Raw genomic sequence first — 68,790 nt, forward strand, 5'->3', positions numbered from 1 at the left:
TAGTCATATAATCTACTGTAATAGGATCGGATAAATGTCATTAATTGATGGGCTTAATTTGGAATGTCATTAATTAATGGGCTTAATTTGGGTCTCTCTTCTCTTCAGTCGACTTTGCTTCAACTACAGTCGTATACACACAGGGGCTCTCTCCACTCCACCGGTACATGCATTGCATAGGGGCACACTGTGACATTATATGGCACGCGTACGTGTACTCCCAGTTCAAATGACTTCTCACTTGTCGTCGAGCAACAATATGCAAATCTTGACGGTCCATCAAACGAAATTTTAATTTTGATACAGAAAATATCATTTGCACCCTAGCTAGCTAAAACGTTGAAAAATATCACGAGCAAGGAAATCAGTAAGGCGTGCTCTCTCGTGTTGCATCTACACATGCTGCTTCATTTGCACCCTAAAGTATGCATGTATGTACATTGGCTATTGTATACAAATGCCACATTATCGACTGGTCTAACAAATTAAAAGAAAAAAGAACCAACTGGAGCTGATTACTGTACTCTGCACATACATCTGGCTGGGGTCAATGCAAAGACGCAGGGCATTCGTCTTGCCTGGCAATCGGAACACATGTTGGATCCCCTACCATGACCCAGCTTCTACTTGGCTACTCGGCGTCTTCATCTTATCATCATCACCAGCACCATCTCGCAATTTGCAGTCACTTGACAGTGCTCTTACCCATGAATCAACCTGGAAAATGACCAAATCCAATGCAAATCAGTCCCTGCCATACACGTATTAACTTCTGCATTTCATAGTAGCGCTCTGTTTTTGACGCAAAAGACTGTGGGGGAGATCCCCACAGGCCACAGTACAGTAGCTCTCTGCTGTTACCTGTATTTCGGAGGTACTGGAGCATTCAAACTTCAATCCTTGACGGGTCAACAGATAAAACGCATATCTTGTCTTTTCGTCCTCTGGCACAAAGTTTGGAAGCTGCCCTACTTCAACAACATCACATAACAGTGTAGATTCTTGTGGGCTCAGATCTGAAACAAAGAAATGTCACCGAGTTCATTAACAGCTAACATCCAAGTGCATAGTATTCGAATGCCACCATTCACCAATATCATCTTTGACAGGACGGTTGGACCATAGCCAAAAGGGGAAAAGAATTTACCTGTAGATTTCAGATAATAGTACAAACACTGCCCTTGTAGAACAACAAAGCGAGGTAGCCAGTCATCCACATCAGCATCGTCTAATATAGGTGGTTCTCCAGGGAGTTGGGACCATCGCTGTGTATAAACCAAAAGTCCATACTTATTAGCTTTGAACGCTTCTGACAAGAGTGAAGCAAAATGAACAAATATTGACACAGGTTTCATACACTTCGAATGTAGAGATAGCCAGAAAGACGTGCAAATCTCAGAACTTCATCGATATTTTCCAACCTGAAACGCCAAAGCATTAACAAAGTGCAATAATATTATCAGCATATCTCCACTTTCCGAAATGGACTTTTCAACAAAGTGTGCATATCATACCGAGCTTTTAAGTGAGATTCCCTTTCCTCAGCCTCTGCAATTTCGGTTCGTAAAGTCTCTACTTCAGCTCTAGATAATTCAATCTGCTATCAATGAAAATTGTTAGTGTTGCAAGAGAGCAATCATGATTATTGTGATATGGAAGCAGAGAAACTTGTTTATAGATTATTCAGTAACCTTGTCATCATCCTCATTGCTCATAGACCATCTTATGCGGGGAATGGACAATAAATTCAAAATGGATGCAGCTCCCTTAACTCGTCTTGGAGTCCAGGAACGCCGACGTGAACTGTTTACATGTAAAGAACAGCGTGTTATTGTACCCACAAAAGGCGGAATGAGTTCAGCTACAGAATTCCTTTCCCACAAGTATCACCTTGGTGGACTATCCAGGTTATTCTTACTTGTTGATAGACCATCAGGAGTCTCCATAGCTTCTTTTGATGGCACAAAGTATTGGGGGAAGACCTCTATCCGTCCATGTACATCATCCATCCAAATATGGAAATGCTAGAAGTGCATACTCTGTTTATGACGAGGTAAATAATGTTACTGAGCTAGTATCACATAAGGTGGTGCTGAAGTATTACTTCTCCAGTAGGTGATTTATTTATTTTTTAAAAAATACACCAAATCTGAGCTATCAAATAAGCTGGTGATGAAGTATTACTTCTCCATTAGGTGACTTATTCATCAAATTCAACTTCATAAAATTATTCGCAACTCCAAATCTTAACTTGCTAACGAATGAATAGCTAATTCATTGCAAAACACATTTCTATGTCTAGCCGTCTAGGGACCACTCCTTTTTTTTTTCAGATCTACACAAGTACAAAGCGAGCTAACTAATTAGGACAAACTGATCTACACATGGTACCGAACATTATTGACATCTAAATTTCCATCCTTTTTCCTAGTTGAGAAAATTAGGATCCTTCCTGTAATCCTTAATCATGCCTATGAGGTGTTGATGGTACTAGTAATAATGCTCAGGAAGGATGCGTTGTAAATTCTAGCAGGAAGGAAAAGGTACACGAGTCTGTACATTATAGTTTGATGTGATGCCATTAAAACTAAATTGGCAGAAAATACATGCTACTAAATGTGGAGAAGTATCATCAGATGCACGGACGCTTGATCCCGTTAAAAGTTAAGAAGCACGCAGGGCAGGGGCCAATGAATTGGGCGAAGTTGACATACATGGCAACTGGCAACTGAAGAAAAGAATTGGGCCTTGTTTAGTTCCTGAAAAATTTTGCAAAATTTTTCAGATTCCCCGTCACATCGAATCTTTAGACGTATGCATGGAGTATTAAATATAGATGAAAATTAAAACTAATTGCACAGTTTGGTCGGAATTGACGAGACGAATCTTTTGAGCCTTGTTAGTCCATAATTGGACAATATTTGTCAAATACAAACGAAAGTGCTACTATTTCTATTTTGCAAAATTTTTTGGAATGGTGGGAATTACTGATGGGAGACAGAGCAAGAAAGTCAAAATTGGAGCTTGCTAGTTGCTAGTGCTAATAGGCAACCCTCTCCAGTCCAGTGTGTGCCAGTATGGCCGCGGCATATCCGAGGGCCGCCGAGGTTCCAGCCAAACGGACAGGAGAGATCGGCGAGGGGCTGAGGTCATGGATCGAGACAGAGCAAGAAGAAGAACAGGGAGAAATCGAGGAAGTATGGGATCAAACCTGGGGCGCAGGGCAGCGCAGGACCCTTTTACTCTCTTCCTTTTGTTTTCCTTTTTCTTATTCGGAAGAAAGCAGATGGGCGGACGACGGCGGCGAGTCGGAAGGGTCCGGCGAGGCGGCGGTTGGGGAAAGGTTGGTGCGGTGAACAACAAGACAAGGGCGGGCCAGCCGCCAGCGCAGGTGGAGGTGGAGGTGGCAGGCGACCAGGTCGGACGCGATGACCGTTTTGACCCTCCTCCGAGCTGCGCTGCCATAGGCCCATAGTAGTACCTTTACCTCGGTCTCGGAATTGCCAATTGTTTACGAGTCGGTTCATGATTTTTTTTTTTGGAAACTTTGGAAAAGCTTTAGAGCTAAATAGCTTAGCAAAGTATTTAAAATAGTCTTTAGGGAAGAATTTTAATTTCAATTCCACAAAACCTATGACCCTAAATTCAATCAAAACCAAATAGTCTTTTGGGAAGAATCTACCATGAAGGAAAACCACTTGAATTACAAAGACCAAGTACATCATATTTGCTAAAACAACTAAAGTTTATGTATAGATTATGAAGATCAATATCTATTTATCAAGAATAGAATATCCAGAAAAAAAATACATGACAAAGAAGGTTAAATATTGTACTCTTTTTCTCAAATGTGAGTTTTTACTTAAAGGTTTCTCACACAAGGTTTTTAATTAGACAACATGTGCAACATCTCTTGTATCTATGTGTTCTACTTTCACCTACTATACTATATAGGTTGATCATAAGAGAGAGAGAAAAAGATCCTAACAGTTGGCAATATGTTTTACAACACATATGTTTAGCATGGGATGAAGGCATGAGGCCTTGTTCAGTTCGCGAAAATTTTTGGCTTTGACTACTGTAGCACTTTCGATTGTGTGTGACAATTATTGTCCAATTATGGACTAACTAGGCTCAAAAGATTTGTCTCATGAATTACAGACAAACTGTATAATTAGTTTTTATTTTTGTCTATATTTAATGCTTCATGTATACGTATGACGATTCGATGTGATGAGAAATATTGAAATTTTTTGAAACTAAACAAGGCCTGAAGCAAAGAATAACAATAACAGCTTCTAGTCTCAGCTTGTCCTGATGGGACCGTGCGTTCATTCGTGGGTGAACCCACGGCGTAGTTGGAGTCTTGGGCGTCCAACCAGAAAAGTTCTCGGGCCGTGAAGCCCAACACAAGCCTGATAGGTAAATATTGGTCCAGCTAGTGTTTGCGTGCACATTTGTATTCCCTGCACGGCTGCACATTGCGGCTTGAGAGTGATGTTGACTGTTTGAAAAACATTGATCATTACGTACTACTGTGGTCCCTGTAATTCTTTCTTGTCTTGCACGTCTCTATCATGTTTTTCTTCCTCTCCTCTGATGTTTATACTAGATATATATGTTTTAAGGAGTTTCACATGTAGATCGAGTTAGTTGTTTTGCTAAGCAGTTCATTAAAATATATAGTTTTAACTTGATGGAGGATAAAGTTGTGTGTGGAGCTGAACTCTAAAAGGCTGTTTTATTTTAATCTCTACTAAAGAAGTGGAGAGGTGCCAAATGGAATGGGTCTAAATTAAAAGAGCAAATAGGAAATTAAGAAGGCGAGGAAAAGCTATTCCTGTCCGTTTGATCTTTGATCTTATGGGGCGTGCTTTGAGCATCCGATCCGGAACACTAATTATTGCAGCATATGCGCATGGCAGTGGCAGGGAATACAGCCGACTTCCCGAATTCCGACCCTGCAACTGCGTGAATGTCCGTCCTCGCTCGCTCGTTCAGGCCGTTCGTCGTCAGGTGAGGCGCAGTGCAGGGCAGGGCTGGGCTGCTACGACTACTATACCGTACGTACGATCGTGCATGCCGGCAGCAGGGGGCAGCCGGCCGGGCAGAGGCATGCATGCAGCTACAATACATCCTGCCTGCCTTTGCTAGGGGTGCGTACGTGCAGTGTGTAAGTATACATTTTCTTCGTTCGCTAGTAGGAGTACTTACAACAGTACCCCCGGAAAACCAGGATGCATGGAAACTACGATCGATTACGTACATACTCAACTGCATGCCTGATGAGGTGTGTGTATAAATTACTGGCTCCTCATCTAGTCGATCATGATATATATATATATATATATATATATATATATATATATATATATATATATATATATATATATATATATATATATATATATATATATATATATGTATATATATATATATATATGGTTGTTACTAGTACATGATGCATGCATCATGCATGCGGACAGGCCACGCGCGCGATCGAGCTCCTCTCTTGATATAGTACAGTACAGGTACAGTACTACTATGCATGAGGACGGATGGAAGTGGATTTCATCGGCCTGCATGCAGAGCGCAGAGTGCAGACGCACAACCTTAATTTGTAGGACTAGCTAGCTAGCTAGCTAGGAGGATCGGATCGGATCGGATGATGCGCCTATCACATGCCGTGGCAGTGCACCACCAAGTGCATGTCAATGTCAGGTCGTTGTGCATGGCGCTGGGCCGGCCGGGCGGGCAGTGGCACGGTGGCGGCAGCAAGTGATGGTCCCGGTCCCGGTCCCTCATGCTTATGCTTTGCCTGCTGCAGCATCTGGACGACCTCGCGCATGGTGGGTCGCTCCACGCTGTGCTCCTGCACGCACAGCATCGCCACGAACAGCACATGCGCCGCCTCCGCCACCGGCACGTCGCCGCCGAGGCGAGGGTCCAGCAGCCCCAGCACGCCTCCTCCCGACGAGCTCCGCCCGCGCGCCCACTGCACCAGGTCCACCGCCCCGTCGCCGTCGCCGAGGTGCTCGCCCACCGGCTTCAGCCCCGTCACCAGCTCCAGCAGCACCACGCCGAAGCTGTACACGTCGCTCTTCTCGTCAACCTTCAGCGTGTACGCGTACTCTGCAGCCAGCCAGCCACCTCATTAGTTATACATACGTTGCATGTGACTTAGGAGTAGCTTGCTTTTCCATCTCATATTCTCATGCATGCCCGTGTGAATAATGTGCTGTTCTCGATCAGCTAGTGTAAAAGCCCTTTTTTGTTTTACGGTGACAAGATGCATGCATGGATCAAATTCAATTAAACAAAGCAAAACCAACAAAAAGTTACTGCGCGCGCGCGGCATGTCTAGTTAAGGCTGACTAAAGGCCACACTTTGTGAATGAACAAATAAAAAGGGTCTATTAGTAGTAAAGGTATCCTAATGTGTAGTGCATGCCATTGCCAAGCATCATCATCGATCGAAAAGCCATGCATCTGTCTCAAAGGTGTAGGTTTTCTCTTTTTTTTTTTCAACTTCGGCGCGTGCATGTTTACGTACAAGTAATAACGGTCTAATAAAACTAAAAGGATGTGGCTGCTGCTGCTGCTGCTTGTATAACGGCGAGTATATATAGATATTGGAACCGTGCATGATTAGTCCAGTCAAAAAGCTAGCTAGGGTTCATTCTCCGAGCCAGGGAGTACTCGTATACAACAGTGTCTCGTCATCGTCATCGTCAGTGGAGAGGCAAAGCAAAAAGATGCTGCAGCTGCATGGTGGGACCTGGAGCTGGGCCACGCATGCATGCATGCAAAGGCAAAGCAACCGAGAAAGAGAAATGGAATAGTCGTACATGCGAGCTCTTCCTTTGAGGAGCTGGATGGAGCTCCTCCCTGCCCTGCGTCTAGTCATCATCACCTCATCGTCATCCCAGTTGCAGGGTTTTGGGATTTTGGCACATCGATTCGTGTGCATGCATGCAGACAACGGCTGCTGGAGCTGGACCATGCATGCATTGGCCTACCTACTAGGAGAGGAGGACACTCAAGTCTGGAGATGCACGGGCACAGCGCGCCATGACCATCACGTCACGGTCACTTGCGATCGATGGTCGATCTTCTCCACCTACCTGCGGCGGCATGATCGTCACAAACCACACCACCACACACATGCATGTCGTCTTGCTTGGCAACATATATCGATCCGCTAGAATACTGGACGTACGATGCATGGACGACGACGTACATACGTACATATATATTACAGTTACAGACAAAAACAAGGCAACAACGTAACGTTAACGTCGTACCTGGTGCAATGTAGCCGTAGGATCCGGCGACGGCGGACATGCACTCGGTGGCGTCGTTGCCGCCCACCAGAAACTTGGCCAGGCCGAAGTCCGCCACGTGGGCCTCCATTCGGGCGTCCAGCAAGATGTTGTTGGACTTGACGTCCCGATGCAGGATCGGCGGCGAGCAGTCGTGGTGCAGGTAGCACAGCCCCTTGGCCGCCTCCGTCGCCACGCGGAGACGCGACGCCCACGCCAGCACGCCGCTGCCATCGCCGTCGTTACGACGGTGCAGCGCCTCCCCGAGGCTGCCGTTCACCATGTACTCGTACACCAGCAGCTTCGCCTCGGGCCCCGAGCAGAAGGCCAGCAGCCGCACGATGTGCCGGTGCCGGATCCGACCCAGCGTCTCCACCTCCGCCTGGAACCCTCCGCCCTCCGCCGACACGATCCGCTTCACCGCCACGCACTCCCCGCCGGGCATCGTCCCGCGGTACACCACCCCGGCCCCGCCGCGACCCACCACGCAGTTCTCCTTGACGCACCGCACCACGTCGTCGCACCCGAACGACACCTTCTGGAACGCCGTCATGCGCCACCGCTGGCTCGACCAAAAAGACCGACGACGGAGCATGGCGGACCGCGTCGTCGCCACGGCCACCGCAGCGAACGCCACGGAGCAGCCGAGGAGGCCCAGGGCAGCAAGCAGCTTCAGACGCCCCATCACACCCGGCGGCTGCTGCTGCGTCCCGCCGCCGCCGCCGCCGCCGCCGCCGACCCCTCCCCACGTCGGCTGCTGCTGCTGCTGCTGCGGCGCCTTCGAAGAATTATTCACCAGCAGCTGCAGCCCCGGGTTGCCCACGAACGACGACGCGTTGAAGTAGGCGAACTGGCCGTTGTCCGGCACGCGCCCGGACAGGTCGTTGTGCGAGAAGTCGGCGGCGGTCAGGCTCTTCATGCCGCCCAGCTCCCGCGGGATGCTGCCGCTCAGCAGGTTCCACGACACGTTGAGGTAGTTGAGGATCTTGATGTGCGCCAGCCGCACGGGGATCGCGCCCGACAGACGGTTGCCGCTCAGGTCCAGGTACGTCAGCGACGTGCACTCGCCCACCTCGCCGGGCACCGCACCCGTCAGCTTGTTGCCGCTCAGGTCAAGCTTCAGCAGCCGCTTCAGCCGCCCCACCTGCCGCGGGATCTCGCCGCTCAGCTGGTTGCCGCCCAGGAGGAGCGTCTGAAGCGACGACAAGTTGCCGATGGACGCCGGAAGCGACCCGTTGAAGCGGTTGCTCGACAGGTTCAGCAGCGACAGCCTGCTGCCGCTGGTGATGGTGCTGCCGCTGCCGTCCTCCTCCAGCCGCCCCGTCAGGTAGTTGCCCTGCAGCTCCACGGTGGTGAGCGCCGGCAGGTACAGGAAGCCGCGCGGGAGCGGCCCCGTGAGGTAGTTGTGGCCCAGCCGCACCCGCGTGAGCGTCGGGCAGGCGGCGCCCAGCCCCTCCGGCACCGGCCCGAAGAGGAAGTTGTCCAGGAGGATGAGGATCTCCAGCTGCCCGCGCGCGCACAGCCACCGGGGCACCTCCCCCGTCAGGCGGTTCGTGGACAGGTCCACCTCCCGGAGCGGCGCGGCGCGCCCGAGCGCCGCGGGGATGGCGCCCGTGAAGTTGTTCTGCCACAGCTTGAGGACCTGCAGGGAGCGGAGGTCGGCCAGGAAGTCCGGCACGCCGCCGCGGAAGCGGTTGATGAACATGTTGAGCAGCCTGAGTTCCCCGAGCGCGGCGAGCTCGGGAGGGATCTCCCCCGTGAGCGCGTTGTTGGAGACGTCGAGGAACCTAAGGCCGGTGAGGTTGCCGAGCGACGGCGGGATGGTGCCGTTCAGCTGGTTCGTCTGCAGGTACAGCGTGTCCAGCGCGGTGAGGTCGCCGAGCGAGGCCGGGATGGGGCCCTGGAGGCCGCAGCTGGCGAGGTCGAGGTGGACGAGGCTGGTCAGCCTGCCGAGCTCCGGCGGGATGCCGCCGTCGAAGCGGTTGAAGTAGCCCAGGAAGAGGTGGCGCAGCGTGGAGGAGAGGTTGGCGAGGTCGGGAGGGATGGGCCCGGAGAGGCTGTTGCCAGCTAGCGAGAGGAACTCGATGGCGGGGAAGCGGCCCAAGCTGGGCGGGATGGTGCCGGAGAAGAAGTTGCCGCCGAGGTCGAGGTGGCGGAGGCCCGCGGGGAGGAGTGTGGGAAGCGCGCCGGCGAGATCGTTGTCGTAGAGGTCGAGCACCTCGAGGCTGGGCATCGCGGAGAAGTCGAGGGCGTCCAGGGTGCCGTTGAACTGGTTGTTGGAGAGGTTGAGGTGGCGCAGGTTGCGGAGGGCGGCGATGTCGGGCGGAATGTCACCGGCTAGGGAGTTGGCGGCGGCGGAGAGGAAACGGAGGCCAGCGAGGTCGCCGATGGCGGGGGACAGCGTGCCGGAGATGTTGTAGCCGGAGATGTCGAGCGAGACGACGGTGCGGTTGCTACCGGGGGCGCATGCGACGCCGGGCCATGAGGAGCAGAGCGAAGCGTAGTTGGCGAGCGTCCAGGTGCGCAGCTGCGGCGGCAGCGGCGGCGAGAAGGAGTCCTTGAGGGAGAGCAGGGTGGCGGCCTGGCTGGCTAGTGTTGGAATGGCGAGGACGAGGGAGGAGGAGGGAAAGCAGATGGGCAGCAGCAGCAGCAGCAGGAGGAGGAGGAGGAGAGCCGCCATGCTGGGTGGCCGGGATCGGGAGATCGAGCAGAGCTTCACAGCAGTGAAGGTGAAGCTGCCGGCCGGCCGGCGGCGAGCCAATAAGGTTTCTCACTACTGACACTACTAGTCCTAGACAATAGGGAGGTGATGGATCGATGGCGATGCAGCAGTGCAATGCGCGGGATCTTGATCAGGGGTGCAACGCTAGCTCCTGCTTTCTCTTCTTTTCAAAAGGATGATGAGATGAGGCCGGATCAGGGGATGGAGTAGAATATCTATACATATAGGTCCCTCCGACGTGCTAGCTCCTGGAATGCATGGCCGAGATGGAAGCAGCGTCCACGGGTACGGCCCAGCTCTCACTGCTGCCGCTGCTGGATTGGATGACCCGCGACAAATATAAAAGCAGCAAGCAAAAGCAAAAGCAAAAGCAAAAGATGATCCATCGAGTGCCTGCCTGCCCGTGCCTACGATTCTATGGAGAGTTAAATATCTAACTAAATTTATATAATAAAATAATAACATTTATAATATCTACTAAATATTATTAGATTTTCTATTAATTATATTTCTTATAGTATATATATTTGATTCTATAAATTTTTACTATTATTTTAATCAAATTTTATATAGTTTAATTTTTCAAAATTTTTGAAATGATTTATAATATGAGGTAGTACATAGCAAAGGAAAGCCAAGGCCACTGCCGGCAGCAGCAGCAGAGGAAGAATGTTGTAGCGTACTGGCGTGCAGCGGTGCACGGCATGCAGAAGCACAACGACGGTTCATCTGCAGTGCAGCACAGACAGACAACTGCCTTTGCCTGCTATCCATGCATGGAGCTGGACGAAACCAACACACGCACCATGCAATGCACATGCACTGCTCCTTTCTCCTCCTGGGCGACTTCGATCATAGCTGCTGTGCTGTCTGAGTGTTTTTGAGCCCGTAACCGGTTGTTCAACTCCAAAGAAACAGCCGAAAAGCAAATGGAAAAATTCATGTGTTTTAGGCCTTGTTTAGTTCCAAATTTATTTGCAAAATAGGAATAATAGCACTTTCGTTTGTATTTGATAAATATTGTCCAATCATAAACCAGCTAGGCTCAAAAGATTTGTCTCGTCAATTCCGAATAAACTGTGTAATTAGTTTTTATTTTCGTCTATATTTAATACTTCATGTATACGTCTAAAGATTTGATGTGACGGGGAATCTGAAAAATTTTGCAAAATCTTTTGGGAACTAAACAAGGCCTTAGCGAGCGGCGGAGAAAAGGGGGGAGGGGGGGGCGTGCAGTAAACATAGTAGCTATGTCATTAAGGCCTTGTTTAGTTCCGAAAAGTAAAAAGTTTTCGGTACTGTAGCACTTTCGTTTGTTTGTGACAAATATTATCCAATTATAGACTAACTAGGATCAAAAGATTCGTCTCGTGATTTATATCTAAACTGTGTAATTAGTTTTTATTTTCGTCTATATTTAATGTTTCATACATGTGCCACAAGATTCGATGTGACGGGAAATCTTAAATTTTTTTTTGTTTTCAGTGTGAACTAAACAAGGCCTAAGAAATTATCTATAGAAATGTTTCTCTCTCTCTCCTACATACATCGTCTTCCTCCTAGTCAGATTGCAGCTCGTGCTCACCGTAGAACGTTGCCAGGGCCAACACAGCACCGCTCGTAATGTTGTTCGTCTTCTATTCCATCCATGTGCAGCTATATATAGTTGGCTGTGCGTCACTCAGCAGAGTGGGCGACGGTGGTTCTTAGTTGGATAGAGACGAGACGACGACACGATCTCTCCGTGGTAGAAAAGCTTGGCGACGAATTGCGTGCGCGTGTGCATGCAGTCGCCGCCTTCGCTCGCTAGCTCCGCCATGCTGCTGCGGCCGGCCTGCGACTGCGAGTCCGGCGGTGCGGGCGAGCGCACGGGGCTGCCGGCGGGCGCACGCAGCCCACGGACGGCATGCGAGCCCGGTGGCGCGCGCGGGCGAGCGCAGCGGCTGCCGGCCGGCCAACGAGCGCACACGACTTTCGACGAGCGAGCGGTACGAGCGACCTCGGCGGCACGGGTCGTTCGGACCGGAGCCGCCGTCCGATGATTACCGAGCGCGCGTGAGTGTGTGACGGATTGCTAGCGTCGTAGCTAATATGGATATGCTGCTGTACTATCTTCTCGCACCAGCTGCGCATGGTAAAGCCACGAATCAAAATTAATTAGTATGGGTGAGAATAAATACGTACCAGCACTGGCTATAGAAAAAGTACATTAAAAGTCTAATTTAGAAAAAGTCTGAGAACGACGTGTGCTGCAGAGGTAAATGTAATTTTCGGCACTAAAACCGGTGGAAACCATCACACGGGAAACTGTCGGACTCTTAGAGCCCCTAATTTTCCGATGTCTCTTCGTTTAATATTTTTGTTAGAGGATTTGTACCATAGAATGTTAGGATTTTTGGATATCATGTAGTATCATGTAACGAATGATATTTTCTAGTGACATTTGGAGTAGCATATAATATTTCTCTTCATTTAATGTTCATACTAAATATGGATTGATGTTCGTTTAATATCATTATCAACTAATTCATTCAATAGCAGTCATTTAAAAAATGTATAGCTCGCTCAAAAGAAATAGTTCAAAAAAACAGTTAAAATAGTCCGGCCAACAAACAGTCAATAAGGTCCATTAAATATATAGTCCACGGTAAACGAATCGTCGTGCTCCATTAAACACGACGCGGGAATTCGGGCGGGAGTCTGCGGGACGACGCGTTCGGTCCGAACGGCCGGACCCGACGAGCCCCCTGAACTGCCCTCGGCGGCACGTGCGAGCGCACGCAGTGGCCGGCCTACAGGCACGCTCGGGGGAGCAGTCGCGGCAAAGCATCACCGGTGCGTGCGATCACTGACCCAACGTAGACAAACTACTAGTTTCGCCCCAACGATGAAATCACGGTTTCTATCTACCTCGCTTCAAGAGTAAACATGGTTTCCCGCATATAAAAAGTTGGTTTCTTTCTTTCTTCTTCTACTTCCTTGTTATTAATTAACCTGCCATATCAGTATTTTACTTATTAGGTGGTAAGTTATTTAATATAAGGATAGAAATTACATCGTTGGAACTTGCCCTAATGGTCCACCCCATCCATTAATAGGACTCCTTAATTATCTGTAATAGGAAACGAAAAGTCATAGTACTTGCTAATTACTCTATTTATTAGGTCATTCTCAGTGCAGTTTTTACCAGAGTGTCATGCACATTTAATATAGCGACACATTAGCATGGAAGGAGTTTTTGCATGAAATGGGGAGGGAGAAATGGGTGAATCGTTTCAACATGGTGAAACTCGCTGGCGTTGTTTCCCATGCCTTGGTAAACGGGTGAAACGCGCGAGCGGTTTCAACTCTTCTTCCCCGATCCCGTGCGCATCGGAGGTGAGCGCATCGCCATCCTCCCCCTCGCGCGCGTGCGCATTCTTCCCACGCCCAACGCCATTCTTTCCCGCGCGTCCCTCCGCTAGGCCTCCTCTTCCTTCCCTCGCGCTATCAAGTTAGCCGCCGCATCCCTCCGCCTCCCTGGCTGCCGCATCGAGGGAGCTCGCCGAGGCGGCCACCGAGTCATGGATGCACCGACGGCTGGGCGGAGCGCAACCGGTGGAGGAGGGAAGCCGCGCGGTGGAAGGAAGCTTGGATTGAGGAGCAAATCGAAGCCGGTAGATGCGACTCCATCGATTCCTCGGCCGCTGGCGCTCTCCGGCACCGCTGCGTCGACCGGCGCTCTCCGGCACTTGCAGCAGACTAGCAGACCGCGGAACCTCCGGAAAGCACAGAGTAACAATCGATCTACTACAGAAAATAACGAATGGAAAATATATTCTTTGGTAGTTGCGGTACATTTTTTACATTTCATTTGTAAGCATGGAGGTTGATGGCTGGCAGTTTCATATTTAGTTGACAACCACACTATTGTGAATCCTGTAAATTGATAAATATTTAGTTGGTTTCACTAGTACATGGCAGTTTCATGTTGATAGAGCTTGTTTGTGAAAGTTAAATTGTTGAGTGCCTGTCAACTTGCTCTAGTCATATGAACTTTACTATGTAAGAGCATCCTCAACCGTTTTGCAAATAAGCTTTGCATTCATGTATTTGCAAAAAAGTCTTAAAAACACTTATCCAACGGTTTGGCATTTAGACTTTGCAATTTTGTTAACTTGGCAAAAAGAGAGGAAGGATTGGCATATATGCCAAACCTGTTCACACTTGGCATTGGGAAATTGGCGCGAAGTGATTAATGCCAAACCATTGGAGATTGCCTCTTTTCACCTTTGCCATATTTTTTTGAGACTTGGCAAACTCCCTCATTTGCCAAACCAATTATGCAAAACGGTTGGGGATGCTCTAATGCACTTGTGAACAATCATTTGTGTGCAAATGGCTACAGAGCTTATGGCGCAAATGATCCTATTGTCTTGCCGCAATTAAATGCTATATTTAGCTTTGGTTTGGTGTGATGAAACTGCGCATGCATTGTGGAGATCAGTTTCATTTATCGTTTCATTTTGTTCGAGCTGACATGGCGTTTGGGAAATTGTATAGTGAAACTGTGCACTGACAATGGCCTTATCAATGCTAATGATAATCGACTCAACGACTCCTCCGTGGCTACGCGCGCGGCTGCTGGCCGCTGGCGCGCTGCACTCGGCTCTCACCTCCGTCTGCCATCTCGCCGTGCAAGCAGGAGAGCTGAGCAAAGCAGCAGAGGCCATCGCCGCAGTCGCGAGGCAAGCAAACTGCAAAAGCATATGCCTACAACTCTGTGGTTGATTTCCTTTTCAATTTTAATCTTCAATTTAGGCATTTAGCATTTGATCTAACAAAGGGACTAGTGAGATTACTTAAACATTATATTCATCGCATGGTCGATGGATTGCTAAAATTAGTCATAGCTCTTCTAGTATCAATAGCAATTACTGATAATCTTTTTCGGCTGTGAAACTTACGAAGACACGTATGCTACATTATTTTGTCATATGTGTTAGCCTTATATATATAGTTGAATTTATACAACAATATATATGTGGTGTTTAATTATACATGTGTATGTTTAATTTTGCTGACATACGACGCCCATAAGGCACGCCTTGACCGGTGGCCCCCCTCCCCCCCCCCCCCCCCCCCCCCCCCTATGTTTGGATTTCTAGTTCCGCCCCCTGATTTTAGCCACCTACCACACACAAATTTTCCTAGTACGTCAAATTAGAAGAAAGTACGACACGTGAGAGATGTCCTACCAACATGGTCTCGATTTGAGCAGATGAGTGATTTCGTTAAAATATCCATCCAAGCAAGCAAGCCTTTAATGACATATTGGTCAAAATTTGACGTCAAAATTAGAAGAAAGTACGACACCGCTATGGTCATGCTGCCCCCGACTATGTCACCTCTAGCCCCACGTTGTAGTCCTAAGCCATGAGCTCCTGGGAGAAGAGAAGGGAGGATATTGATATGGAGTTGAGGGAGATAGGGGAGGAAAGAGGAGGGAGATGGAGCTAACATGGGGTGACACTGATTAAATTTAGGAACATGAATAGACGTTCCATGAGTTTATGAACATGAATGACACAATTGATTAAGTTTGATGATCTAAAAAAACTATTTACAAGTTTAAGGATCAGGGCAGATCAAAATGATATCACACAACAAGTTTGAGGATATCACCAATATAATGCAATGCATGTCATACATATATGTCTACTTGTCATGAACTATACAATTACAGTAGGCAAGATATATACTATGTTGGTTTTCTTCTTATTATAGGGATAGAGAGAGAGAGACGCAGCAGGTGGTCCCTCGAAAAGTGCTGCTGGCCACAAACTAAGCAAGTAAGGTCCACACCACAGGAAGGAATGCGGAGGGCCAAACAATGGCGTCCTCACATAGCCATAGGCCTGTGTTGGATGACGCGAAGGCAGAGAATGAGGAGCTGCTAGCCTATCAACCATGCATGGAAGCAGCTAGCAATGGCGCGCCTGGATCACAGTTAATTACAACCAGCAATCCAAAATTTTAATCTTAGCGGCTAGCAGCGATCTCTAGCTAGTTAATATTACAATTAGCAGCGCAAGCGATCGGGCTGGCTGGCTGGTAGCTAGCTAGTAGCGAGATCGATCGATCGATCGATAGATCGATCATGCCGGGCCGCTCGGTGGTCTCCATCCTCCTCCTTGTCCTCCATGGCCTCCTCTGCCTGCAGCTGCTGGTTGCCTTGCCCGAGATGGAGATGGAGGACGGCCGCGTCATGGAGGAGGGCAGCTGCATGCATTTCAGTGTCTCCCCGCCGCCTGCTCCGCCCGAGGACGCGGAGGAGCGGCGCGAATATTTCCGCGCCATGGCGGCCAAGGATCTGTTCCGGCACGAGCAGCTCATCGCGATGATGGGCAGCGGCGACGACCGGCGGCGGAACGGCAGCAGCAGCAGCAGCCGGAGGCGGCAGGCGAAGGAGGAGTCGTCGTCGTCGTCGTCGTCCAAGGTGCCAAAGCTGATGTCCACCACGTCCACGTTCGAGCTGCCGATGCGGAGCGCGCTCAACACAGCGCACGTGGGCATGTACCTGGTGTCGGTGCGCTTCGGCACGCCGGCGCTGCCGTACAACCTGGTGCTGGACACCGCCAACGACCTGACGTGGATCAACTGCCGGCTGCGGCGACGCAAGGGCAAGCACTACGGGCGGCAGTCGTCCAAGACGATGTCGGTGGGCGGGGATGACGACGTGGTGGCGGCGCTGGCGAAGAAGGAGGCGAGAAAGAACTGGTACCGGCCGGCCAAGTCGTCGTCGTGGCGCCGGATCCGGTGCTCGGAGCAGCAGTGCGCGCACCTGCCGTACAACACGTGCCAGAGCCCCAGCAAGCTGGAGTCGTGCAGCTACTACCAAAAGACGCAGGACGGGACGGTGACGATCGGCATCTACGGCAACGAGAAGGCGACGGTGACGGTGTCCGACGGGCGGATGGCCAAGCTTCCGGGCCTCGTGCTGGGCTGCTCCGTCCTGGAGGCTGGCGCCAGCGTGGACGCCCACGACGGCGTGCTCTCGCTGGGCAACGGCCATATGTCGTTCGCCATCCACGCCGTGCTGCGCTTCGGGGGACGCTTCTCCTTCTGCCTCCTCAGCGCCAACAGCTCCCGCGACGCCTCCAGCTACCTCACCTTCGGTCCCAACCCGGCGGTGATGGGGCCGGGCACCATGGAGACGGAGATCCTTTACAACGTCGACGTGAAGGCGGCGTACGGGCCCCGGGTGACGGCCGTCTTGGTGGGCGGCGAGCGCCTGGACATCCCCGACGACGTCTGGAACATCGACAAGGGGCTCGGCTCCGGCGTCATCCTGGACACCAGCACGTCGGTGACGTCGCTGGTGCCGGAGGCGTACGAGCCGCTAGTGGCCGCACTCGACAGGCACCTGGCACACCTGCCCCGGGAGAGTTTTGCAGGCTTCGAGTACTGCTACAGGTGGACCTTCACCGGCGACGGCGTCGACCCGGCGCACAACGTCACCATACCCAAGGTGACGGTGGAGATGACCGGCGGCGCCAGGCTGGAGCCGGAAGCCAAGAGCGTGGTCATGCCGGAGGTGGGGCACGGGGTGGCGTGCCTCGCCTTCAGGAAGCTGCCCTGGGGAGGAGGACCCTGCATCATCGGCAACGTGCTCATGCAGGAGTACATCTGGGAGATCGACCACTCAAAGGCCACGTTCAGGTTCAGGAAGGACAAGTGCAACACACGTCATCTACACACCAGCACCGGAGGAGAAGTCACCAACAATGGCAGCAGCGGTGGAAATAATCAGCAGGCCAATGGCGGCACCAGCAGCGATGCCCCCTCCTCCTCCTCCACCGTCGTGCATAGCGTCAATTGATACGTACTCATCGATTTGATCCATCCCTTCCCTGCAGCACTACACTACACTACACCGACTCATTTTATTTGCTCCAATCGTTCGTTCGTTCCTTCATTCATTCCCTACTCTCTTCTCTCTAGCTATCTCTACGCAAGGATCAACTTTTATATATACTGTATTTCTTTTGTATACAAACCAAACCATGCATGTTTTGTACTATACATACATACATACATACTAACAAAAGCGGCTAGCTCAGCTGGCTGGCCTGTGTACTGTATTCATTTCATTTGCTGATCGACCCATGTAACCATGTCCCGCCAGGCCACATATATGCTTGTAATTAAATAGAAGGATTCCCCGCGTGTTGTCGTAGGTACCAATGTTGCCTTATAAGAGTTATATATTACTACTAGTAAGTTACTATATATTTACTACAGTATATAAGAATCTTGTTATGTATTCTATATGTTGATGTTGTGAGTGCTCCTCACTTTGGTTCTTCACTTCATATGGTATAGTATAGTTTTCTGCACTAGTGTTTGTTAAAAAACACAGAATACACATTTGGCGACAAATTGAATTCCGCACATACATACTACTCCAGTTCAATTCAACAGCACACAACTTGCAAACCTTATACTCCCTCTGTCCCCAAAAGCTGCAATTTCTAGAATTGTCTTAAGTCAAACTTTTAAAACTTTAACCAAATTTATAGAAAAAAACGCTAAGATTTATAGTACCAAATTAATACCATTAGATTTATCATAGAATATATTTTCATAAGATACTCATTTTATATCATAGATATCGATACTCTTTTCTATAAAGTTAGTCAAAGTTAAAAAAGTTTAACTGGTACGGATTCTAGGAGTTGAAGCTTTCAGGGACGGAGGGAGTATATCAATTCTATTCAAGAAGCATGCAAGTACATTTGCAGCGTGTAATTAGGACCCTAGTGTATATATATATATATATATATATATATATATATATATATATATATATATATATATATATATATATATATATATATATATATATATATATATATATATATATATATATATATATATATATATATATATATATATATATATATATATATATATATATATATCTGCCTTGAGCTCCGATCCGGGGACATACATTTATTTTACCTTCCTAAAGAATTGTCTTTTTGGCACAGTATCTATACTTGATACAAAAAGTTACAAGTAAATGTGTACCCACTTCACTGTGAAGGAAATACTGAAATGTCATCCCTTGGATCTCTTCATTTTCACAATGAAGTCATTGTCATCGTCGCTGTAATCAACTCTTCTCTTTGCCTTGGAATCCATAGTGCTTGGTTTCTTCGAACTTTCAGGTTTATCTTTCCTCACTGCAGAAGACTTGATTGGGGTACCCATTCTTACTTGCTGCTGTCGCTTTTGCTTCCTTTCGTATGCTTTCTTTGCTCTCTCTGGAGACAACAAACCATGCTCCATCAACCTGTTCATATGTAGTTTTTTTTTTTTAATGTGAGGCCATTAACAAAATGTAAAGTACTATATATGGATAGAGCGAAGAAGGAATGATAGGCCCATTATATGATTGTACATGCAGCCACCAAACACATGGAATTAAGGATGAATGCAAAGGGATGGAGCAAAGATAGGAGAAACAAGCAAAGTTAATGACATTTGTAAATGGTAATGGCACATTGTCAAGAGTCAATGTATAGTAATGCCAAGTAATTTTTCTCCTCCTCCTCCTCCTAGTAGTTTGCAGGTATTGGAACTCATCAGACACAGTGTATGGTACTGACGGAGCTCAAACACTGCCTACTTTGAATGTTAGCATGTCAGTTCAATTCAAGAAAGGTATTTCTTTGCAGGGTAATAAGAATTTACTAAATACTGCGTAGAACAACACTGCATAGGTGGCTGCAGGTGCAGGAGGACGCAGATCATCCATCGCGCCTGAGAGCTGAGATTGTGTGTGGGAGGGGACCAGGGGAGAAACGAGAAAGCGTATGAATACCAGAATTCAGCCATCTCACTGGAGGGGATCTGCTTGGACAATGACTCGTAGAAAATCCTGAGAGGCTCCCTCTCCTCCGGAGGATCGAACTTCTGGCCGGGCAAGGAGTAGACCTTCTTGTCGGCCTTCCCTCTGCCCTTCCCTCTGCCTCTGCTGCTGGTGGTGGTTCCACGCTTGGTAGCTGCTGCTGCCGCCGCTGGGGAAGAGGAGGAGAATTTCCCTTTGGCCTGCATCAGCATGGGACAGTCAGTACACGCTCCGATTTAGAGCTTGGTTGAGAATCGAGCAGTCTAATTAGCGACTAAATTGCCATATTATGAGGAGGAGACTACGGGATCTGATCTGGTTTGGTTTGATTCAGACACGGGCACAGGGAGGAAGGGAGGGAAGTCGTACCTCGAATTTGGCAGATCCGGATGCGGACTTGCCCTTGGCCAGCGTGGAAGACGAAGACGTCATCGCCGGCCGGGGAGGAGGAGGGGATGCCTGCCAGGCGTGGCCGCGTGGGTTTCCGACGGCAGCAGAGCAAACCAAACTAGCAGAGAAGAGAAGAGCAGAGCAGCCAACCAGCACAGCACTCACTCCCTCCACGTGACCTGAGGAGTGCTGCTGGTCCGATTGGAATGAGAAAAAACAACAAAAGAATTAATTAATACAAATTCATGCCCATGGATTTGCTTCGACTATTACCGGTTTGCAATTTGAAAATTTCAATGGGCAAATTTTGCACAGAGAAACCATCTTTTTTTTTTGTCTTTGCCACAAAACATCATAAAACTTGGGTATTTTTTTAACATGTAAGATGTTCACCTCAATAGTCCACTACCACTTGCAATTAAAGTTCACTAGCATAAGTAATTATGAGATCATATCAGCGAGACACATCATTCGCTAACATATATTTAGTTGTCCGCGTCATCGTGACATACATTAGTTCAAAATAGTTAATCTCTTCTTAAAAATGTATGAATAGTTAAATTTCAATCCAAATCAGCAACGCGCGGGGTGTTCTTCTGGTATGCCATGCATAAGACACTCAAATCCATTATTATATTTTAGTTTAATGGTTAAACAGTGACGAATATGCTCTTGCCCCATTTGCCTTATCTTTTCCCTTCCTGTACATAGCTTGTGCAGCCCGCCTCAATTGTTCGCTCACACGGAAAAAGGACCGGAGGCCACGGCGGCACGACACATTCTCTCCACCGTCGGCTGCGCTCGCAGTTGTCGGCAGCTACACCCTTTCACGACGGTGGCAGCCCGTGACAACAGTTGCTTTGGATCAACTCCAAGGAAACATATATATATATGCCTTGTCATGTTCTAGTGTGAATGTGTGATATTGGGATTTTATAGTTAGTTAAATAGCCAAATCTTGCTAGAATATGTTATTTTGTGAGACAGGACCTACTACTTTCTTTTGAACCTGTCATGTTCATAGATTTGCTGAAATATTGCTAAAATGTGTATGTTATGGTGATCAATGTTATGTCGTTGGAACCTTGAATCGAGGGACAATGGTATTTTTATTCAAATATTATGTTTACTTTTGTAGTGATATGTAGCAACGCCATTTCTTTTTAGTGTTTCATGGCAAAAAAAAGCCACGTTTTTCAATGCCCCCTCGCAAATTTTGTCATTTCTATAAGAGTGTTGATCTCCTATAGTAATTATGCATCCCTCCTTGATTGTCACATATTTTTTAAGATCTGGTTGCCCAACACTATATTAATAAGCGAGGAGCGCACCCAACTACAGCATACTACTACAGTTGGTTTAGAAATAAGGACTAATTACTCTCTAAATTATTCACAAGGAAGAGTGGTCTTAGGACCCTTCCTCCTGCATGCCCGCAAGGAGGCTTTGTCTTTGATCCTGGCAACCACCTACATCACCATATTAATGGTGTTATTGAATACCGTGGTGAATCTTTGCTTCCAAATGCACCAATAAGGTTAGGATTCCCAAACTCATGCCATTTTGCTTCCCCCATCTATCATCAATAGGAACCAATCTTCGACATCCACATCCTCAACCCATTGAAAATGGTGCAGATTACGACTATTTCTCCACATAGCAATATGCTCTAGATGGCACAGGAGATGGGGCATTTGACAAAGATGTACATGGCAGTCACCAGGTTTCTAATGCAAAGCTCATAAAAGCACTTTTTTCCTATTTGCATAATTGTAGGTGTGTTGTTGTTCACAATTGGTCTTGTAGTACCAACCAAAGAAAGAACTTGCATTTTTAGGAGCTCAACCCTTCCAAATTAGTTTAGGGGAAATTAAAGACAATATTGCCGTTGAACTAGATATTATACGCTGAACTAGCAGTACAATGGCTAGAGCTATCCAACGCCCAGTGAATTTGGTCTTCCTTTGATGTGTTCAGATTTAGTCCCATGGACTTCAAGAGATCCCATAACCTGAAAAATTCTGCAAGAAGGTCATTGTTCACGTTACATGCAATATCCTTGATCCAAGCGCCATGCTAAACCGCTTCATGGATGGTGCTATTTTTTCTTTTGCTATGTCCATACAACAGTGGAAACAAGACCGATAGAGGATGGCCATTGGCCTTTGTTGCGGATTATGACCATTGTGGCTGCTGCAAAGAGGGCGACATCAACATTGTCAACCGACAATGTCATTCTAGACTAATACTTGGTCTAGATGCTAAACACATCTGCACTTTGTTCTCTTCAATTCAATATTCAAATTCATAATCGAGACTTCACTACATCTCGTCAGATTAGAATGCTTACGCTTGCAACCGTCAAAACTCAAAACTGCTTTGCTCTATCTATTTTATGTTTCTATTCATGCAGCAGCCAACAAGGTACATAATGAAGATTGCAATATAGTATGTGGCATATGTTGACGGTTGATAACGTCAACTTTATTTAGAAATTTAAACCCAAAGGAAAACACAAATACACACTAGTATAGGGTTTAAACTGATAATTTCCACGAGTTTTGCATGTTCTGTGTTTTCAGGGATTATTTCAGAAAGAGCTGAAAAGAGAGATTTAAGTGCCAATTAACCACGAAACTTATCCACGACAGAAGGATGACACTAGAGGGATCAGGAAGACTCCAGAAGACTCCCGGAGCAACGGGACCGGCAGAGACCACCAGGTGGGGCCGGCGGGCCCCACCCTGGCGCCGCCTGGCCCCCTGTGGCTAGGGTTTGGCCTCCCCTTCTGGAAGCTTCCTCCAGCGCCTCTCTTGACGCATCTCGGCCCTTGGTTAAGTCGATTTAATCCTACGGCGCACGTGTACTCCACCAGGCTATAAATAGAGGGGCAGACCCCCCTCTCAGAGGACACACCACAGATTCAATTCATTCCTCCTGCTTCATTTGTCAAGAGTAGTCAGAAGTTAGGGTTTGCAGAGATTAGAAGTAGACCTCTAGTTCTTCAAGTTCTTAGTATAGGCATCTAGCGAGGTTCAAGTAGAGATCGGGCGCTCCGTTCGGGATTCTAGATCTGTCTTCTAGAAATTGGTAATATTATCTTGTATTTCATTATGACTTTACTCTACTTTAATATATTGCTATTTATTCATTTCTTAGTTTATTCTAGTTGCATATTCGATATAGATGTGGTTTATGATGATCATCGTTATATGATCGTAAAGTGCCTGATTCAGTACTCGAGTGAGTCAGGTGGTGCACATTATGTAGACGTGGTGTCTAGATATATTGTGTGCCTACGGAGGTACCCTGATGTGTCGGGTCGTGTGGTAGTCCACGTAGGTGACAGCTGCGTTGGTTCCTCTGTAGTCCACCCCCCGTACGTAGGACTAGCCGAGCGCGGTCATGAAGGAGGTGACAGTTGCGTCTTAAAATCCTCATTAGTTGATGCTTCTTATAATGTTTTCTGAGTTTATCACACTATAGATGAAAATATGTAGCATGACGTAGGACTGTAGACTTTATATTAGTAATTACATAGGTTTCTTTTATTTTATTTGAATATCAAGATTGTCTTGCTACATTAGTGAGTGTTTATTTTCTATCTCTGGAATACCATTTACTTCATTACTCAGTTATCATTTATCATATTTTGTTATTGATTAGTTATCGCTAAAGCATTAGTACTATTGGCTATGATAGATTTACATAATTATAATTTCTTCAGTTCATACAAGATTACCTAAGCCTAATGAATAGAATGATGCTTTATCCTTTTGGCATAAAATAAATCAACGATACTCGGAATACTTCCTGGGTGAAATGCTACAACGGGAGAATTATCTGTGCGCTAGCAAATATATTCTATTTAGAGTTATTGCTTGTAGATTATTTTTTTATCCCATATTAGGGATGACAAATTAATATGAAGTGAGGTTAAAAATACCAACAACATACTTTGCTTGTGGCTTTGTTTTAATTGAGGACTATTTTCGTTGCTTCAAGCAACTAGAAGATATTTCCTAACTACTAGCAGTATAGACTTTGGTGGAAAATTACTCTCCACCAACTTTTTTATTTAGTTATCTAAATATAGCCTTCTTCTAATACGAATTTCTCGCTAGCCAATGAGAGAAAACAAGAATAACGATCTAAAGTGCACACAACATATAGAACACTATTGAAGAGTGGAAAGATAAAAAATGATATTTATGCAAATATCTGTTCAAATGATGCTTTAGAAAGTAATCTTTGATTTTTTGTAAGTTCATCTATGACGACATGTCATCCTCTTGGTGATGTGTTAGCTAACTCATCAAAAGAAAGCATAGCTCAATGCCCTCAATAAATTAGCATCAGGTGCTGACAGTCAAAATGTGATTGAGAGAATAGAAGATGAAACTAAAACCACATGCAACAAAAAGGTCAAACTCAGACTGAATTGAGATAAGTTAGCAAAAGCCAGAGAAAATTGGTCTAGGCTAGTTTGTGGTCTTCCTAGCTGAAGACATGTAAAACTAGTTCAGGTTGGTTTCTCGCCTAGCTAAAACCGAGCCAGGCCAATTTCTTCTAGAAACATGTTGAGCACTGTTAAACTGGCCTAGGTTGGTTTTCGTGCCAACATGAACCGATTTGGGATGTCCAAAGACAATTCATGATTTTCTACTTGGAAACTACTCCGGTTTCATGGGAAACTTGAAGATTACATGTGGATATGTTTTCAACTAGGATAAGATCATCTCTCTCTATTTCTATGAGTGGATCACAGTCGATTAAAAGCCACAGGACAAGTTATTTTCTAATAAGCTCGATGTGGTCTATTTGGCGAATGAGTTCATGTATTGTGATGTCATTTCTAATATTCCTTGGTGTTGTAATAATGTTGCTCATGAGCTAGTTCAATCTAGATTGAGAAGGAACCCAAGTCATTCATGTGTCCGGTTTCACCCCTTTGGAACTTTGTAATCTCTCTTGTGGATCATGATATCATTGATCCCATGGTTAAATGAGTGAATGAACTTTTTTGCTTGAAAATCATCTACTATACTTGTTATCTTCTCTCCTCTACATTTCCAACTTGTTATTGTTGTTCGTTCTTTGTTGTCGTTGCCGATGATTATTGGTCCAATGATGCCAAAACTCAAAGCGGTTAGGCCAGGTAGGGTAGCCCATAGCCAATGTATGCCTTGACAACAACGTGTATTAAGTATCGCACTCATCGCTGGAGACGTAAGGTAAAGTGTTCATGTGCGAACATGTTATGCGGTGAGCCGACCTAAAAGTCAGCTAAGCTATTTTTTGGCCCATCTTAATTTGGGAGGCTGACCACTAAAATCATAACCCGCTAATACAATACTAACCTTGAACCGCTAAAATCTTAATAAAAAACTAACCCTAACCTAACCCTAGCATGCTATAAAAGTAATTCTAACCGAAACCTAAACTAAAAATAAACTAAGCATGGCATACACTAACGCAAAGTAGATCTGTCTATTTACACTAATCGATCCATCTACACAATATTCTAACTAACTGTAAATCCTAAATTACTAACAAACTAGATATATCTAACTACAAATCCTACTGTTGAAAAAAGAAAAAAAAAAGAAAAACCTTACCTTCATAGGCACCGACGTCAGTAGTGGAGGTAGGAGCGGTGGCAGGGAGGCGGGATCTCCCTCTGTTACTCATGGAAAAGGAGGTGGCACCGAAAAAAGCGAGATACAGAGGCGCGAGAGAGAGTATGCGTGAGGAAGAAGGTCTCTAGATATTTTAGAGCCTGTCGGCTCTTGTCGCAACTAAATTTGCAATTAATTTTAGATAACAACCAGATTTGTATCAAAAATATTATTTAAAAAAACCCTCTAGCAGCGATCTGGAAATGCTTCCACTAAAAATGCCAGTACCTTGTTTCTATGCTATTATCCTCACTTTTGTTGAATGTTTAACACTTGTAAAATTGGATTGGGTTGGTACTTATATTTTCTAGAATTTGTCTTGTTGTCCTCCTTTGTGTCTAAAAAGAAGAAACCAAGGATGAGTGGGAGAATGCGTGTGCATTAAGGATGGGGATGGCCCTCCATATACATACCCGCAGCTATTCTCTAGTGTAATTAATGAACTACATAGTCAATTTTTTTCCTTATTTTTTTTTAATTTAGTTTACTTAATTACACTAAAGAAGAACCGTGGGTACGTTTGGAGCACCGTCCCCATCCTTAGTGTGCATACAGCAAGTCAACTAGTATGAGGTACACGCGTAGTGCGGAAAGACGCCTGGTGCGTTTCTCCTTTCCCCTTCTCTCTTCTTCCCCCATCGGATAGATCTCGCCGCCGCCAACCCGCTGCTCGCTAGCCCCTTCCCTCTCGGCTCCGGCGTCTTCGCCACACCGGGTAGGGAAAGGAGCCCCTCTCCCTCTCCCTCCTGTAAATCCGCTAGGAGTCCCGCGGTGGGTTCTCCCCTGGTGGCCGTCTTCGCCGTTGCCGTCGTCGTCGCTGCTGCTGCAGCTCCCTTCGCCGCCGGCGAAGCTCCCATCAAGGTATGTCTAAATAAAATAAATCTGCTCCCCCGTAGCTCGCCTTCTTGTTCTTCCACCTCCACCCTGCCTTCCTCGCGTCGCCTCCCAGATCTGCGCTCCCCCGTCCTGTATCCACCTTTTCTCCTCCCAGATCCGTGCTCCCCCAACCCGTATCCGCCTCTTCTCGCCTCCGCCTCCACCTCTTCCTGGCAGCCATCACTCTTGCACCAGACAGCTCTTTTGGCGGTGTTTCCGCGACGTTTTCGCCCCCACCTAGGGCCCGACTTGGAGCTTCATCCTCTACCCCCGGCGACGACATCAACCTCAACTTCGGTCGCTCGGCGCATGCTTTCTCACCGGCTCCGTCGCCCCACCTTCAACCGACGCTTGGCGTGGCCTTCCATCTGGGTGTATATGCCTTCGGCGCCTCTACGACCCTCCGCCGGCGAATTCGTCGTCGTCAAAGTCTCCGATGTAGCTGCTGTTCTTATCCGGTCTTTGGACCTAGTTGTAATTCGATTTTCCTTCGAGGACCTATCTGTAATATGGCTGCTTAATATATAATATATGCGGTTGTTAAAAAAAAACTAGTATGATGGTGTTGATAGCAGTGCAGACTTTGCCATGCCAAAAGTCACGTAGCAGGTGAAGATGACGCCGTTCTTGTGCTTGTGCTCCCAGTAGATAGTACTCCTATATAAGTACAGGTCAGGAATGAGACGACGAGGGGCGCACACACCCCGCTGCTGCAACTGCCCTGCCATTTTGCCATGCTCTGCTGTCTGCTCGAGGCCTCTCTTCCTCTGGTGTGCACTGGAGCAGCCAGAAGGCGCGGCCATACTCCACGTCTCACACTCCATTTCCATGGCAGCGCCGTCTCAGCTCCTCCCCCGATCGCAGATATATAGATACTACTAGATGCTGAGCAAAACATCCGAGACACCGAGAGTCAAAAATCTTTGGGTTGGGGTCGTCCAGGGCCATGGCGCTGCCGGTGCCGGGCCAGCAGCTCGCTCTCCTCGCGGTCCTCTTCTCTGCGGCCGCCGTGGCCGCAGCGCAGCCGACCACCGACGAGCTGTCTGCATCTCCGGCGGCGGATAACAACAGCGCACCGGCGGGCGTGGGCATCAAGGTGTCCTTCCGCCCCCGAGTGGCCATCGTGGTGGGCATCTTCACCATGATCTTCTCCCTCACCTTCATCCTCCTCATGTACGCCAAGTTCTGCCACCCCTCCTCGTCTCCCTCGCCCGCTGCCTCGGCGCTGGTGGGAGGCGGAGAGACAGGCGGTAACAATGGCGCCGCCGCCGCAGCAGCAGCAGTCGGAGTCCCCAAGCAGGTGATCGAGTCGCTGCCCTTCTTCCGGTTCGCCACCCTGCGCGGGGCGCGTCAGGGGATGGAGTGCTCCGTCTGCCTCGCCCGCTTCGACGACGCCGATCTCCTCCGCCTCCTGCCGCGCTGCCACCACGCCTTCCACCTCGACTGCGTCGACCGCTGGCTCCAGTCCAGCGCCAGCTGCCCGCTGTGCCGGACCAGCGTCGACGCCGACGACGCCACACTCGGGCTCAAGTACCCATCCAGCGCGCGCATCGTCTTCGGTGGCGACGCGCTGTCCTCTGGCCGCTTCGACGACGCTGCTGCTGCTGCTGCTGCTGGGACAGCAGGGAGCGGACGCGACCTCCTCGACATCTTCGTGGAGCGCGTGCCCGGGCCGGACACGAAGCCTCAGCAGCAGCAGCAGCAGCAGGTTGGTGATGTTGATGATGAGGAGGAGGCGATATCATCATCGGTGGCGCTGCCGCCGGGGCAGGAGCTGGACAGGCACAAGCACCGCATCATCGTGTCCGACGTGGTGTTCAAGAGCCGGTGGAGCGAGCTCAACTCCGCCGACCTCATCGCGCTCGACATGGAGATGCTGCGCTCCATGTCCAGCTCCAGCGGCCGCTTCGTGTTCCCGCCGGATTCCCCTTATTGCCCGGAGTACAGCAACGAGGCCCAGCAGGCCCCCAACAACAAAGAGATAGCAGCAGAAGAAGAAGAAGAAGAAGACGAGGACGGTGTCGTGCCGACGACGTCGAGGAAGCGGCTGCTGAAGCCTGTCGTCGTGGTGGACGCCCGGCTAGGAGGCGGGTGCAGCAGCGGCTCCGCCGTGTCAGCGTCCGCGGCGAGGATGATATCCTCCGGGGTGCGCTCCATGTCGGAGATCGTGAGCCTGCCACGGCTGCGCGCCGCGGCGAGGGAGCGGCTGTCGGAGGAGGAGAATCGCAATCGGCGGTGGCTGCCGATCGCACGGCGGACGGCGCGGTGGTTCGCTGGGCGCGCCAGCAGGGGGCAGCAGCAGGAGGAGGAGGAGGAGGAGGAGCACCGAGCTGTCCACGTCGTGGCGGCGGAGCATGATGATGTGTGATGGCCGGTGAGTAGAATAGGATAGAGAATCGAATGGAATGGAATGGAATGGAATGCATTGAATTTGGGATGGGTGAAAAGTGTAAACAAACAAACAGTCAAGATCATCGATTGATCATCAATCAGTAGTCCTTATAGTAATATATAAAATGATCAAAGACAAGTCAAAATTGAATTATGGAGGGACGGATGAGCGGCCGGGTCAGCCAACAACTGCAGGGGCAATGCGATCATTCATGCAGCAGCAGCAGGCAGGCCGGCCTTGTTTACATGCATTAGCAGAGGTGGTTTGGTTTGTATAATCTCCATCAGCCAAATAATGCAAGGTGACGACGAACATGCCTTCTCAACATGCATGTAAACAACACCATAGAATATACGTGCTAGAGTTGCATTATGCAATGTAATGCGCATATATGACGATGTACCCGACCCCTCTCCAGTTCCTAAGTTAATCAGAGTTGATGATAAGTAGTAATACATGTGCCTGGCTGCTAGCACACCATATATAAGAAACAAAAAGGAATAATACAATTGTGTGCGTTCATGTTCCAACCTTAGCTCCCTTTATTATATTACTGATGATTCCCTTCCCATTCGATCCGTTCGTTCATATGTATGTATATAAATAATTGTCTGGCAAGGATCAGTACTCCCTCTGTTTCAAGGATCATTTTAGGATCCAAAATTTATCCAACAAAATTTGTCATTGTAGCTTTGACAGTCAGTGAGGTTAGCATATATTGAGGCCTTGTTTAGTTCCAAAAAATTTTGAAAATCGACATTGTAGCACTTTTGTTTGTATTTGACAAATATTGTCTAATTATGGATTAACTAGCTAGGCTCAAAAGATTCGTCTCGTCAATTCCGATCAAACTGTGTAATTAGTTTTTATTTTTATCTATATTTAATACTCCATGCATACGTCTAAAGATTCGATGTGACGGGGAATCTGAAAAATTTTGCAAAATTTTTTGGAAACTAAACAAGGCCTGAATGCAGAAATTCTAGTCTTAATGGCTCATGCTCCTACACACGACGCAACTTTTAGATTTGTTTTGAGATATGCGCGAGCTTTGACAGTCTACTAGTCCGTATATAGTTCTCTACTTCGTTTTTTTTCCTCGTTCATTTGTGCCCCTACCTCGACGCCGGTGACTCCCAGGAGATGCCATGCATCGCTCTCACCCACTGCCCCGCCACGGCATGGTAGGGTCTCGGTGGCCACAAAGCTTTAGTGAGACCCTATCGATGACCATGGACATCCAAGTTAGGCTTTGTTTAGTTCCGAAAATTTTTGAGAAATCGATACTGTAGCACTTTTGTTTGTATTTGACAAATATTGTTCAATTATAGACTAACTAGGCTTAAAAGATTCGTCTCGTCAATTTCGACCAAACTGTGCAATTAGTTTTTATTTTCGTCTATATTTTAATACTCCATGCATGCGTCTAAAGAATCGATGTGACGGAGAATGTAAAAAATTTTGTAAAATTTTCTGAGAACTAAACAAGGCCTTAGTGGCTAAAGCAGAAATAAAAATGTACAGTGAGCTCTAAAGTAACAATAACTCAACAACTGCTCCGTGGACTCTACATATGGCTACTCCATCTCAGCTCCTATATATAGGAGGCCTTGTGGATATGTTCGATATATATCTATCCCATATTGACATCAATAGATGCTAAGAGCAGTTCCAATAACTTGGCTAAACTTAATAGCCAAATTTTATTGTTTAACCATTTTATAAAATAGAAAACTTCTTAAAAAAAGAAGAAGTTCACAACAGTCTTGCTATTTTACAAAATCAGATAGCCAGTGTCAGTGGTTGGCTATATATAGCCATCGAAAATCAAGGAACAGCTAAGCCTGTTGGAGTTGCTCCAATACCGCTTACTACAAGTAGTAGCTAAGGCCTTGTTCAGTTTGCAAAAAACATGGTTTTTGGCTACTGTAGCACTTTCGTTTTTATTTGACAAACATTGTCCAATCACAGAGCAAATAGGCTCAAAAGATTCATCTCACAAATTACAGGTAAACTGTGCAATTAGTTTTTATTTTCGTCTATATTTAATGCTCTATGCATACGATTAAAGATTCGATGTGACATGGAATCTTGAAAATATTTGCGAACTAAACAAGGCCTAAAGCTATTTCGATGGTATGGTTGTTGTTAAATAGGAGTACAAACAAAAATATATTATATTAACATGGGCACTTTGGGGAGGACGACAGTCGTCGTATGATAGGCAGACACGTCACCAAAAAATATACAGTAATTCTAACCTTACCCTGCAATCAGACAAAACCCCAATGCAAGCTTCTGTCGTGTTTATTTAGTCCGCATCGTCTGGATTATGATCATCTATCTATCATACGAGTAGATAGCTAACTACTCTTGATTGATCTGTACTAGCTATTATATTTATACAATGCTATAAGCTGTCGTTGGATGATGGATGCAAACAACTCGATGGAAACAGAAGCTAATGTTATGGCCGGATTTTCATTTCATTCATCCAACCAAAATGGGGGATGACCTCCTCCTCTCCCATTCCCATTCTGCTCTGGTATCCTCAAAACAAGCAAGGTGTCTCAATTAAAAGGGTGTTTGAGATTGCTTTACGAACTCGCGAGCCCGATATAAAAAGTGTGCAAAATATAATATTTACATTTATTTAAAACATAAAAATAGTAATAATAAATAAATATATATTCAATAATCTTAAATCGAACAAAATATTTATATGAGCTAACATATCAACTATTTGTAAAGTATAAGACATATAATACAAAACTAATATAAGTTATGATAATTTTTTCCTAAAATTATAGCTTGTTTGACTCGCGAGCTGGCTCCAGTTGGCTCGTTATATAGCTCGGCTCGGTTCGTTATAATAACGAGCCGAAGCCGAGCTGAGCCAGCCATGAGCTGAGTGAGTTAAGAAGCTTTGAGTTTTTTATCCAGTTTTAGTTCTATTCCATCGATGCAGGCGTTCAGCAGGCAGGTGCAAAGGCTCGTCTCTGGAACTACAAACATGCAATCTCCTGATCTTCGTAGGATTATTCGCCGAGAAGATATCTAGAGATTGATTTAAAACCGTTGGTACAAAAGTCCAGAAAAAAGTTTGTAACCTACCGTAAAGAACAGTGCCAGTCTAGGATTTCGAGGGCCACGACAACCCCTTTAAAATTTTATATTATATAGACGATTGTAAAGCGAAAACAATCTAATAATATAATTTTAATCTAACACCTAAATTAGACGAAATAAGACTATATAAGCAAAAAATACTAGAAGTCTGAAATACTATACAAATAACTAATTTGAATTAAGAACGAACAAGGAAAAAATACCTAGGATCTAGACATAAACTGAAACAGCTGATTGATGATCGTAATTCGCAACAAGGTAGTAACAAGATGTAATTCGCAACAAGGTAGAAAATAAAACTTTTTTAACACGATTACCAACTCTTTATGAGTCTTAAAATTAAATGCATATGAAACCATAGAATGAAATACTCCATTGAGTGAGTGTTTCATCCAAGTTTCAATTCATTTTATATGACATCGTAGTCTTAAAAACAATGTCATGGAACTCTCCACTGAGACTAGTCTTAACAGCATGTTGATGTGCCTTTGTTAGGGCGTCCACAATGGTGTTCAAATCGCTAGCTATTTGATCTCTAGGAAGAATGTTATTGGCTCTCAATGACAATTTGCAAATAGCTAGCTTAGAAAGTCGCTAGCTATTTGGAAGTCACTAGCTATTGTGGAGAGTATTGTGAGAGAGTTATTTCTAGAAGATCGTGCTCGATTAGCTATTTATGAGTCGCTAGCTATTAGGAAGTCGCTAGCTATTTGATGTCTCTTCTGGATAGCCAATGAGAGTGCTACTTTTTCATTATTTTTATACGTCATCTCGCTAGCTATTTGTAAAGTGCTATTGAGAACCAATAGAATTCCTCTTAACTAGCTATTTGATAACCAATTGCGGATGGCCTTATAGTGCTGCACGTGAGAAATGGGTGCCCAGCCCCACTCGTCAAAGGCAGCAAGCAATAAATAAGTGTGATGATTGGGAAGAGCTAGCGCGCACGATTCGCAAGAAATAAGACGAGATCAAAAGTACTTGTATGTGGCTATGCGACTGTATGATGAAATTTTGACATTTTGTATTACTATACGTAGCCCATTTAACATGAGGCAAAGGAAGCTTATATAAAATAATTTGACAACGACATGATGTTTATGTGAAATATGGGCTATATAAATATTTGGGCTAAAATGAGATGATGAGTTGCGTAACAATCAATTAGCATAAAATATGTATGCGATCAAGTAAATGATTAATGCATGGCCCTTCGAGTGCCTCTCACGCAGGCGGCCCGGGTCGCCCATGATGATTCCTTGGCCTAAGAAATTAAAGCTTGTTAATTAAGCCCATTTATTTTATATCAAAATACATGCATGTGTACTAGATATAGGCTATACAAAAGCTAATTAATCTATCTACAAGAGACATGCTACATGTACGTGAGTTGTTTAACCAACCATGCATGTACGTATACGTGATTGCCGTGTCACAAATTTTAAATTTGCCTAGCATGCACGCACGCACCCATGCGAAGGCGGCAGAACTTCCAGAAGCCTCCGCAAGAACACGTGCGGAAATGATGCTAGCGCCTCCAGGATAATCATCAATCTGCTAGAAAGCTCACACATACACGTAGTATACGGTTGGGGCCACTGGTCAGCTAGCATCGTAAAATACATGAGACGTACGTGCATCTTAAGTTTGTGAGTTGCCCGGGCTACACAACTAGATTTTATAATTTCTCCGAGTGATGTGGGGTTCTCCTAGTGTTTTAGCATTCAAAATTTAGTATGAACTTTCCCTAGTAAATGCCTTCTAGTGAGGATTCCCTAGTACTCCTTCTAGTGAGTATTTTGACTAGTGGTAGTGTTTTATTACTAACTAAAAACACTAGGAGAACTCTATCATTTTAGTAGTGCTACGAAGACAATAAACTCCAACGATCAAATTCAAAAGCCTAAAATACTCAGCTGACGCTTGCTGCTTAGAGAAGAAAGTTAATCCAAAATTTGAAATGCAGCGGGCGTTTCGCCCGCTTGCCAATAGATCAATGGCGGCTCCTCCACTCGTCACCGCCTTAGCTTGCTACCCTAGCATTGGTCTATGAAAGGAGGCCAACTCTCTCTTATCAGGGATCACTCTGCTATCCATCGACAACACACCGCCGCCTTGTTGCACACGCACACACACACCACTAATAAGGTCTTGTTTAGATGCAAAAAGTTTTTGGATTTTGACACCGTAGCATTTTCGTTTTTATTTGACAAACATTGTCTAATTATGGAGTAACTAGGCTTAAAAAATTCGTCTCGTGATTTACAGCTAAACTGTGCAATTAGTTATTCTTTTTATCTATATTTAATACTTTATGCATGTGCCGCAAGATTCGATGTGACGGAGAATCCTATAAAGTTTTGAGTTTTTGGGTGTATCTAAACAAGGCCTAAGACGCTGCCAGGCTGCACGTACGCCGCCGCCTAGCACGTACACACGTGTATCTTCGGCAAGCCGAGCATCTACAACTTCATCTCCGGCAAGCCGAGCATCTACAGCTTTGTCTCCGGCGAGCCAAACCACACCACCGGCATCACCATAGCTGCTCACTTTGAAGGTGAGATTCTTTATATGTTTTGATTATTTTGTCTTATATATCTATGCATGGTTGTGGCATAGATTGTGTATGCGCTCACGGTCGGCTAGTGAGCCCTCATGGCAACGCCCAAACGACGGCGGGGCCTGCAACTATCTCGATGATGGCGACCATATGCAAAGGTTGGACATGCATTTTCGGCGCCAGCAGCGATGTCTATGCCCGGCAAATCCACAACGGCGGCGCGACGCGACGGGAAAAGCATACGTGCAGTGGATCGGCAATCTACAATGACTGCGGCAGTCTGGTAGAAACAACAGCCCGATGAACATGCAGTTTTGGCATCTACAACAGTGGCATACATGCAAATCTCTGTGATGATGATCGTGGCCATGGCAAATACTACTGCTCGACAAGGCCGGAGCAACAAACATGGTCACCACGGTGGCGGGGCTGCGTGACTCGTTGGCCCAGGAACGCAACCAAAAGCTAGCTCAGTTCAAACGAAGCGTATACATATATGTATATATATGCTATACACATGGCGGCAAGAAAGCAAACAGACTACAGTAGCATGCAAGTCCATACGTGCAAAGTATACATATGCAGAAGCCACGAGCTGCTAGCTTGATGTTATTATTACTCAGTTAGTTGATATACAGTATCGATCGTTCGAGAAATTCATTCTATGTTCTCAAGAAGGCCCGTGATCTGAGTACAATACAGGCAAATGATTCTAAGTCATGGCAAAAGCGCTTAAGTACACACGCGTATGTAAATTGACGAGCTGACTAAGTAACATGCCAATGATCTCAGAAATTCATGCAAGGAGAAATCTCTTAAATATCACATGAGCACAAGTCTCACAACCACCACATCGTCTTCCTGCACTGTCAAGGCCGTTGAACCATATAAAGTCATTTTCCTCCCCTGACCGACGATAGACGTTTCTTTTCCGTGACCGACGAGGCCGGAATTATTTGTTCGTGACCGACGAGGCCGAACACTTGACTTCATTATGGGATCCGCACGACAAGGCTGGAGACCTTTGCTAGAGGCCGACGAGGCTCTAGCACTTCACCATTTTCATTTATTTGTGCTTATGCATATACATAGAGATAACTCTTATTTACTTGGAGACGACAACTGCGACCATCGGCATAGCTTAATCGGAGGTGTTCCGCGGCTCAACGCTGCGGATGTAAGTAACTGGAGGCCTCTAGAGGCCCCAGAAACCAGAAGCCACACAATCCTCTGACTGTCAGATGGAGCTCGGCGCAAATTTATATTAAAGTGGGAAATTGTACTTTGTAATTCTCAAGAGAATGAATAAAGTGATATTTCTTTGAACTTTTGTCCCTTGTGTTTTTTCGCATATTTATTTTATTTTGTATATGGACGTGTACTGGCACGCCTACGCATATTAGTACTAAGTAGCACGATCTGTGAAAACACAGAGGGATCCCACGTAGTGATTTTTCTGGCGAAACAGCAACATACAATTTGTTTGATAAATATTGGTGATGGATAAGGGCACTCCTAATGCAAGACTCTATCATAGAGTTCAAGACAATTAATCACATATTATTTATGGTATTTTGCTGATGTGGCACCGTATTTATTGAAGAAAGAGGTAGAAAAAATAAGACTCCAAGTCTTATTTAAACTCTAAGTCCATATTGTTCGAGGTAATAAATAACTTTAGACTCTATGATAGAGTCTATATTGTGAGTGCCCTAAAGATTTAACCTGTATGGAAATTTGGATATTGATTGATCCTAATTCCTAAATAGGTATTGTGCGTGTTTGTTACGAATTTATAAGGCGAGGCAGACATCCACACGTGAGTTGCAAACCAGGAGACGACATGAGTGATGCGAAACCAATGGAGGTTTTGCAACTCGAAAACCAAGAGAATAAGAAATGACAACTGAGAGACCGGAGACTAGCTATGGACGGACGGGCAGAGGAGACAGTGAGAGATAAAATAAATAAATTTACCACTTTTATAATGTTAACCGTAAATATTTACAAATATGCTCAAGCATTATGACAAGGCATACAATTTGTTGTGGAGTGTTCGTGCCAATACAATAAGTTAGCTATTTTTCTAGGATTTAATTATTTTATGGCTCAATCTTAAATCAAATAATTGCAACGTGTAACAAAAGACCAATCTCGTATAGAAAAAGTGAATGAAGATTGAGTCGACTTAAATGTCAAGCAATTATATATACCAATTATGAGTTTAAGAAAAATAAGCTACACTTTCATATATGTGTCGAGATGCATATGATTATACTCCTTTCATCCTAAAATAACTATCGTTTGTGCATCTCAAGAAAAACTTTGACTAATATATATATTAAAAAATATTAATATATATTATTCATAACTAGTACCATTAGAAAAATGTTTGAATCTACTTTTTTAATAAATTTATTTGGATACATAAATATTACATATATTTTCTACAAATCAAGTCATTACATGTTATGATGAGCTAAAAGTCATGGCATGAGTGTTGTAGTGCCAATGGAGATTTTACGGCTTTAAACTTAAAAAGCGAGACCGATAGTGTCTTAAAACAGTACTAAATATATTATGTCAAATTTAACTGAATTATATAAAAATAGTAATATTTATTATCATAAATAGGTATTATTAGATTTTATGAAATATATTGTTATAGTATGTATATATATTAATATGATTCCTTTTATAAATTTAGTTAAATTTAAGATAGTTTAATTTAACGAGGCCTAGAACTATAGAGGAGAGGTGTAGATGGGCCTTATCATCTTTACATGTCCACTTTTCAGGCCCGGCCCAGCTGAATGTCCAGATGAACGTGGGCTGGCCGGAGGAGAGACCGAGGTGGAGTGTAAAGCTGCCCGCCGTTCGAGGGAGCAGCTACGCATTTAAGCTGGGGGCAGTCGCAGCAGTGAGTGGGCAGTTCAGGCTTCGGGGACTGGAGGAGTGGGAGAGGAGAGGAGCAGGACCTGGGAGACCTCGCTTCGCCCGTCCTCCAGTCTTCCTTGCTTTTCGATTTTGGTAAGTGGAAGTGATTCCAATCCTTCCTCCTTCCCTCCCCCTGTTTGATTTGATGCTATGTGATTCATGTCTTGTCCTGTTGTCCATGCACTATTTACAAATCTGCAATGCTGCTGCATGCGTAAACCCTAGCCCCCTCGCCGCTGAAACCCCCCACCCCCATTCGTTCCTCTTTCATTTCTTACGGCAGATGCAGCTTCTGCTTTCCTAGGGTTTTCGGGACATTTGGTTCCTTGCACCCAGAGGACGAAGAGCTGAGTCCCTTTCCTGCTGCCGCTCTTGGTCCTCACACTCGCAGATTTGTTTATCTTTCTTTAAAAAAAGAGAAGGGGGGAGGGAGGATAGCCCCCTTTGGATTTTTAGGGGTTCACACGTTTCTGGATGCTTTTGCAGCGATGCGATTCATCTCACAGGGGTTTCCTAAATTACCGTGCCTTTTTTTGGGAAATAAAAAATAAATGTCCACTCTTTTGTGTAGGCCTTGTTTAGTTCCGAATTTTTTTTGTTTTTCGAGACCGTAGCACTTTTATTTTTATTTGACAAGCATTATTCAATCATAAAGTAACAGGCTTAAAAGTTCATCTCGCGATTTATAGGTAAACTATGCAATTAGTTTTTATTTTCATATATGTTTAGTGCTCTATGCATGTGCCGTAAAATTCGATGTGACGGGGAATCTTAAAAAGTTTCTGGTTTTTGGGTGAACTAAACAAGGCTTAAGAAAAACATAAAGACGAGTGCTTGAAGCTGCGATGTCTGCTGTTCAGGTGGTTTCTCAAGAACACTTTTTTAAAATAAAAAAGCCCATTTTTTTTTCTGGGAATGTGAAAGAAGGTGCATGGTGCCGTTAAGTCGTCAACTTCACCAAAAGCTTCCATCTTTTTTCCCCCTTACCTAAACCTTGTTTCAACAAAATGCTGCCTTTGGCCAGGGGCATCTGATTGTCTTTTAAATCTGTGATTCTTTTTTTAGAAGGAAAAAAATCTGTGATTCTTCGAGTCAACATTACGCTCATTTTCTTCACTGTGATCTGGCAACCTACAGTCGTATTTCTTTATTATTAGTAATGTCCTGCGCTCGAGTTCTTGTGATCTGCACAGTATAATGCTGCCACCAAAAGGATGCAATTAGACAAGCTTAATGGTGCATCTGATAGACTGTACAAAAAGATTCGTGTCCCAAATGTGTCCTTGCTAATCAAGGAGGTCATATGAACAAGTAAAACGGAATTTCTGCATTAGCAAACAGGCACAAGACTGAGTGACGTGGCTAGTGCCAATGAGTTGTGAACTCGGGAATGGAATTAGAGTTATAGCTATTCCTATCATTTATTTCACCACAGAGGCTTTGCATTTTACCTGAATCTGATAAAGAAGTAGGCAGAAACATGGAGCTTATAGTGTTGAAGATTGTAGGTATAGAAGCTAGGTATCAGAAAGATTCAACTTTGTGATTGTATGCTGCACATGGTATTGGTAAAACATTCTTTCAAGTGCTCATTGTCTTCCCTTGCACCAATTCATTGTTGTCCTTGTTTCTTTGCAGAGGGTGCTGCTTGTTTTATCTTAAAATGGGGTCTCATGATGGTGAGGATGAAGAGTTGCCACCACCCCCGCCCGTGCCACCAGATGTGGTTCCCATTAAAGCTGAAGATGTTGTGGGGGAACCACCAGCAAACAAGCCAATAAAGCCAAAGAGATTACTGATGGACAGGCCTGGTATAGGAAGAAAAGGGCAGCTAGCCCAGCTCTATTCAAATCACTTTAAAGTCGCCGTGAAGAGCACAGAAGACTTCTTCTTTCACTATTATGTATGTCTTCTTACTGAGTTCACAATCTTCTGTTCAAAATATATCATTGTGTGTCCCTTGTTTGTTAATAACTTATCTTTGGCTGATGAGATAGTGCTGTTTTATTTGAATAGGTGAACCTGAAGTATGAGGATGATCAACCTGTTGAAGGTAAAGGGATTGGCAGAAAGGTGATTGATAAACTGCAGCAGACATATCGCGCTGAGCTTTCCAACAAGGATTTTGCATATGACGGAGAAAAGAGCCTGTTTACAGTTGGTGGGCTTCCACAAAAAAACAATGAGTTCACTGTCGTCTTGGAGGACGCGTCTACTGGAAAGTTAGTTTTATTCTTTGATCTGCTTTCTTGTTTATGCTTAGGCCTTGTTCAGTTGGCAAAATTTTGATATCCAATCATGGAGTAACTAGGCTTAAAAGATTCGTCTCGCGATTTACAGGCAAACTGTGTAATTAGTTTTTATTTTCGTCTTTATTTAATACTCCATGCATGCGCCGCAAGATTCGATGTGACGGAAAATCTAATTTTTTTTTGGGAACTGAACAAGGCCTTATCCAGAATCTTACTTTGTAATTGCGATGTTTGTTTGTTTATTTATTTATTTATTGGTTGTAGGACTGCTGCCAATGGGAGCCCTGGCGGTAATGACAGTCCTGGAGGTGGTGACAGGAAGAGAGTGAGGAGGCCATACCAGACGAAAACTTTCAAAGTGGAGATAAATTTTGCAGCAAAGGTTCCTATGAGTGCTATTGGTCAAGTCATTAGAGGCGAAGAAACGGAGAACTCCCTGGAGGCACTTCGTGTTCTTGATATCATACTGAGGCAGCATTCCGCAGAACAGTATGTAGCTATGCATCTTCATGGATGATTTATAGGTAGATTTGAGGATCTTCTGCAGTTAGATCATGGCAATTTTTCTCACTACTTGCAGAGGCTGCCTTTTGGTTAAGCAATCGTTTTTCTACAACAACCCTTCAAACTTTGTTGACTTGGGTGGTGGCGTGATGGGTTGCCGTGGATTTCATTCAAGTTTCCGCGGCACACAGAGTGGACTTTCCCTGAACGTTGGTACGTATTTGTCCTGTATTGCTGTACTGGTGCCATGTAACTGCATTGTCTATTATGTAATCTTTTACATCTTTCATGATCACGATAGCTTATTTTTTGAAATCCGCAGATGTCTCAACAACAATGATCGTGAAGCCTGGCCCTGTTATTGATTTTCTTCTTTCTAACCAGAATGTTAATGATCCTAGCAGAATTGATTGGCAAAAGGTAAATTGCATCTTTGGATATAACTTTTTGAACGATCACGCTACTGCATTGAAATATCTATTTTGGTAGAATGGTAACACTATTTTGGGGTGTGCATATTCAATTCAGGCCAAGCGTGCTCTCAAGGGCTTGAGGATTAGAACCACTCCTGCAAATGCAGAATTCAAGATTTTTGGTCTCAGCGAGAGGATTTGTAAAGAACAAACGTGAGGACATGTTTTCTTGCTGTTTTGTTTATTTCATGCGTGCTTTACTTGGTATTTGAAAAAAAAAAAATGTACCCTAGTGTGTAGCCTGTTTCAGAAGAGTTTTGTTCAGCAAGTATTGCTTTTATTAATTGTGTTCTGATATCAATGCCAAGCTTGTTTGACAGAGATATTCTTGTGCTTAATTGCTTTCTCATCAACATATGCAATTAGGTTTCCGCTGAGGCAGAGAAATGGTAGCAACGGAGATTGTGATACCATTGATATAACTGTCTATGACTACTATGCGAAGAAAGGAATTGATCTAAAGTACTCTGGTGATTTGCCTTGTATAAATACAGGGAGGGCAAAGCGTCCAACATATTTTCCAATCGAGGTTTGTTTCAGTTTTGTTAGTGTACATCCTATCAAATCTCTGTTTATTAAATATATCTTGCATCTCATATTTTTGTATTGTGTTACTAGCTATGCTGCCTTGTTCCGCTTCAAAGATACACCAAAGCTTTGTCTACGCTACAAAGGTCATCCCTTGTTGAGAAGTCTAGACAGAAGCCTCAAGAAAGGATGACAGTTCTAAACGATGTGAGTTGTTACCTTGATTTTAGCATGCTGCAACGATTTATAACTGCATGGGATTGGTTTCTATGACTGAATTAATCAACAGCTTATGATTACCCTAAATGCTAGGCACTGCAACGCAGTAACTATGATTCTGACCCCATGTTGAGGGCATGTGGCGTTTCAGTTGCTCCAAAATTTACCCAAGTTGAAGGAAGGATCCTTCAAGCCCCAAAGGTTGGTGACACTTCTCTAAGCTTTAGTTGTTTTCTCACTAAATGTTGTACCAAAGCATTATGTCAGCAAAATGCATCTGACTAAATCTAATATCTTGTAGCTGAAAGCCGGCAATGGTGATGATATCTTCTCACGAAATGGACGGTGGAATTTCACCAATAGGGTCAGCAACTCAGCATGTTTCTTTTTTAACCTTCTCTAGTTCTTGGTTAGGAATGATCTTTCTTCTGATGTTTATTTGCCAATTCTTTGCCCCTTTCAGAAGTTTTATCAAACCTGCTCTGTGGATAAGTGGGCGGTTGTTAATTTCTCTGCACGTTGTGATGTTCGGAATCTCATCCGTGACCTGATGAGGAATGCATCTGCAAAGGGAATTGTATGTTTTAGCTTTTCACACATCTTTTATTGTAACAGTTTTCTGTTGCTTACCTTTTCTTCTGGCAGCAAATGGAGGAACCTTTTGATGTGTTTGAAGAGAGCCCCTCTATGAGGCGTGCACCCGTGTCGAGAAGAGTGGATGATATGTTTGGGCAGATAAAATCAAAACTTCCTGGAGCTCCTAGGTTCCTCATGTGCCTTCTCCCTGAGAGGAAAAATTGCGAAGTCTATGGTTGGTTTATATTTGGTTACCACTGTTACTCCTCCATATAAATATCTCACACCTTTGCAATAATTATACCTTTTTGGTTTCAACCAGGTCCTTGGAAGAGAAAGTGCCTGGCCGAGTTTGGTATTGTCACACAGTGTCTAGCTCCAACAAGAGTCAATGATCCGTACCTGCTTAATTTGCTGATGAAGATTAATGCAAAGGTTTGAGACATGATTTTGTCTTCTTGTGCACTGTATTGTTCACTGATGCATGCTTATACCATCCTTTTTCCCCTGTTTTAACCAGCTTGGTGGTCTGAATTCGTTGCTGCAAGTTGAAGCATCTCCATCAATACCCCATGTGTCGGAAGTACCCACCATCATCTTGGGTATGGATGTGTCTCATGGCCATCCAGGACAAGATAGGCCTTCAGTTGCAGCCGTAAGATGTGTATACCTTGTACAATTCCTCTGCCCACATGGAATCTGATGTAACCATAACTTTCCTCTCTGTTTAGGTGGTTAGTTCTCGTCAATGGCCTCTTATCTCTAAATATAGAGCATCAGTGCACACCCAATCCGCCAGACTAGAAATGATGTCCTCCTTGTTTAAGCCACGGGGTACTGATGATGATGGCCTCATTAGGTAAGTAATATCTTCTTACTATGTGGATGTATATAATATGTATGTTAAGCGTGATGACTTTTGAATACTAAGTTTATCTTCATATTTGCGACTTTCAGGGAATCACTGATTGACTTCTACACTAGCTCTGGCAAGCGAAAACCAGACCACATTATCATTTTCAGGTTTGAAGTTTTGTGGTTATTATTTGCTTAATGCTTATATCACTAAATCCTTTTGTAGAAACTAAAAAATATTGGGAAGTATGGTACATTCTTTACTGGAATGGATTATTGATACTTTCTTAACCACTGCAGTGTTAAGTCTAACCATTTGCTGGTTTTAGGGATGGAGTCAGCGAAAGTCAGTTTACCCAGGTCATCAACATTGAACTGGATCAGATAATTGAGGTAATGCATTTGTTTTGATTTGTCCTTGCACATTTGCTTAGTTCACAACGAATGCCGTATTCCCCACAAGGTAAATACTCCTGATTGCACATTCTTCTAATTAATGCAGGCATGTAAGTTTCTTGATGAGAAGTGGTCACCCAAGTTCACTGTGATTGTTGCTCAAAAGAACCACCACACCAAGTTTTTTCAGACCGGATCACCAGACAATGTTCTTCCCGGTAATGTTTATTTGTAACGAATTTACAAATTGACTTACCGTTTGCATGTGAATTGGCAGTGTCCTGTGAGATGTGGTGACAATAAATGTGTTATTCTGTAGGAACTGTCGTGGACAATAAAGTTTGCCATCCTAAGAACTTTGACTTCTACATGTGTGCACATGCTGGGATGATTGTAAGTTTGTGTCTGATCTCTGAATGAGCTTGTCCAGAGCAAAATGCTGTTAGTTACCTCTGAATCCTAGATTGTTTAAGTGCTAAATAAATACTGGTATGTGCTTGCTGCTCGTATCAGGGAACAACAAGGCCGACCCATTATCATGTTCTGCACGATGAGATAGGTTTCTCTGCTGACGAAATGCAGGAGTTTGTTCATTCGCTCTCTTATGTGTAAGTAGTAAACTTTGGTTGCTGCATTTCACTGTGACTAGTTGCTGGCTGTAGTACCTTTGCTTATGCTGTTGCCGTGTCCTGCTATGCAGGTATCAAAGGAGCACAACAGCCATCTCAGTAGGTATGCCACAGAATCCCAGTTTACCATTGCTGAATCTGAAGCATTATTTGCAGCACAGCAGATTTACTCTGTGTGCACGCTTTGTTTGTGTTTGCAGTTGCTCCAATCTGCTATGCCCACCTTGCTGCAGCCCAGGTGGGCACGTTCCTGAAATTCGAGGAGATGTCAGACACGTCCTCCAGCCAGGGAGGGCATACCTCGGCGGGCAGTGCTCCCGTGCCGGAGCTGCCTCGCCTGCATGAGAAAGTGAGGAGTTCCATGTTCTTCTGCTGATGTGATGGTCCATCAGGATCTGGGAGCGTTTGAACTGATTTTGGTTAGCGGTAGTGATGTGTATGTGTGTGTGTGTATGGCATGCAACCAGCTTGGAACCTTGAAGGCTCGCTTGTTGTGCCAACCTGACTTAGCTGCTGGATGCCTGAATGTAGAGGCTTTTGTAGGAGAACCAGTCAGCAGTCCTTGTGTATGCGGTGTTACTGTCAGCAGCTAACATCCTAGTAAAGTTTGTCTGTGGTGTAATGAACCTTCACTTGATAACCTTCACTTGATGCTAGCTAAGCTCCCCTATGGATCGATGATGCCTTGTGCTGTTTCTTGCTTGGTTATTATTTGGTTGACATGTTTGGTTGTGTTGGGAACAAATCCTCAGACAGCCAGTTTGTGGTGCAGCTCCACTCACTCGCAGATTACTGCTCAATAAATACTCGAGAGGTTTGGTTAGCATTACAGCTGTGAGTGGCTCCGACAGTAGGCCGTAGATAGAATGAAATGAAGTGGGAGGTACTCCAGCCATCCAAGATGTTTGCAAGCTAATAGTATATATTTCAGAAATGTTACATGAATCTTGCAGAATCAGAAGGCACCTTGCATGCATCAGCAATTCAGCATGAGCATGACACACCACTAAAGAGAAGAGTAAAGACTAGCTTAGCTCCCCTGAACTGAACAACAAGAGCACTGCACAAGCAGAAGAAGGTGAAAGCAGCAACCAGCACACCACTCCCCGAATCCAAAGCAATCAAACAATCATCAGCATCAATCAAAACTACTATACGAGTATTGCCTCTGTCTATCAATGAATGAACTACGTATAATAATATACCTGAAGCACCAACACAAGATCCCAGTCTCAGACCTAGTGTTAGTGCGCTACGCTATGCACAAGCAAAGAAGAAGCAAGCCAACCAAATCAATCAATCATTTTAGAAGCAAGCCAAGCACAACTACACAAAGTGCACAAGCAGCTCGGTAGTAGGGTGAGTGAGTGGTCATGGATCCTTGAGTAGCTCCATGACCCAGTCCCTGATCCTGAGGAAGCATTTCATGGACAACCTCTCGTACACCATCTCGTACATCCGGAGGTTCATGTAGGCGAAGCTCATGTAGGTGCGGATGCATTCTTGGTGCCTGTGGTACAGCGCCGGGATGGTCAGAGCAGCCACGATGCCTGCTTTTGACGGAGGAGAGGAGAGGAGAGCAGAACATTCCCGGTGAATACAGACAGGGAAATCTGTACTTGTAGTAGTAGATAGTAATACTAATACTAATAATAATAATAATAATAATAATAATAAGATGGGTGAAGCAAGCAAGACAAGGCACTGACTTGCGTAGCAGGCGGTTGGGAAATCTGTGAGGCTGCCGACGATGGAGACGCTCCACAGGCAGAGGAAGGCTCGGTAGAAGAGCAGCGAGTCCCTGCCCAGCGCGATGTCCCGGAAGGCATCCAAGGCGGCGTCGAGAGCAGAGCGCAGCAGCGCCGCCGCATCGTCCACGGCCTGCTGCGGAACACGCAGCTCCGGCACGGGAGGCTGCGGCCTGTTGAGGAGGCGCGCTGCCTTGGCCCACAGGAAGAGCACGGTGAGGAGCAGGAGGAGCACGCTGGAGGCGAGGGACAGCAAGGTGTAGCCGCGGACCAGGCCGCCGTAGAAGAGCAGCCAGGAGGAGACGGTGGCCGCCAGCAGGCAGGCGCTCACGTCGGCGCGGCCCCGGCGCCACAGCAGCACGTCCCAGACTGCATGCAGCAGCAATCCGATTCAGATAATCCAATCCCGGGCAATCATCAGTATTAATTGGGCTGAGAGTGAGAGAAAGGGGGCGAGAGAGAGTACCGAATCCGCCGGCGGCACATGTCCCGGCGCCGCCGCCAACGCCAACACCAGCGGTGGCGATTCGAGCATCCATCATGTAAGGTAAGGTAAGGTAAGGTAAGGTAAGGTAAGGTAAGGGAGCCAAGCAGGCAACCAAGCAGCGACGACGGTCGACGGTGGTGGTGGATCGGATGAGAGGAATCCAGCCAAACTGGATGGGATGGAGGCTGCCGATGCAATGGAAATGGAATGGAATTTCGACCAAAGCAAAGCAGCAACCAAGAACCAATCCCAATCAAATCAAACAGAGACGGAAGAGAAATCCATGGCTGATGGCTGATTTCCTGCTCCTGCTTCCCCCTCCCTCCAGAACGGAACCAAACCTGCTTTCTTTACTTTCCCAACCAACAAAACAGACGGCTGGAATGATGAGCTGGAATTGACGTGGCGTGGGTCCCACTACCACCAGTCCACTAACAGGCACAGGCACCGGCCTCCCCCACCCCAATCATCCACCACCCTTTTCTTTGCGTGCTGTGTTTTCTTCCACTTCCAGCAAGAACCACTCGGCAAGGTTGATTTAAGTTAGGATTCCAGAGACAATTATCTTTTATGATACTATGGGGCTGTTTGGGACTGTTTCACAAACTCTGCTCCACAAACTCCACTGTAGAGCAGCTCCACAAAAAACTGGAGTTTATGCCACCATTTTTCCTCGAACTGAGTGCATGGAGCTGAAACTGTTTGGCTAAAAAAACGTAGAGTGGAGCTGAAAAACGTGGAGCAGAGCAGTCCCAAACACCCCCTATGTTTCTTTCATATCGTAAATGGTAATCAACTTTTCTATAAATAAGATCAAACCCGAGGTAGACCTAAGGCCTTGTTTAGATCCAAAAAGTTTTTGGATTTTGATACTGTAGCACTTTCGTTTTTTTTTGACAAATATTGTCTAATTATGGAGTAACTAGGCTTAAAAGATTCGTCTCGCGATTTACATGTAAACTATGCAATTAGTTTTTATTTTCATCTACATTTAATGTTCCATGCATATGCCACAAGATTCGATGTGACAGGGAACTTGAAAAGTTTTTTGTTTTTTAGGGTAAACTAAACAAGGCCTAATTCAAAATGAACTATCAACTAGAACCACTCGGCGAGCTTGATTTAACCTAACTAAGGCCTTGTTTAGTTCTAAATTTTTTTTTGGCAAAATGGACACTGTAGCAATTTTGTTTTTATTTGATAAATATTGTCTAATCATAGACTAACTAGACTCAAAAGATCTATCTCACAAATTACAGGCAAATTGTGTAATTAATTATTTTTTAGTTATATCTAATGCTCCATAGATGTGCCGCAAGATTTACAAGATTTTTTTGGGAAGCCTAACTCAGTCATCGGATCTCTAACAGCACACACCACCCATGCATTCCAACAGTAACGAACATAGTCACATAAAAAGGTTCTAATCCACAGTATTTGTACACCTAATAATAATAATTTTTTGAAGACGTCACCGGAGGGGTGAGAGCTCCACCTAAATAAATTTTTATTAATTCTGACAAGTCGGTGTGTGGAAGGTCTACGGCCCTAAAATTTTTAAAAAAGTTTATATATATATATATATATATATATATATATATATATATATATATATATATATATATATATATATATATATATAAAGAGTATACTTTGTTGCTGGCTTCAGAATAGTTTATTTTGTAGCCAGGTGGATCAGTTGCGCCATCGGGTCCAGGCGCTTGCATGGCTCGGGCGCTTCTCCCTCCTGATAATTAGCCACGGTGATTTCGGTAATTCAACCGTGCGGCATGCATGCAAATTAAAGCGAATACTAAACCCACTTGATTTCGGTAAATGACGCAGGAGCTTCATGCATGCATGCAAGTATACGAGATAATGGATTATGATCTTTAAATTATTTATTATCCAGCCGCATGCAAATATTATTGTTACGAGAATACAACATACCTTAAAATAGTAAGGTTACGAGAATACTATTGTCCCTAAAAATTAGTAAAGAATATAATGTATTCTAGTAAATTGGAATGGGTTACGAGAATACTGTGTATGCTATGGGTAACTGAATAGTACTATAGTATACAAGTTGAACTAATGTAATGGTTCATATGTTATGAGAATCTGAGCACAGTGGCAAGATCAATTGTCATAAGCTAACTAAAATTCTCTCGAACAAAATTAGCATTAGAAAAAGATTTACCTTAATTTCATGAACTAGTGTTACCATAATATTGAATATTTATGAAAATTCTGTTTACAACAATACTAATAATATTTACAAGAGTTTACCGTAATAATATTTATGAGAATTGTTATTATGATTTCTTCTCTAACATAACTAACATTGATATTTACCAAAAATGGGTAATATGAATATAAGTATTTACAAGAATTTTGGACTGTGGTTGACGATAAAAATTAATAAGAATGATCGAAATTACTATAACATCAGCATAAGTTACATCATATATTTACGATAATTGTGTTGAAGACAATGCTAACATTATTTACATGAATTTTCACTATTAATTTTTACGACAAGACTCTTGTTCATTGCATATATATCGGCTCGTCCTGGGCTCGTGCTGTCGGCGTTCACCACTCCTGCTATTGCCGGACGACCCCGCGTCGGCCTCTAGGCCTATTCCAGCTATGACGCACTTTCCTTTGTTCATGCCGGATGTTGGCGATGGTACGGCATGGGCACAACACTCACCGATGAGAGATTGTTTTGCTGGAGATAAACAACGTACGACGAAGACGTTCTGGCTCGTGTCCACGGACCACGGCCTCACCCTCACCACGTGCGATTTAATTTAAACCCGGCTGGCTCTATGACGGTAGCTAGGAACTTGCTATCTCCAAAAGCATCTAATACACTATCAAATCTTCATCTCAATCTACTCATCAAAATATAAAAATCAGTAAATCACTAAGATAAAACAAGTTGGGAATCAGAATCGAACACAGACAATTTGAATCGCGTGAAGGCGCGCACCTAGCCATCATCGATCGATTGAAGCAAGTGTGGGAGGGGATCCGCCAGATGAACGGGTCCTACCGACGCCGGCCGCCGAGATGAATGAAGGTGCCACCGATGAGACGGTGGAGGCAGTGTCCACTGTCGCCGCCTCTAGAGGTAGGAAGGACGCGCCGTCGGATGCAGCGGGGGGTGTCCGATGCCGAACCACACCTTTGATGAGGAAGTGGCGTCGTGGATCCCACGGAGATGATGCATGACGCACATCGCCGGTCAGGGAGGGATCAGATCCGTCGTTGTGTCCCGTACGTGTGATGGAATGTCTCTAGCACCAAGAAGCAAAAAATGTGTTGCGGCTGGATTCGATGGTGTTCTCGCGGAGTATCATTAGATTTATCATAGAATATATTTTTATATGATGTGCATTTTATATCATAGATGTTGTTACTCTTTTCTATAAAGTTAGTCAAACTTTAAAATGTTTGACTGACACGGATTCTAGGAATTGACTCTTTCGTGGACGGAGGGAGTATTCTACACCGAAGTGTTATACTGAGTAAAATTCGTAAAATTCAGTATCGTTCAGTATTCATGTTTCAGTATTGTTCAGTATTTCTTGGTCCTGGGTGTACAACTAGATGATACTGAACGTTGTTCAGTACTGCTCAGTATTTTTTCAGCTCAATTTTAACTTGTGGTGTAGAATAATATTCTACACCTAGGGTGTAGAATAGCACTAGGTAAGCAGCCACGTCCGTGCGTCTTTAGTTCGTTATTCCATCCAAAACAAAACAATCACGTACGGTCGTGCCAGACGTGCTAGTGCCGTGCGTCTTCGATCAGTTCCTTTTATTCAGGCAAAACGTCTGAACGGCGAACAAAATCACCTTTCATAACCTTCACAACAGGTATTGTATTAATTTCTATACCACACGCGATATATATTGTATTAATTTCTATTATTTTACACAAAATACGTATACAATTCGGCCACCGCTCCTGACTATCGCGTGTGCTTCATATAGGAACGGATATGATGAAGTCCTACGTTCAATATATACGAATGGAAACAAGTCCCGATCAAACGCGAACTCTCCATGCGTACATGCAAATAAAACGAAGACATCCACATCTCCAGCTATAGTTAGGCTGTCTCCAATAGGAGACCCATTTGGGAACCCAAACCTAAAATGGGTCTCCAACATAATACATATAGCCTCCAACAGAGTACCCAAATAGAAGACCCATTTTGGGTATCAGGAGAGACATAACCCAAATTTGGGTATTCTCTCTCTTCGAGACCCATTTGCAGAGAGTGTTGTCTTTTAGGTCTTATTGTTGGAGAAGACTAAAAATAGGTATGGAACCTTTTACCTGTAGCGCTACCCAAAGGACAAATGGGTCTTGTATTTTGGGTGACGATTGTTGGAGATAGTCTTAGCCATGCAATCCATGGCCCGTTGACGGGACCCGCGGCCAGGCATTTTCGTAAGAAATGTAGCTTGATTAACCCTGGGGCACGAAGTACCGAAAACCGAAACCGAACCGGAAAAAACCGAAAACCGAACCGAAAAATACCGAAACCGAATAATTTGGTTCCTGTTCGGTACCAGGTTCTCAGGTACCGAATTTACCGGGGTATTTTCGGTACTGGGCCTCGGTAAACCGAAATTCCCGAACAGTACCGAATTAGCCCAATGTAACTTGGTAGCCCATATAAATATGTTACAGCAGTCAGCAGGCCATGAGCCCATCTAACCAAAACCCTAGGGTCGACTCGACACGCAGCCCCGTCCCCGTGAGGCCGTGACCCCCGACTCCCGTCCCGGCGTCCCCCGAGGCCCTGACCTGACCCCGACGCGGCGACGCGCAGGGCGCACCAGCGCAGCCCCGACCCGATGCCGGCGAGCGGCAAGCCTCCCCCCCCCCCCCGACGCTCGCCCCCCGACCCTCGGCGAGCCCCGCCCCCCAATGCTCGCCCCCCGTCCCCCGACCCTCGGCGGGCGCTCGCCCCCTGCGCGGCTGCGCCACCGTCACCCGTGCCTCTGCCGGACCGCCGCCCATAGCGCTCAGGCAGATCCGCCACCGCGCCACGCGCCTAGGCCTGCCGGCGGCCGCGCGCCCCCTCCTCTGCTCCTCTGCCTCGGCTGCACGGCGGCGCCCGCGGGCCGCTCGCCCCTGTGCTGCCCCCTGCCTCTGTAGCGCCGCCGCCGCCAGTCGCGTAGGTCCGCCACGCGGCCACGACGGCGACTTCAATTGCTTCCTACAACTCAAAGGTAAGAGCAATTTGGCCCTTTGGTAGAGCAATTTTGGTCACCAGATTTGCATGTTGACTTAGGTCTGTGTGTATGCTTGTTTTTCAACAGATGTCTCAGTGTGAGGAAGATGACCAAGTTGTTGATTGGACATTGGAACCGGAGGAGCAAATGAATGAAGATCCCTCGAGTAAGGGAGGAGCTGTTGGTGTTGATGGGAACAAATACATAATATCTTTCTGAAAATACAGAGGTGTTAAGTAAATATCAAGAATGTGATAACTTGAAAACTCTATCTCTGTCATTTATTTTGCTTGTTCATTACTCAATACAAATATTTCATCCTCTTGTTATTATATTTCAGAACTGATTGAGGAGTTCAAGAATTTGGCTATTGTTGATGGTCATGCTGCCAAGTCATCAATTCAAGGCAGCAAAAGCAAGATGGTTACCGCCACCAACATCACGTCCCAACCAACAAAAACCTCCAACACCACAAAAACCTCAAACACCAAATGAAGCAAGAGCAATTTGAGCAAGCCCCCTAGGCCTCCATCTAAATGATCATGTAAGGAACTTAAATATCTTCTTTCTATTCTTTCTAGTTTGTGAACAAGAACAACTCATGATTAATTGTAGTGTTCCTTGCTGCATAATGTTTCAGGTCTAAGAACAAATGAAGGTGAGTGATCAAGTGATGCTTGCTGCTGCAAACTGTGCTGGACGCCTGGACTTCCTATGTTTTTAGTGCTTGTTGCTGCAAACTGTGCCGTTTTTCTTAATGCTTCCTGTCTTTCTTTATTTATGTGAAGTGTGTTGGCGTTGCTGCCTTGTTGGCATTGGCAGTGCTGCTGTGCGGCTGCCCAAGTGTCCCATTTGAATAAATATGTTGTATTTGAGTGGTGAGAACATAGCACTTCTAAGTGTTCCAGTGGATCTGCTGTGGACAACTATATATTATGTATCTGTGTCTATCTATTTGTTTGATTTGGCACTGTTATTTTATATTGATTCATGTCAAATTTATGTTTGATTCATGTCAAATTTATGTCAAAATTTGCTACTAAACCTAATGTCACATGCAGTTCGGTACCTTCGGTATTTACCGGTACCGAACCGAAAGTACCGAAACCGAAGTACCTCGGTACCGAGTTTTTTCAAAAACCGAACGGTACCGGCTTTCTCTGGTACCGAATTAGAGAGGGTACCGAAGTACCGAACCGATCGGTTCGGTAGTACCGAACGCCCAGGCTGAAGCTTGATAATTAAAAAAAGGAAATATAGACCTACTACTGGCCTGATACGACTTTGGTCCGGTCACCCACCGTGCCTTCGGGTCAGCCCAACAGCCCATAGCCTGTGCCTTGGGCCGTACCCTGGCACGAGGCACGGTCATGGCACGGTCCGACCAACACGACGGCAATGGCACAGTCCAGGGCAGACACTGGGCCGGACCGGCACGTCCCCATGGCCAATATATCTCCAGCGCATTGTATGCAAATCTATGCAAATCCACTTAGGCCTCGTTTAGTTCACCCTGAAAACCAAAAAGTTTTCAAGATTCTCCGTCACATCGAATCTTGTGGCACATGCATGAAACATTAAATATAGACGAAAACAAAAGCTAATTACACAATTTAGCTGTAAATTACGAGACGAATTTTTGATCCTAGTTAGTCCATAATTAGATAATATTTGTCACAAACAAACGAAAGTGCTACAATACCGAAAACTTTTCACTTTTCGGAACCTTAGCCCGATCTCTATGACATACTGGTTTGCACACGTGAATTTGCACACGTAGAGGACGAGAATTTGCACACGTACCAAGGAACTCAGGTACATACGTACATACTACTACTACAACAACAGTTGAGCCATATAGGAATTTGAATTTTTTAAAATAAATAAATATTGCTATAGTTAATTGCCCACTACTGTCAGAAACTTATTCGAGTCTTGGTCGAAATCGAGTAATAAAAAATATAATACATTGTTACTAACAGCGGCATCAATTTTATTGTGGGCTATATGGCTGACACGGAATGAAATAATTTTTGATAAATGCAAACCTAAATCTCTTTTACAGGTACTCTTTAGAGGAACTTACTGACTATGCCAATGGGCGAGCTTGCAGCGGCATGAAGATCTCAAAGATCATCTTATCTCCGCAGCATTTCACCTCGAGACGTTGGCTCTAACTTTTTATAGTTCCAATGGATGGCTCGCACACAGACATGCTGGTTTCGTTTAGTCAAAAACTATTTCCCTTTTCCAATAGTCATATGAGGGGTGTTATTTGTACAACCGAACTTGTGTCAGTTGGTCGTTGTAATAATTGGTCTGATTCTATCCACGAATAGATGAAGTCAAATATTTTATCCATTATTTAAAAAAAGTTAATTGTTTATTGATAATATTTGAAAATTTGATTTTTCATGTCCAGATCACCTGTCCCACGCTTCTGCGTCCTATTGACAGTTTCCATATGAAGACCGGTTTCATGTTTGCGTGTGTACAATACAGAGTCCTTGAAGCTCACATGTCTACGAGCCTGTTCGCTTGAGCTCATCTGCTAGCCATAGTGAGGAGTCTAAAAATTTGTAACCTCATGCAATGCATGGGAATTTATCTTCCCTCTGTCCCTAAAAGCTTAAATTTCTAGAATCCGTGTCAGTCAAACTTTTTTAAATTTGACCAACTTTATAGAAAAGAACAATATCTATGACATAAATTAAGTATCTTATAAAAACTATATTTTATGATAAATCTAATGGTACTATAAATCTTAGCCTTTTTTAGAAATTTGATCAACGCTTAAAATGTTTGATTTAAAATAACTTTAGGAATTGAAGCTTTTAAGAATAGAGGGGTAGTAATAATACATAAAAGTATTGGAGTTAGTTCCAAGATCTTCCAACATTTTAGTTCACATCATAACACATATAGTGAAAATTTTGTAAAAAAAACAACTAATTAAGATACTGCAAAGATTTATTTTGATTTTAATTAAAAAAGCTAATATTTTAACAAGAATTTTTGAAAAAAAAACTTTTCGTCACGCTGAGAGGCATCGCGTGACAAATGAATATAGTCATGTCATATGCATCGGTGTGATAGCTAAATTCACACGCTAGCATCGCCATGAACACTTTCCACGTGTACCGCTAATGAGATGGTTAAGTTGCACCCGTGGTTGGCATGACTCGTATTGTGTACCTTTTCTTTTTGATCCGAAACAAAGGCTCTAGGGATCTTCACAAATCTTGTATTTTTATGTAGAGGATGACACATTTAATTTGTTTGGATATAATATCATCATAACTTTTGTAGTTCTGAAACCAAAGTTCTTCTCAGAATGTTATATTTGAGTTTTCATTTAAGCTGAATTTTCTTGTCGTTGATCGCTCGGGTGGCATCATAGACTCTGTAGTTTTGAAACCAAAATTCTTCCCAAAATGTTACATCTAAGTTTTAGATTAAGCTATTTAGGTCAAAATGGGGATTTGCTAAATTTTGGGTGCTTGAATTTTAGTCTTCTTTCCATTGACGGTTATTGCGTATATTTTATACTAAGATTGTAGTTCTAGTTTGTTGTAACCTGTAGACATAATCTGCAATTTTTGGTTGCAGAAATAAAAATCATAAACCTGACAAAATTCTTATATGTGTTGGCACAAAAATAATTTAATAATTTATAATTATTTCTATGGTTAGATAAGGACAAATTTTTGATATAACATTGTGACATAAAGACAAATAACAAATCATAGTGATAGTTTGCTTGTTCTAATTGGTATACAAGAGTGGTGCCTAAATCATTTTAAAATTCAGGCACCTGAAATATAGGAGAAGTACCCAAAATAATTTCCAAAAGTCCAAGAGAAAATCATCAAAATTCTTAATCAGGAAACTAGTATTTTGTCGTGTATTATTCTCGGAATGTATATGTGATCAAATAAAAGTGACGTTTCCAATATTCCTTAACAGATCGAGTGCAAGATTAAAATTAGATTTCAATTTGAAACCAAATTTAAAAATATATAAAATAACTTGAAAATCTCCATGAATCCAAAACCGGATCGCGGCTGTATATATATATATGGCTCGACCGAACAGGGGGTGGCCGGCCCGGCCGGGGTTGAGTTTATTTGTGTGTGCTTGTCTTTTGTAGACGCAGCATGCATTGCATTGCATTGTATGGAGTAATAAAGGATACGGTATGTAGGGGCGCGCGCGCACACCAACACACACGTATTGTGGCCGGTTGCGAGTAAATGCGGCGCCCGGCGGGGCGGGCCATACGTGCTTTGATGGATCGATCGTTGCTGCCTGTTTCATTGCGTTCATGCAGATGAACTAGCTAGCAGCATCTATAGATGTATTTTCTACGAAGATGTATTTTGATTTAAAAGTAAATCGATATGATATATGTACTAGTAACAATAATTTTAATTCCAATAATAATAGTGTATATCACCAGTTATTTTAAAATTGATACGATGTTAGACTGAAAAGGTATTAATTTGGAGTACGTAATATAACAATCAATCAAGCTAGCGACATAAAAGTTGTATAGTTTTGACTAACCATTGATCCAACTTACTACATTGACTAGTTGACCTGCCACTGGCACGCAACGTGAGTGTTATTTTGGATCGCGATCAGCCGGCCGGCCGTCCGGGTCATGCATATATACTCGTGTACGGTGCAGTGTTGCAAGCAGCAGCTCACAAATGTACTATAAAATCATGGGTAAAAGTATTATTCATTAATTTGTTATAAGAAAAAAAATACTGTTGAATGACAAGAGATTCGGTAAGCTCACGTACGCATACTACACACGTAGTACGTGCCTCGCGCTGCATTCGTGGGTAGGTAAAGCTGGCAACTTGAGGATGCCCATGCACGCGCACGGTCACGACGGCGACATGCATGCATTGCATTGCATTGCATTGCATTGCAGCAAAGACTAGTCATGCTGTATGTCTCTCCTTGCATGCATACATGCATGAGGCGATCGATCACACACGTCGAATGCATGCATGGTCCCCCACCCCACCCCACCCACGGCAGCGTACGTAGAGGGATGCATGCATGCATGCATGGTCGTACCTGCAGTCATGCACTGCGTACAGTCCACGAACCTTCTTCCAGCCGAAGCCGATCAATGGAAGATACATGCATGGATGGATGCAACAGCTAGCACATATACACGTCATCCATGCATGTATCTTCGTCTTCTTCATTCCCCAGACCGACCTGCAGCCTCTCTCTGTATATATGTATATATATATGCAGCTAGCTAGCATGGCGTCCGGCCAGCTAGTGCATGCTATCTCTGGATTCGCAGCTAGCTAGCTAGTGGATCTATCTATCTATCTATCGATCAGGATCGAATATGTCCCACATCGCGGTGGAGCGCAACCGGCGGCGGCAGATGAACGAGCACCTCAAGGTGCTCCGGTCCCTGACGCCCGGCCTCTACATCAAGCGCGGCGACCAAGCCTCCATCATCGGCGGCGCCATCGAGTTCATCAAGGAGCTGCAGCAGGTGCTGGAGTCGCTGGAGGCCAGGAAGAAGCGGCGCAGCGGCGGCAGCTTCATCAGTCGTACTAGTAGTAGCCCCAGCCCCACGCCCAGCCCGCGCTCCCACTTCCTGTCCTCCGGATCCTCATCCGCCGCCAGCAGCAGCACCACCACCATGGCCACCCCGTCGCCGCCAGTCGCAACGACGACGATGATCAAGGAGCTCGCCGCGTGCTGCAACTCGGCCGTGGCCGACGTCGAGGCCAAGATCTCCGGCTCCAACGTCCTGCTGCGCACGCTCTCCCGCCGCATCCCCGGGCAGGCCGTCAGGATGATCGCCGTGCTCGAGGGCCTCCACCTGGAGGTGCTCCACCTCAACATTAGCACCATGGAAGACACCGTCCTCCACTCCTTCGTCCTCAAGGCACGTACTAGCACATACGTACTGCATGAATATCTTTTAAATAGTAATTATATATCGATTGTTCTCTCATGCATGCCTGCCGCATATATATATAATAATGTAATTTAGTGCATGCAGATCGGGCTCGAATGCCAGCTCAGTGTTGAGGATCTTGCCTACGAGGTGCAGCAGACCTTCGTCGTCGTCTGCTGCCGGGACGGGGACCTGGAGCTGCCGGAGCCAGCAGACCAGTCGCAGGAGAATCATCGCCTCATGATGTACTCCTCAGCTATGGCCATATAAAACGACCTATCAAACGCATGCATGGAAGAAAGGCTCCATCGATTTAATTTGCTTACTTGCTTAGTTCATCTACTTCGTTGTTCTCTCTGGTAGCTATCTCTGCAAGCCAGAATGTAATATCTTATCTTACTATTATTACTAGAGGTCCTAACGGAAGCACGCCATATTAACTCTCTCATCAGATGCGCTAGAAAAAAAAATTAAATCCTAGAAATTCTCAAAATAGTTAAAAACATTTAGCTTTTAATTGGGTAGACTCTAATCATCATCTCCGATAACAGTCATTGCATCTATTGTTTCTGCCATTATGAAAATACTTAAAGTAACTCTCTAGTTGTGCATATAAATTGCTCACTTCTGTCATTATAAAAGTTAATTCAAAATAACCCTCTAAATTAATATATAAATTACCCACGCGTATCATTATGAAAAATAATTCAAAATAACCCCCTAAATTTGTATATAAATTCCCTATTTTGTCATTGTGAAACATGATTCATAATAATCCCCTCATGTCCTAATATGGCTAGAGGGGGATGAATAGTTTATTTATTTAAAAATTTACAAACTCACTAGAGCAAGAAGTTAATAAATAACAAAGTGAAGCTTTTTGCTCTAGCTCTAATTAAGGGAAGCAAGCCACCTATCCAACAATTCTAGTTGTTATAAACTCAATCCCTAATCAAAGACTAAGTCACTACTCACACTAGAGAGCTACCTAAAATTTCTATACAAGAGATTAAGCTACACTAGTTTCGGGAATGTAAAAGAGTAATATGTGAACTTTTATACCGTCGTGTAGAGGGGATGAACCAATCACAATGATATGAAGACCAATCACTGGGAGAAATCTAATCAATCACAAGAGATGGACACAATGTTTTTTCTCTCAAAGTTCACATGCTTGCCGGCACACTAGCCCCTGTTGTGTCGACCAACACTTGGTGGCTTAATGGCTAAGAGGTGTTGCACGAATCTCGTCCACACTAGGACACTACAAAAATCTACCCACAAGTAAGGTAACTCAATGATACAAGCAATTTACTAGAGTTACCTTTCGACTCTTCATTGGGGAAGGTACAAGACCCTTTACAATCATCGAGAGACAGCCACAAACAATCACCAACTCGTGCCAATCCTCCTCCGCCGCTCCAAGCCATCTAGGCGGCGGCAACCACCAAGAGTAATAAGAAATCCGTAGCTCAAACGATCCTCAAATACCACTAGATGCAATCACTCAAGCAAATGTACTTAGAATCACTCCTAATCTCACTACGATGATAAATCAATGATAGAGATGAGTGAGAGGTGTTCGTTTAGGCTCACAAGGATATTAAGTATGTCAAAATACCAAGAAAGTGAGCTACAAGGCGACCAAACACTATTTAAAAGCGTCCACCAAAGAATAGAGCTGTTAGGCTCTGAAAATACCCTATGTGGGAAGGCGTTGAACGCGTCGACACTAGGCATCAGACATAACCCCAGCGTCTGATGGTCCCCTGACAGCACCGCTAGATCATTGTCACATGTCCTCAGTTAAACATGACCTAGTGATTCCTAACGGTCACTTACACATTGAAGTTCATATATAGTAAGTGTCGGATGTGTTAGATGCTACGCACCGGACGCACGACCTTCACATCGGACACTACTCAGAGAGATCAGAAAACGTTGGGGGGGCGTTGACGGTAGTCCATCGGACGCACCTCAGTGTCCAACGTGCACAACCTAAAACTTACTCGCGATAGTTGCTGACATCCCAACGCACCGGACGCTCAAACAGTAATCGCCCCTGCGTCCGACGTGAACCTATCGAACACTCCGACGCTCGGCACGGAACATCGACACTTAGCCACAATGCACTAGATGTTGGGCCTGCATCCGATGAGAACCCACGACTTCTCCAAACTTTCCACTGAAGTAAAAAAATATACATTTCATTTTCTTAAAGCGCCGAATCCCGCTCGGCAGGAGGGAGAGAGAGACCCAACTCCTCTCCACCTCTTCAACCCTTGCTCAAACGTGCTAACCACCAAGTATTTCACCTTGCGCACTTGTGTTAGCATATTTTCATAAATATTTTCAAGGGTTGAGTTAGTACACTAGGTTCTAAATGCATGCACATAATTTCCGCTTAGCCAAAGAAAAATGTAGTGGCACTTGATAGACCGCTTAGCCAAAGAATTTCTCTTTTTATAGTACGACTATCTATCCTAAATATGACCACACCCTTTATGGTGTCTTGATCACGAAAACCGAAGCCCTAAGCAATATCTTTGCCTTGACCTCTATAGGATTTTGTTTTTTTCTTTTTTTTTTCTAAGTTGAGCACTTGATCACCTTGTGGTCACCACAACCATCACTATGAGCATCTCTCACTCTATCACTTGGCATGTACCAACCTTATCTAATTTACACACACTTAGCATGAAGGTTAGTACTTTGAATTTCATCAATTATTTAAAACCAAACTAGGGCTTTCACCCACCTCTCTCAAATCTATATGTAAATACTAATATATACTATTACAAAAATCTATATTCATAAAGTATGGGACATATATTCCTAAATTACAAACTTCTAGAAATATGAAATTAAATAATCACAATGCTATGTCTGACCATGTATATACAAAACATATATATTTCTAAATTATAAACTTCTACATCTATGATATTAAATAACCATAATGCTTTGTTGTATACCAAGTAGGCATATATACATTATGATAAATATTATTTTAATAACTTATAAGCATAGAAAATATTTAATTAACAAATAACATAACACTAGCAAATCCCTTTGAATAATATTAATACTCCCTAATCATGATTTTCATAACTTTTAAATAAATTTATAAATTTTAACTAAAACAATATTATGTCATATCAACATTGGTAATTTAATTTTTACAACTCTATGGTATATAAAATAATACTACACACATATAAATTTGTGATATAACAATTCAACAAGTTCCATGGTGAGTGCAATCTCAATTCAACTTAATTAACATGCAGAAAATAATATTACTAAGACCTAAACTCTTTTTAATAAAAATGTATTTCGAATAAAAAATAAAAAACACTAGAGTTTCTACTAAAGATGTGAAAAAATTAAACAACTTGGTTAAAAGTCAAAAGGTACTCCCTCCATCCCAAATTGTAAGTCGTTTGACTTTTTTTACCCCAAGTTTGACCACTCGTCTTATTCAAAAAATTTGTGCAAATATAGTTAAATTTAAGTCATTCTTGAAGAACTTTTATTAATAAACCAATACACAACAAAAAAAGTAATATTTTGTACAAAACTTTGAATAAGACGAGTGGTCAAACTTGATATTAAAAAAGTCAAACGACTTACAATTTGAGATGGATTGAGTAATCTATAATTCATGGAATGGAGCCAATAAGAGTTTATATATTTTCTAGTTAGGTTTAAACTAAATGCATGTCATGCTGGAAAAAAGATAAATACTAGAAATTAACTAGAGGTCCTTAATAGAGCCTCCACTTAATCCTCATGAGACACAATAGGAAAATTAAAAATAGATCCAATAAATTTCTCAAAAAAAAACCTAAAGCATTTAACCATCAAATTTGGTATAACCTGACCTCCATTGATAATAACAACAATTGGATCTATTTTATTTTTAAAAAATTACTCACCTATGGTGTTACATAAAACAACAAAAAAACTCATGACTCTATATTTAAACTAGCCACATATTGCATTAAAAAACACGATCTAAAGTAGACCTAAATTTACATCTAATTACCGATACCCCTATCACACTAAATAATTTATGTAACCTATTTCTCATCTCATTACTAAGAAAATTTAGTATGCTCTGAAATCCACATTTAAAAGATATTCAATATCTTATATAAAAAATATTTAAATAAGATGAATAATCAAAATTTGGGTCAAAAAGTCAAATATATTATAATTTAGGATGAAGGTATTAATGTATACCATTCTAAATTATAAGTCATTCTAAGAATCTTGGAGAGTAAAAAACATCTTAAATTTGACCAAATTTATAGATAAGATAATAATATTTATGGTATCAACTAAGTATCATTAGGTTGTTCATTAATTATATTTTTATAATATATCTATTTAATGTTATAAATCTTTATAATTTTTTCTATAATTTTAGTTAAACTTAAGATGTTTTAACTAGGTAGCGTGCCCGTGCGTTGCTACGTGATAATTATTATTTTATACTAAAAATACATGGATCGCACAATAAAATGACAAATACTATAAAAATTAAATATCAACACTAAAGTGACACTTTTAATAAAAAACAAAGTTTACAAAATTAACAATCATATGTGTAATACTATACATGAGTTCAGGTATATATGTAAATATTAATACCTGTCAGTGGGTGGATTTAATATGTATCATCAGTTCACCCTTTAGAGTATGAGAATTCTAAACTACAATCAAATTATATTCAATTATTCATTCATAAGGTGACTCGGCCAGCGAACCAAGGTGAGGCTTCGTCGCACTCGAGGCACACATAGTGTCATAGAGTACACAATTGCAACATCCCACGCGGCCATGTATCAGCGTATGCCATGCCGATGGAGAACCAGTCTAAGTGTCCCCTCCATTCTGCACCTATCAATCTCTTTGATATTCCTCTCGCCTACTATTAACAATTGCAGAGTAAGATCTTTTTAGGTCAAGAACATTCAAAAGCATGGTGAGACAACTGAATGGGACAGGAAAGCAAGTGACATGCATTCTACAAAGTAGTATGAAATTAATAGGCAAATAGCTAATAAAATAAAAATAATGTTACTTGGTGCATTATATGTGTCACCTGATATGCCTTCCCTTCTTTGGCCTCCCATATACATACATCTTATAGCCCTCATTTGGATCTCCTTCCCAGTTCCCAGTGTTAAATTTCCAAGTCTTATAAACCTGAAGATATTTATCAAGAATGTAGAAATGTAATTTTCAGAGGCTTATATAGTTGCACTACATTTCCATAGGGAAACAATATCATCGAAGAGTGATAGTCATTATGCTTGTTAGTAGGGAGTAGTAAGTTCCTGTTCGGAAGCTGTCGCATAAAGATAACGACATCATGCTCCTCTTGCTCATCCCTCATAACATCTTCAATTTTTAAGAGAGAGGCCCAATGCTCCACCTCTAGTAAATGCCAGTTTGCTGATGCATTACTGACAAGATAATCATGGTTACCTATCCAAGCATTGTCATACACCCCATTTCCCCTACCATCATGCTATTGAATTTAATACAATACAAAAATAGCAGAGAACAAAGTAAGGTGACCATACTTAAGCTTGAAAACACTGGTAAAAAATACAAATCATGCACTGGGAATAGTCAGTGGGAATTGACCATACATACCTAATCGAGAAGTGGTAAACTAACAAATGGTGAGAAAGATTAGCAGTTGAGCCCAACCTCGGTCAGTATGAAGCGAATACCATCTATGCGTAGTACATATTGGCTATAGGATCATATAATGTCTGGACGAACTTGAGCCCTTGCTGCCATATTACAGGGAAGAGAGATGGATAGCAGATGCACCATCCTTCAGTTTCTCATTACTGACAAGATATTCTGTTTTTCAGTCAAGTTTCAGAAAGCTCATACTAAATTATTCAAAACTACAAAGGAAATTCACAGAAGTACAAAAAATATTTTTTTTTGAAAAATAGAAGCCCTATGAATTGTTTTTATTTACCCAATCTAGAAAAGCAGCACTGAATAAAAGTGTTTGTAGCTCGGTAGCATCCTCAACCTTTCCTGCCACTTTTAGCAATACTGTGCCTTTGAAATAATGTGCCCAATAAATCTTATTATTGCCAAAAAAATTTAAATAGGTCATTAATGGCTTTCAGTTGCTAATCATCTTGAAGGAAAGATGTATATGAACCAATAGAATAACCCTGGTCCTTTCCTTCAGTAAAAGAACCATAGAGGATTAAACGAAAACTATTTTTGATGAAAGCACAAATACATGAGTGGACAAAAAAGTAATTAATGCTCAAAATTCAGAGCTTCTTTTTTTTTGCAGACTAACCTGTTTATCAGAGTATTAGTATGTGATTCACCTATATTTATTTTGTCAAACATTAGATGCAATATTCCGTGTTGAGGTTTTCAGATGAAGGCAAATTCCTGACACCTTTGAAGTGAAACTTTAATGAGCTAGAGAGCTATTATCCATTTTCATGTACTCTGTATTTAAATGAACTTGGTTGTATTTCATATAAACTTTAGGCAGTTTATTACTACCTGCAAGTGATAGCAATTCTACTAATTCAACAAAATTGACATCTACTATGATGCAAGTGATAGCAAGTTAGCCAATTTGTCATGGTTGCTTGTCAGACTCTGAAGGAAACATCCAAGAATCCCTATCTGAGTATCTCAAATCAGATCCATTCAACCAAAAATCCACAACACTATGATGATATAAAAAATATTATATTTAGTTTGCAATTGGGAATCAGATCATGTATTCTGAATAAAAGGCATTTATTTTGCAATTGAGAATCCAACAAGGATATATTACCTTGAAGCTTGTTGCTCTCTTAGCCGAGACAAAAGTGAAATAATTTCTTCTTGTCCTAAAAGAAAAATCATTAAACAACCAATTCATAAGGCGAGAAAAGAAACCAAGGAACTTGAGAGAGCATAATCGCTTACTATGTGGTTGTATACCTGTGTTTAATCTGCTTGAAGAACTAATAGCTCAGAATAACACTTAGAGAGACTTCACAGTTTACTTTTCTGTTGGCCATAAGTATTTAAGGTTCCAGCACGGCCAACAAGACCCTGTCCACTATGCATTGCAAACAAGACATGCAGTGGACACAATTTTTACAGTTCAGGCAAAAGATTGTTCCAATATGATTAGTTTGTTTAAGAGTAACTACAGAGGGTAAAGTACAAGTAGAATGGTTCCCAAATACATAATAAGACATAATATCAATTTAAATGTTGGATACAAATAGGCCAAACAATATTTTTACACACAAAAAAGATGTGAAAGAATAAAGTCCAATGTGACAAGAGATGCATTTGATTCCTGAACTGAAATACGACAGCATCTAATGCAAATGCAGGGAGTAAGCCTTCAGAGTAGGTACCGATGGTAAAACCCAAATCATGCAGTATGTACTTCTCAGCTGCATTCTGTAGGCAAGTACATACTTCTCAGCTAGGTAAGTCTGTAGCTAATCTCTAGTAGTATTCCAATCAGAGTAGACATCTAAGTATTTCGCTAAGCTGTAATAAATACTTCTCAGCTAGGTATTTCTCTAATCTATAGAATGTACTTCGATCTACTCAATTTGCGCACAAATGCACATCATTAAAATCAGAAAAAAACAAAGTAAAACTCATTAGTACATCCGCTGCCAGGGATGTTTGCTTGTGCACGTACCAAACTTGAGGGATTGGCCAGCTTATCAATGCTCTGGCATGATATCGCCTTCTGCCCGGCGTCGACAGCCCTCGCGTGAGCACAAATTCCATACCGCCCCCACAAACTACTCGTCCTTGCAAGGCTGCCATCCAAAAGAAATTCCGCCAACACAGCCAGCCTAAAGGAACAACCTCAAACATGTATAGCTTTACTATTGCGCCATTGTAAGACACATGATATCATATATATTACTCCAAAATGTGTTTTGGATTTTGATAACTGGGTTACCATGAATAAATATATTAACTTTGGCAAAGCTTTTCCAAGATGAATCACAATTTTAATAGAAAATTCAATCAATAAACATATGTCAGAATTTTGATAAAACAAAATATTGACAGAAACAGCAAAGAGCAGACCACACTGTTGGCTAAAGATGTTTTGCAGAGTTCTAAGATTCATCAAATAAAAAGAAAACCACACTGCTGGCTGACTAAATTACAGGATATCTACTCATACATCTCAAAGACATTAAACAAGAAACTACATACTATGTGCATAAGCTCATTCAAGGATATACATTTAAAAATAAGCTCATTCAAGGATATACATTTAAAATTCAGGATTGGCATCAGAATATAGTTCTGAAACTTAAAGAACTGAAGTAAATATCGGTATAACCAAATCAGTGACCATTCCACACGGATACAACCATACGTCCATACCCAAGATGGAATTAAATTATTAACTCAATCCTAATATGAATAGTCATTACTCATTACTCAAACATAAATACAAATCAGGCAATTGCTAGGACAATTACAATGTTCATGACTTGCAAATTGAATGTTTTATATTTGCCTTCAAATATTCATGGAGTTAAACTTATATGCCTGTTAAAGCTACTTGCTGAATAAAACACAGTTATGAGTTAAGACAGAGTAGAAAGCTAAAGACTGTACTACTACCAAATATCCTACACAAGTGCTATCACTATCAGGCAAAAAAAAAGCAATACGAGTATGGGCACAAAATTGGCGATTATTCAAAACATATGTATTTTAACCTCCAAGGGACTCAATTTTAACAGACCTGTGTGCTTCAAATTTGCTGAGTCCAGTACATCCACTTCGTCCTCCTTCAGTTGACTGAGTCGTAAACTTTCTCTGGCGATGAAGAGCACAAGCAGCTTGCATACAGAGATCCTTATTTCCTAGGAATGAACTAAAAACAGCTGAAGAAGATTTCCAGTGTCTTGTAACTGCTGAAGCCAATGAACTCGCTCGACCTTCAGAGCCATCGGGCTTGGAGCAGTTCTTGTGCGGGCTGTTCCTGGAGCAGTTCTTGTGCGGGCTGTTCCCAACAGTGGAATCAGTGGGCTTAGGACTCGGCATTGTCCTGGACAATCCCCCGTTCTTCCCCGATTGGCAATTGCCAATCCCGTGCATGAATACTGCCACCTTTGGATTATCAGGGCTACCAACCATGTGCTCAGCGACTGCTTCGGGGATTCCCCTGTTCACGGGAGAAATCACAGGACCTTGTTTCTCACCAGTCCTCGCTTGGCCTTCACAGCCATCGGTATAACTCTACAAAAATTGGTGCAATCAATTAACTCATCGGTCACCTGCTTGACAAAGAACAGAGACGACATAGCCGGTACAAATACCTTAAAATTTGAGAATGGGGATCAGCCGGTAAACTTCTAGTGCAAATTTGCAATCGGCGACTGCAAGGAACAGAGGCAATCACCCAATCAGTGGCAGCTTCCTGGCCTGACGTGGATCCGCGGCGGGTGCGAGCAGCGCCGGACGTGGAGCGCGGCGGGTGCGCCCGCAGGTGGCAGCGGGTGCGGCTCTGGAGAAGTCGCCGAATCCGCGCGACCTGGCGTTGATCCGCGCGTCCTAGCCTCGATCGAGGGTGCGAGCACGGGCGACCTGGCGAGCGGGGCGCAGGACGAATCCGCGCGACCTGGCGTTGATCCGCGCGTCCTGGCTTCGATCGGGGGTGCGAGCACGGGCGACCTGGCGAGCGGGGCGCAAGGATGGGAAGTGGAGCGGGGCGGGGAGGCGGGGATGGAAGGGGAGCCGGATGGAAGGGGAGCGGGGGGCAGGACGAATCCGCGCGGGGCGTGTTCGCAGGAGGCAGGACGAAAGCGGGAGGGGAGAATGTCGCACCAAAACAATGTCCCCTCTTTAGTCTTTTTAGCTGTAGGAGATTTTTCAAGATTGTTGGAATGATTTATCATTTGGACGGAGGAAGTACTTGTTTATATAGAATTGTTTTCTGAAATTGTCTTAATAATCTATTTACCTTTCCCCTTCTTGGTCGGAAATAGGGTGGGGCCGGCCCCCTCCTCTAGTCCTTTCGTTCATCTTATGTCGTCTTCAACCTCCGGACTCCTCCCTCCCCCTTCTCCGACCGCGGTTAACTGGTTTGTGGTCTCCGTCTACTGCTACTGCTAGGTGAGGGACGGAGGCAGGCGACTGAGCAGGGCAGATTTGGTTTGTGGCCGCTCGCTACCCCTTCAATCCGCCAGACCGGCGCTTGAGCATTAGCAGCCCTATTCGCTATTCCCTCCCCTCCATTCCTCTCCCTCGCTCAAGCGGGAGCTCGAGTCAATCCCCACCAGTTCGACAGTTGCCCAATAGCGAGATGCCCGAAGAGGCAAGTACCTCAGCTTATTCCTCCCTCCTCCTCCCTCTCTCCCTCCCTCCCTCCCTCCCTCCCTCCCTCCTTGCAGTTAGGGCCTGGCCTTCTAATCGTTCTACTGAATCTCTTTCGTGGTGGGTGGGTGCAGAATTCCGGAGGAGGCGCCGGCCATGGCGATGGCGGCGACATCTACAACGTCCGGGCCGCCGAGATCCTCGCCAACGAGGCCCTCGTCAGTCCTCTGCTCTCAACTCTGCTCTACTCACGTCAACTGAATACCCAACCCAATCCAGTTCTGTTGATTTCAGTTGCTCCCCATCAACGAAGCCGCCCCAATCTACGAGAAGCTGCTCGCCACTTTCCCCACGGCTGTCAGTATACTTTCCCTTGACCCCTTTCACTGTTCCTCACTGTTTATGCCAAAGTACTGACACATAATTCCATGCCCAGGCCAAATACTGGAAGCAGTATGTCGAAGCCTACATGGCCACTAACAACCACGAAGCCACCAAGCAGATTTTCAGCAGATGCCTGCTCAACTGCCTTCACATTAGTCTATGGTCCATGCTCAACTCACTCACACCATATCGACCTTGCACACGCACGCACACGCTCTAACTGAGTTTGCGTGCACTAATTTCCACTCTTCTGCATGCACATTGAATCATTGATTT

General features: G+C 44.0%; 9 protein-coding genes and 1 long non-coding RNA gene across 16 annotated transcripts in view; 6 read left to right on the forward strand and 4 right to left on the reverse strand.

Annotated features, from left to right (window-relative positions):
• LOC110430364 lies at positions 248 to 3,443 on the reverse strand. Of its 2 annotated transcripts, XM_021447990.1 has the most exons (9): positions 3,212 to 3,442; positions 2,715 to 2,759; positions 1,891 to 2,039; positions 1,692 to 1,803; positions 1,515 to 1,597; positions 1,358 to 1,421; positions 1,148 to 1,265; positions 862 to 1,016; positions 248 to 717 (listed from the first exon to the last, which is right to left on the reverse strand). In XM_021447990.1, exons 3-9 carry the CDS (start codon positions 2,007 to 2,009, stop codon positions 607 to 609), a joined length of 762 nt encoding a protein of 253 aa, XP_021303665.1. In that variant the 5' UTR covers positions 2,010 to 2,039; positions 2,715 to 2,759; positions 3,212 to 3,442; the 3' UTR covers positions 248 to 606. The 2 variants fall into 2 exon arrangements, with proteins under 2 accessions (XP_021303665.1, XP_021303666.1); XM_021447991.1 differs by lacking the exon at positions 2,715 to 2,759 and having other exon boundaries at positions 3,212 to 3,443.
• On the reverse strand, positions 5,495 to 10,327 carry LOC8065342 (leucine-rich repeat receptor-like serine/threonine-protein kinase BAM3). Of its 2 annotated transcripts, none has more exons than XM_002441600.2 (2): positions 7,305 to 10,326; positions 5,495 to 6,132 (listed from the first exon to the last, which is right to left on the reverse strand). In XM_002441600.2, exons 1-2 carry the CDS (start codon positions 10,000 to 10,002, stop codon positions 5,678 to 5,680), a joined length of 3,153 nt encoding a protein of 1,050 aa, XP_002441645.1. In that variant the 5' UTR covers positions 10,003 to 10,326; the 3' UTR covers positions 5,495 to 5,677. The 2 variants fall into 2 exon arrangements, with proteins under 2 accessions (XP_002441645.1, XP_021302841.1); XM_021447166.1 differs by lacking the exon at positions 5,495 to 6,132 and adding an exon at positions 6,146 to 7,124 and having other exon boundaries at positions 7,305 to 10,327.
• Positions 15,918 to 18,352, forward strand: LOC8065343 (protein ASPARTIC PROTEASE IN GUARD CELL 1). The gene has a single exon (XM_021446885.1). The coding sequence runs from the start codon at positions 16,184 to 16,186 to the stop codon at positions 17,903 to 17,905; it is 1,722 nt and encodes a 573-aa protein (XP_021302560.1). The 5' UTR covers positions 15,918 to 16,183; the 3' UTR covers positions 17,906 to 18,352.
• On the reverse strand, positions 19,013 to 20,531 carry LOC8066571. The gene is made up of 3 exons (XM_002441601.2): positions 20,309 to 20,531; positions 19,913 to 20,139; positions 19,013 to 19,381 (listed from the first exon to the last, which is right to left on the reverse strand). The coding sequence occupies exons 1-3, from the start codon at positions 20,369 to 20,371 to the stop codon at positions 19,147 to 19,149; spliced, it is 525 nt and encodes a 174-aa protein (XP_002441646.1). The 5' UTR covers positions 20,372 to 20,531; the 3' UTR covers positions 19,013 to 19,146.
• LOC8065344 (putative RING-H2 finger protein ATL12) lies at positions 27,580 to 29,413 on the forward strand. The gene has a single exon (XM_002440340.2). It carries the CDS (start codon positions 27,830 to 27,832, stop codon positions 29,249 to 29,251), a length of 1,422 nt encoding a protein of 473 aa, XP_002440385.1. The 5' UTR covers positions 27,580 to 27,829; the 3' UTR covers positions 29,252 to 29,413.
• Positions 37,837 to 45,014, forward strand: LOC8066572 (protein argonaute 4B). The gene is made up of 23 exons (XM_002440341.2): positions 37,837 to 37,994; positions 39,540 to 39,804; positions 39,918 to 40,123; positions 40,418 to 40,642; positions 40,734 to 40,870; positions 40,980 to 41,077; positions 41,186 to 41,283; positions 41,497 to 41,659; positions 41,749 to 41,865; positions 41,971 to 42,078; positions 42,179 to 42,241; positions 42,341 to 42,454; positions 42,523 to 42,688; positions 42,776 to 42,888; positions 42,974 to 43,108; positions 43,185 to 43,312; positions 43,411 to 43,476; positions 43,638 to 43,701; positions 43,811 to 43,922; positions 44,024 to 44,097; positions 44,218 to 44,312; positions 44,405 to 44,436; positions 44,534 to 45,014. Exons 2-23 carry the CDS (start codon positions 39,565 to 39,567, stop codon positions 44,707 to 44,709), a joined length of 2,730 nt encoding a protein of 909 aa, XP_002440386.1. The 5' UTR covers positions 37,837 to 37,994; positions 39,540 to 39,564; the 3' UTR covers positions 44,710 to 45,014.
• Positions 45,206 to 47,055, reverse strand: LOC8066573 (reticulon-like protein B12). Of its 2 annotated transcripts, none has more exons than XM_021447415.1 (3): positions 46,548 to 47,055; positions 46,043 to 46,450; positions 45,206 to 45,886 (listed from the first exon to the last, which is right to left on the reverse strand). In XM_021447415.1, the coding sequence occupies exons 1-3, from the start codon at positions 46,621 to 46,623 to the stop codon at positions 45,705 to 45,707; spliced, it is 666 nt and encodes a 221-aa protein (XP_021303090.1). In that variant the 5' UTR covers positions 46,624 to 47,055; the 3' UTR covers positions 45,206 to 45,704. The 2 variants fall into 2 exon arrangements, with proteins under 2 accessions (XP_021303090.1, XP_002441647.1); XM_002441602.2 differs by having other exon boundaries at positions 45,206 to 45,883; positions 46,548 to 47,045.
• Positions 51,538 to 52,808, forward strand: LOC110430517. Of its 3 annotated transcripts, none has more exons than XR_002447860.1 (4): positions 51,538 to 51,824; positions 51,915 to 52,078; positions 52,168 to 52,371; positions 52,468 to 52,808. It is a non-coding gene; the product is annotated as an uncharacterized LOC110430517 (long non-coding RNA). The 3 variants fall into 3 exon arrangements; XR_002447862.1 differs by having other exon boundaries at positions 51,915 to 52,063; XR_002447861.1 differs by having other exon boundaries at positions 51,915 to 52,056.
• Positions 57,112 to 58,285, forward strand: LOC8065345 (transcription factor MUTE). Its single transcript, XM_021448353.1, has 2 exons — positions 57,112 to 57,756; positions 57,874 to 58,285. Exons 1-2 carry the CDS (start codon positions 57,205 to 57,207, stop codon positions 58,036 to 58,038), a joined length of 717 nt encoding a protein of 238 aa, XP_021304028.1. The 5' UTR covers positions 57,112 to 57,204; the 3' UTR covers positions 58,039 to 58,285.
• LOC8066574 (cleavage stimulation factor subunit 77) overlaps positions 67,798 to 68,790 on the forward strand; it is a 16,302-nt gene continuing 15,309 nt past the window's right edge. The window contains exons 1-4 of one of the 2 annotated variants that reach the window (XR_002447420.1): positions 67,798 to 68,131; positions 68,265 to 68,348; positions 68,425 to 68,487; positions 68,567 to 68,676. Coding sequence is in view for 1 of the 2 variants with exons in the window: in XM_002440343.2 (XP_002440388.2) it covers positions 68,120 to 68,131; positions 68,265 to 68,348; positions 68,425 to 68,487; positions 68,567 to 68,676 (269 nt within the window). In the remaining variant the exon portion in view is untranslated. The remainder of the gene's footprint in view (positions 68,132 to 68,264; positions 68,349 to 68,424; positions 68,488 to 68,566; positions 68,677 to 68,790) is intronic. The other variant, XM_002440343.2, reaches the window with a different exon arrangement.

Source organism: Sorghum bicolor, chromosome 9 (genome assembly GCF_000003195.3).
Source record: "Sorghum bicolor cultivar BTx623 chromosome 9, Sorghum_bicolor_NCBIv3, whole genome shotgun sequence".
NCBI lineage: Eukaryota > Viridiplantae > Streptophyta > Magnoliopsida > Poales > Poaceae > Sorghum > Sorghum bicolor.

What these genes read in the sequence shown, in the direction of transcription:
- LOC110430364 (XM_021447991.1), bottom strand. Translation starts at nt 2,009, where the DNA reads ATGGATGATGTACATGGACGGATAGAGGTCTTCCCCCAATACTTTGTG. An exon ending in GCAATGAGGATGATGACAAG is followed by an intron (nt 1,598 to 1,691) that starts GTTACTGAATAA and finishes CATTGATAGCAG; the next exon opens with ATTGAATTATCTAGAGCTGA. An exon ending in CTATTATCTGAAATCTACAG is followed by an intron (nt 1,017 to 1,147) that starts GTAAATTCTTTT and finishes TCTTTGTTTCAG; the next exon opens with ATCTGAGCCCACAAGAATCT.
- LOC8065342 (XM_002441600.2), bottom strand. Translation starts at nt 10,002, where the DNA reads ATGGCGGCTCTCCTCCTCCTCCTCCTGCTGCTGCTGCTGCTGCCCATC. An exon ending in CTACGGCTACATTGCACCAG is followed by an intron (nt 6,133 to 7,304) that starts GTACGACGTTAA and finishes GGCTGGCTGCAG; the next exon opens with AGTACGCGTACACGCTGAAG.
- LOC8065343 (XM_021446885.1), top strand. Translation starts at nt 16,184, where the DNA reads ATGCCGGGCCGCTCGGTGGTCTCCATCCTCCTCCTTGTCCTCCATGGC.
- LOC8066571 (XM_002441601.2), bottom strand. Translation starts at nt 20,371, where the DNA reads ATGACGTCTTCGTCTTCCACGCTGGCCAAGGGCAAGTCCGCATCCGGA. An exon ending in CCGGATCTGCCAAATTCGAG is followed by an intron (nt 20,140 to 20,308) that starts GTACGACTTCCC and finishes ATGCTGATGCAG; the next exon opens with GCCAAAGGGAAATTCTCCTC. An exon ending in AGTGAGATGGCTGAATTCTG is followed by an intron (nt 19,382 to 19,912) that starts GTATTCATACGC and finishes ACATATGAACAG; the next exon opens with GTTGATGGAGCATGGTTTGT.
- LOC8065344 (XM_002440340.2), top strand. Translation starts at nt 27,830, where the DNA reads ATGGCGCTGCCGGTGCCGGGCCAGCAGCTCGCTCTCCTCGCGGTCCTC.
- LOC8066572 (XM_002440341.2), top strand. Translation starts at nt 39,565, where the DNA reads ATGGGGTCTCATGATGGTGAGGATGAAGAGTTGCCACCACCCCCGCCC. An exon ending in AACTGGATCAGATAATTGAG is followed by an intron (nt 43,702 to 43,810) that starts GTAATGCATTTG and finishes TAATTAATGCAG; the next exon opens with GCATGTAAGTTTCTTGATGA. An exon ending in CACAACAGCCATCTCAGTAG is followed by an intron (nt 44,437 to 44,533) that starts GTATGCCACAGA and finishes TTGTGTTTGCAG; the next exon opens with TTGCTCCAATCTGCTATGCC.
- LOC8066573 (XM_021447415.1), bottom strand. Translation starts at nt 46,623, where the DNA reads ATGATGGATGCTCGAATCGCCACCGCTGGTGTTGGCGTTGGCGGCGGC. An exon ending in ATGTGCCGCCGGCGGATTCG is followed by an intron (nt 46,451 to 46,547) that starts GTACTCTCTCTC and finishes TGCTGCATGCAG; the next exon opens with TCTGGGACGTGCTGCTGTGG. An exon ending in CCCAACCGCCTGCTACGCAA is followed by an intron (nt 45,887 to 46,042) that starts GTCAGTGCCTTG and finishes CTCCGTCAAAAG; the next exon opens with CAGGCATCGTGGCTGCTCTG.
- LOC8065345 (XM_021448353.1), top strand. Translation starts at nt 57,205, where the DNA reads ATGTCCCACATCGCGGTGGAGCGCAACCGGCGGCGGCAGATGAACGAG. An exon ending in TCCACTCCTTCGTCCTCAAG is followed by an intron (nt 57,757 to 57,873) that starts GCACGTACTAGC and finishes TAGTGCATGCAG; the next exon opens with ATCGGGCTCGAATGCCAGCT.